The sequence below is a fragment of the Platichthys flesus genome, chromosome 21, assembly GCF_949316205.1.
Source record: "Platichthys flesus chromosome 21, fPlaFle2.1, whole genome shotgun sequence".
NCBI classification, from domain to species: domain Eukaryota; kingdom Metazoa; phylum Chordata; class Actinopteri; order Pleuronectiformes; family Pleuronectidae; genus Platichthys; species Platichthys flesus.
Window position 1 is genome coordinate 20,459,134 of NC_084965.1, and position 72,089 is coordinate 20,531,222.

The following is a 72,089-nucleotide window of genomic DNA, read 5'->3' on the forward strand; positions in this document are numbered from 1 at the left end:
CCCCATGTTTGACTGTTGGTATGTTTTGTTTTTTAAATGCTTTGTTAGTTTTACGCCAGATGTAACGGGACGCAGCCCTTCCAAAAAGTTCAACTTTTTTTTTGTCAGTTCATAGAATATTTGCCCAAAAGCCTCGGGGATCATGAAGATATTTTTTGGCAAACGTGAGACAAGCTTTTGTGTTCTTTTTGGTCAGCAGTGGCTTTCACCTTGGAACTCTCCCATGGATGCCATTTTTGCCCATCAATTAAAAACTGCATTTTGTTTAAACTCGGATATCTTAGTCTTATATTCAAAATTGTGTGATGATCTGAAACATTTAATTGAGTGACAAATATGCAAAAAATAAAGAAACCCAGAAGGGGCAAATACTTTTTCACAGCACTGTAGATGCCACCAGGGTCTCCCCACAACAGCCAAGGACCAATCAGTTGCTTTTCAGCAGCTTTATTCAGTTGATAACAAAAATCAACATACATAGTATAAAACTACAATACAAATACTAGACATGCTGAGCATTACAATAAAACATGAGGCTTCTTTGCAAATTCTCCTTCTTAATGTTCAGCCATTAGCTCACTCATTAAAGAAAACAGCTTGTATAATTGCTAAAAATGCTCTGTCTTTTGAAAAACCTTTGGTTATCTGTAAAAACTTAATGATTTGTTCCACTAGCAAAACCTTTGCAAGAACTTGAAGAGGGCCCTGTCCAGTAGGGCTCAGAGATGGGACAGCAAGCATGGCCTTTAGATGAACTGTTTTTGTATCAGAGAAAATTGCTAGCTTCTCCGCCATGAGATCCAGTAGAGTGAATGTTACTAGTGTCGCAACTCCTAAAATATCTGTTAAGCAAGTACAGTAGCAATCCCTTAGCAATCACCTCAATAATATAGTTCTAAAAAGTGGACGGCAGTCCTGAATAAGCCAAATAGAAAAATCTACATAGTAATTTCTCTAAGGTGTAGCAAACTTTTTCAGACTGACAGCAACTAAATAAAAATTGATAACAAACTTTGAAGACTATATGCTAAATTGGTAAAATCACCTTTATTTTGTAACTGTAATTCTTCATATCAAGCTGAATTACAGAGCTTATATTATGAAAGGTTGAGAACTTGGGTCAGCAGATTTTTTCAATTACTTAAAAGACTACGGAAAAAGTCAACCTGAAATGTAAAAAAAATAACACCAGTAAATCTTTCAAATACACATAAACCATAAGTGAATAGTAATAAAGCTAATTGAGTTTCATTTTATAAAATCCTCATTGAAGATAAAAAAGGTAGGATGTACAAAAGTTTTCTAACTTCAGCCTGCATCATAAATTATATGTAAAATATATGAAAACAATGTCCCTCAAGTAACCATTGAGAAAGAGTCAGTATATTCTGAGCAGTTCGAGGAGGGCTCAATAATGACAAGGAATAATTCCGTAGAAAGCTCTGAAGCGTCACCACAGGCCAAGCAAACAGCCCCTTTCAAACAGGCATGTTTACAGCAGTCACTGCACTAGTAATGATCGATCAGGAAAAATATAAAAACTACGTATGTCATATGTTGTCTTCAAGATTTTTTTAACCCTGGAAAAAAAACACAAAAAAACTGTATCAAGATCCAAGCAAAGATAAGTATGTACTGTTATAAGTTACATGTAAGAGACATGTAACTTTATATACTAGTGATGTCACTGAAGTATTTTTAACATAGCATATAAGTTAATATAGCTAGCAATGATTACACTATACGTATATCTAATTAACAACGACAACAGAATGATCATCTCCAGAGAAACATCCAAATGCTAGGAGAGTAGCGTTTGTAAGAGTTTGGTCACCACCAGAACATTCAGGCTGTTTCCTAGAGCTCTGTACTGCTGCCTGGTTGAGATTTGTTCTGGAAAGCCTGCAAAATAAAAAAGACAAGTAGACACCTGGGTATGTCACATTCCAATAGGGTCATACAGAAATCAATATTTAAAAATTGAATAAAAAACAAAATTGAAGCAATCATCATTCAGTGCGTTTTTTATGGCATTGTTTTGGCCTAAAATGCCAGATTTCAGAGAAAGCACACACAGAATAAGTTTCTGAATTATACTGAATGCTAACCATGCACACTTCATCTCACTCATCAGCACATGCAACAAATAAGGATGAAGGAGTATCTTTACTGGTGTTTTGCGTACACGTATTACTATCATTCTCAGGGTATGTTTTGCAGAAAAGTGTGCATTCAATACTTTAGTTTGAGTGTTTGTGTTTCAGCAAAGATTCACGCAACACAAATCAATTTAATCGCAATTTAATACTGTTCATCAAGCCTGGCATTGTCTTCAATGTAATTTCAGTTGGTAAAGGGAACTATTGGCAGAAATTGAATATAAAATGAACCTAGTGGGAGTGGTTCATCTCTACAGAGGTTGCTTTCTATGACAACTGAAGGCTAACACAGGTTCTCTTTCATATTTGGAAGGAGAGTGAGGTGAGGGGTATTCAGCTGTAACATGCAAGTTTACCTTGAGGTGTCACTAAATTCTACACATCTTTAAGAATTAGTGTAGTTATGTAGGGTACAGGGGTATCAAGCAAACCTGACACTGTCATAGCATTACTCAAGCAGCCGTACAATAGTCTTTATATATATATAACATTTGTATATCATGTAAAAAAATTTAAAACTTGATTCATAGGAATAAGCTAAACACAATTTTGGATACACAGGCAATACTTATTGATTGATAAAATCTCTGGCCTTACGAGGGCTGACAGGTTAGGGACTTACAAAAGCTCTGAGGGAAACCCATGAGGTTGGCAACTTCTCTTGGAGTAAAATATCGGAGCTTCAATTTCATTAGCCGCATGAGTTTTTCTTCTTCAGCGCACTGGTCCAGATGAGTAAACGCATGCTCCATCTGAAAAGTACACAAATCAACATAAAAAGCTAATTGAAATTGAGCAAAGTTGAGATGACTTAAACCTCATAATCTTAAATCATACTGTAATATTGTAGTTCTCATTCTGTTTTTTTCCATATGCATTTTGTGACAAGATTTTACTATCTATTCCAATAACCTGCTGATTGAGGTATTTTCAAAATAATACTATTAGAAACCCTGAAAGCATCATGTATTCTTTATTAATTGACATAAATTAATTTTAATAAAAATTCAAGTAGCTAAAAGATGTGAAGTTTGACCATCTATGGTATCAAACATGCAATATTTGAAGGAGATTGGTAAAGTGATGTGCAAGTTTTTAATTCCTTTTTTCAATGGCAAAACAGTGTCACAAACATCCAGTTTGATAAAAACTCTTTCACAAAGAGTGATAATCAATGTATTAAGTCTTTTCTGACCACATTTAAGGTGGATGTGGTCAACCTTCGGGGAGAAGTACTCAAAACTATGTAAAATTGTCACTTCCTGTTGCACAGTGTAATGCTCAGCCGGGGCTATTTCATTAAAAATAATCAAGGGGGCGCCCTTGAGTCATCTGGCCACACCCATGCTCAATAACCAAATAACCAAATGAGCTGCTGTACCACACCCATGGATAACTGTGATATCAAATCAAAGAAATAAAACATTCATTGCACATTTTTGTGAGTTTTCATACGTGGTACATGGCATTACCACCCCTTCCTAATTTACAGCCAAAAGTAACCCTGTATAATTGTTTGCTGAGCTGGTATGTTGCTCTTTATTGCTTACAATTAATCTCAAGCAAGAAACACAAAAAGAGAGACAGGTTTCAGTGCAGGCTTTTATTTTTGCAAATATATATTAAATTCTTTAGATGATTTTAAACACAGGGCCAAACTGAGACGGAAAACTTCGTTTTTCGGTTATTAACACTGGTGTTTACATAAAAGTGTCAAATGTTCCATGGTATTACAGCTACATATGATATTTTTGAAAAATGTTCAGTCTAATTGTAAAGTATAAATCCTGAAAAATGTATCTGAGACGAGTGATTACCCAGTCAATGCAACCACACCACACCTGTGTGTCAGACAGCGGCTGCATTTTTGGTCTGAAGCGCTCATGCAGATGCAGAAAATGTAAGCTGCAATGACTTTGTGTTACCTCTACACTAATTTGTAATGCTTTTTTTGTCTTATTACAGGCAGTGTAAAATATATATATATATTGTACGACAGGCTGCCGGAATTGTTCTGTGAGAGCTGTTGAAGTTAACTGTGTGAGCTGAAGTTGTGGCCCGTGTGTCTATATATATATATATACACTCCTGATCAAAATCTTAAGACCAGTTAAAAAATTGCATGAATTTGCATTTTGCACTGTTGGATCTTAGGAAGGTTCTAAGTGGAGCTTCAAAATGCAAAAAGAAGAAATGGGAACAAGAGACCAAAAGTTGTGAGCAGGCAATTTATTGAAAACAACAATTTAACTCAAATAGGCTGTTCATCAGCTGATCAAAAGTTTAAGACCACAGCCTTTAAAAGCTAGCCTGGATGCCAGACGAACTTAGCCCCGCCCACAACATTTGAGGTCGGGAAGTTCGGTCTGGAGTCGCTCCGTTGGGGAGAAATCAGATTGTCAGGGCCGGCTTTATACGATGATGGACAGATGATCAACGGTAACGTAATCAACCACGTCATCAAAGCGCCCTTGGGTTGATTTTGTTTTCAACAAACATGCCTGCCGCTGGAGAGCTGAGATGTGTAGATGCTGCCATTGAGTCCGTTTAGAAGACATCGACGCCGCATTCATTCTGAAAGAGGAACAGAGAACGTGGAGGTGACGCTAAAGCACCCTCTAATCCCTATCGTGCCGGCGCTTGGCTGTTCACACCGGACACTGAAGCGACGCTGAACCGCCAGGCAGCGCTAATAATATCACCCGTTGATCCAGTAGATTAAAAGCATATACTTACTTGTTGCTCCAACATTAAGCAACAGCGTCCCAGCGTTTCCTGGTGTGATATGCTCGCATCAAGCGCAAAAAATAGTCTCGACGCCGAAACGATCGCTGCACGGCGCATGGCAGCCTTGGCGCAGGGCAGCGTTTCAGCCTCCGGTGTGACCCGCACAAAGTTTTAACATGGGAGTGGATGGGAGCCAGCTGTTATTTAAGGCTTGGCGCTGCGCTGCTGAAGGCGTTAGTAAATAACTCAAAATTCGTCGGTTAACATACGTCACATACTACGTTGCTCTGATTGGTTGTAGGTCTATCCAATTGAGCGAAGAGGAATTTTATTTCCTAGTTCGGTTGAAACACACCCCATAATCACTGCCCAATGGAGCGGTCTCAGATTCACATTCTGACTAGAATTGTGAGTCTGACAACGTCAGGTTATTTAAAAGCCAAAATCTGTGCAAATCCGCCCCCTCCATCTGGGCACAGTGGAGGGGGCGCCATCATGATCTGGGGTGCTTTTTCCTTCAATGGAACAATGGAGCTCCAGGTTGTGCAGGGGCGTCAAACAGCAGCCGGCTATGTGGAGATGTTGCAGCGGGCATCCCTCATGACTGAGGGCCCTCGTCTGTGCGGTAGCGACTGGGTTTTTCAGCAGGACAACGCTCCAATTCACAATGCCCGTCTGACCAAGACTTTTTTCCATGAGAATAACATCACTCTTTTGGACCATCCTGCGTGTTCCCCTGATCTTAATCCAATTGAGAACAAGTTTACAAAAATGGACTTCAGTTCCAGACAGTGGATGCCCTTCGTGAAGCCATCTTCACCACTTGGCGCAACATTCGCACTAGCCTTTTGAAAACACTTGCATCAAGCATGCCAAAACGAATTTTTGAAGTGATCAACAATAATGGTGGAGCTACTCATTACCGAGTCAGTTTTTGACACTTTAATTTCTGTTTTTGAGTTGTTTTTTTTTTTTTTTGGAGCTGTGGTCTTAAACTTTTGATCAGCTGATGAACAGCCTACTTCAGTTAAATTGTTGTTTTTTCAATAAATTGCCTGCTCACAACTTTTGGGCTCTTGTTCCCATTTCTTCTTCTTGCATTTTGAAACTCTACTTAGAACCTTCCTAAGATTCAACAGTGCAAAATGCAAATTCATGCGTTTTTTTTAACTGGTCTTAAGATTTTGATCAGGAGTGTATATATATATATATATAGACACACGGGCCACAACTTCAGCTCACACAGTTAACTTCAACAGCTCTCACAGAACAATTCCGGCAGCCTGTCGTACAACTGTTGCGCAAACTGCAGTAACTACAGCAAACAACTGTTGTGGCTCTGTGCCACGCCAATATCATGTAAAATTTGGGGCTAAACCCGGCCCAGCCTGTTGTGTCCTGACAGGCTCACTAAAGGTATCCACAGTCTAGCCTAGATGAAGCTGAGGGTACATCGGCAGAGGAGTGTTTTCAATGATGGCCACTATGCACTGATCTGGCTTTTTTTTACTACAGATTTGAGATCACCATTTTTTTTTTTATTCTATCAACAGTGTGGCATTCACTGAACGTGTGGCTGAATACCATGTATCGTTTTGTGTTATTTTATATCCACTTCTGACACAAATAATTGAACACCTCTTTTATGTTTTAAGTCAAGTGTGCCAGAGCTTTTAGATTTTCATTAAGGCATTCTTGACTTATTTAATGTTCTTTACAAATTCTGTGATATTTGTGTGCACAGAGCCCTGCAGTCTCATGCCTTTTTATGGGCTTTTGCAAGGTCTCTAATTGCTGGAATAATTGGTGGGCTTTAAATTTATGAAGACAATGATATTCATCTATATAATAACACAGATGCAAACAATTCTGCAGTTTAAAAATATACCATGAATCGGATGTAGACAAATCTAAGAATAAACTTAAGAAGATATTCGTGAATGAGACTCATCGTTCTTACCTCTGTTTCCATACAATTTGTCAGTACTGAGCCAGTTCCTTCCACATACCGTCCATAGCTAGGGATAGAACACATTGTTAAATAGCGGCATTACCAATTCATCATTTTAACAGTGGATCAAACTGGACAGATATATAGCACTGGTGAGATACGATCAAGCATTCTATAGATAGATATAGATTCTACAAACCAGTTTGAAAAAAGTAACCAGCTAGGGGTGTCGGGAATATTTATTTTTCTCTTTATGCCCAGATTTGGTTCCTATGTTACATTCTAATTCCACTGTTCATTCAAACTGATCTTAAAAGATCTGTATTTATTTAGCATTTCTCCAGTTTTGGTGACCACTAAAAACAATTTACAGCAGTTTTGCCATGCACCAACATACAGCATTATTTCTATCATACAATAATCATACACTGTCTACACAGCCATTAAGGGCAATTTGGGGTTCAGTATCTTGACAAAGGACAATGTGGCATATGGAATGAGGAAGACAGGGATTGAACCGCCCGACCTTCTGGTAATGGATGAGCTGCTTTACTGCCTGCCTATCTTGATGTGCCCCTAGCCCAGGGGTTGGCAATTGCTGCTCTTAAGCCCCTCTCAGTGGCTCCCTGTACAGTGTTGTACATGTCGCGCATATTTTTCGCTAACGTGAACTTTACGAATCAGTTTTCATATGATGAACGTGAACATAAGGGAACGTCACGTTAATTTGTTAAAACATCATCGTGTCAGGCAAGCATGAAATACCAGGAGCAGACGAGTGTGCGTGTTTGTGTGTGTTCCCAGACAGCGCACACACACACAGGCCCCGGGGCTCTCCACCCTCGCTTAGAGAGACAGAGTGAGATCAGAGCAGTGTTGTGCATGAACGAACGCAAATGAACGCATTCATTGAACACGTTCACTTTTGTGAGAACGATGAACTGAACGCACCTCAATGACAAATAATGAACTTGAACGGTGAACACGTTCATATTTCAGTGTCCTCGCTTATAGACGACAGGAAGCTTCTCTCTTTATGTGTAACTTTATTAAAGTCCAGCGAACACGACACACTTCTTGTTGTAACTCTGACACTCCTGTCATCCACTAGTGTTCTTCCCTCCCCTTCCTCATTCACCCTTGACATGCCAACTCATCAGCCAATGAGAGCCTGTCATGCTAGGTAACTCTCCAGCCATTTGTCTAGAACTGTCACTTGCCCCACCCCGACTGGTTCACTGACCCTCTGGAAATCCCAATACTTATTGACATGGCGTAGTTAGCTGAACATAAGTCATAACAAACACATAGCAGTCAAACAGAACATAAACCTAACTACCAGTCCGTTACAATATTATCTGAGGTCTAGCTAAAACGTTACGGAATGTTTTCCTTCTCCTGAGGAGAGACGCTGTCTAAATCGGATGCTTTCACCATGACCGTTGCTCAGTGCCCGTAAAATGTCTGCGATGTAGCCTAACCTGAACCGAGTAACTCGACTTCGCACTACGTTACCCATGATTCTTCAAGTGCGATGAAGTGTTTTCTTCTCTGGCCAGTGTCTCGGCTCCGAGCCGTAGTCTGGAGTTCGGCTCACGGGTTATCTTGGCTCGCTGTCTGGCCGGTAATCCACATTTAAGTGTGACGTGTATTTAATTATTCTTTCTGCCAAGAAGCTAAAATTTCCTTTGCCTTGTGTCTTTATAGAATGCAGCCCTCTTTAAGAGGAGAAACGGTGGTAGAAATCACATCTGGTACCTCAGATGTAACTTTCCATGGCTTGATAATGACACAAGTGAAAATAGTGATATTTAAATGAAGATGGTGACCATACCCACCCTTTGGTAAAGCAGACAGACCTCCTGGATGAAGGCTGAACAATGTCTAAGAGCAGAGCATATCGCAGTAGGGTTTTAGGAGGAAGGAGAAAGTTCTCCAAGTTTGCTTCCATCTGTGGTTCCAGGAAGTCTTGGATCTGCCTGACAGACAGATTGTTGTTCTGAATCATTTTCCGCTGCACATCAGTTGCTGTCTCCATTTTATACAGGACATGACCCCCCTGCAAGTCCTCTTCTGGCTGGCAGGTACTTGTGTGGGTCGGATACAAGTCTGCGGGCAGCTCAGACGAATCATACTCCGAGGGATGTAGGTGGGCATCTGAAATCTATGGTTAGATTCTTTGTCAAAAACCTTATATATAAACACAAGAAGGGTGCAAATCATCAAATAGACAACAAATGTGAGTATCATTAGAGCTGGTTAGCATTGAAAATCAGGACCTGCATAGATATGCCATCAGGTCCGGCAGCTGTCACAGCACCATATTTCAAAGAATTTTGTAAATCTTCAAAGTTCATTAACACAGTAGTTTATGCAGTTATTCAGGTAGTTAAAAGACAGTTAAAGAGATAAAAATCAGGCAACATCTACGCAGTAGACAGGCTGTACAAAATAAAAAAGAAATAACATACCATATAACCTCTAACATATAACATATAACATTTAACATTTAACATTTAACATTTAACATAGAAAAATGAAGCAGCAGTTTACCGGGTGAGGGAGTGGGGAATATTAAATTAAATAATATGAATATATGTGTAGTAAGTGTATTTGTATGGGTGGTGGAGCAGAATGTACATGGTGACTGTTCAGAGGGTCAGTGTTGATTGTTCAGAAGCCTTACGGCCTGGGGGAAAGATCTGTTTTTGAGTCTGGTAGTCCGTGTTCGGATGCTCCGGAAACGTCTGCCAGACAGCAGCAGTGGGAGAAGTCCACAGCCTGGGTGGCTGTGGTCCTGGATGATCTTCCGTGCTATTCTCAGGCATCTTGTGTTGTAGATGCCTTGCACAGAAGGGAGATGGCAGCCAATGATGCGCTCAGCTGTCTTCACCACCCTCTGCATGGCTTTGCGATCAGCAGCGGAGCAGCTACCATACCAGGCAGTAGTGCAGCCTGAGAGGATGCTCTCGATGGTGCACCTGTAAAAATTTGTTAAGGATTTTGCAGCCACGCCAAACTTCTTGAGTCTCCTGAGGAAGTATAGGCGCTTTTGTGCAGTTCTTGTTTGGACCAGGTCAGGTCATCTGTGATGAACACACCGAGGAACTTGAACTCGGAGACTCTCTCCACTACAGCTCCATTGATGTGTATCGAACCGTGACCCCCATCTGCAGCTTCCTGAAGTCCACAATCATCTCCTTGGTCTTGCAGACGTTAAGAGACAGTTTGTTCTCTTGGCACCATGTCTCCAAGCCTCTTACCTCATCTCTATAGGCGGTCTTATCGTTGTTAGAGATGAGAACCAAAACCTGACTCCTCATCATCTCTCTGTGTACTTGGGTTTTCCAGTTGTATTTTTGTTTTGTCTGTCCTCTTCCAAGGTCTTCCTGATGGAGGGGTCAGCATGTCCTCAGGTTCTTTCTGTTTGGCGACACCTGCAAGTTGTTCGACTTGCTCCAGCATAATTTTCTTTGTAAAAAGTTTGTTTGCTCATTTTGGGAACTTTTGAGTTACAGTGTGATGTCGTAAGGTTTTAACCTACAATGTAAATTGCCTTGAAATAATTCATGTTGTGAGTCAGCGCTAAATAAATACATTTAACTTAATTTAACTTATTAGCAACAGATTTAACTTTTTCTTCATTGCAGGTAGAATTTATACAATATGTTGCTCTTGATGTTAGACCTGTTATTTGGAAGGTACGTTGAAATAGCTTTACAATTAACAGGACACAAGCATGGCTTACCTTTGTCTGGGTGCTTAACTTATTTGTCGCAAGGTTAGCCGTCAGGAAATAACGCAATCTTGAATTAGGAATCCCAACCTGGATTTGTGAATATAAATACAAAATGTTAAGGACATTTAGAGCTTTCACAGAAAACATTTACTGTATTTAATGATATCAGTCATAGAGTGAGTATGTCTTACACTTGTTGGTGAGACCATGATCTCCTGGAATGTATATCCACACTCCATCAGTGTTTTCACCAAAATATTCCTATTGATCAGAAGTATAATACAAGGACATAAGATCATAGAGCTCAAAGTTCTTAGATTTGAAAAGTTCTAAAAATGTCCCTTTTGAATTTGCTAACAATGTGAAAGATATTGGTAACCGAATTTTCAGATCCAACTCCAATCAATGTAACAAATTAACACGATGTTCCCTGTTCAGCATTTTAAGTTTTGACCTTGAAACTGTAGCTCCCCATGCTTGAAAATGTAAGTTAACAAAAAATAGGGTTAAAGATCAACATTACTCTAAGAGTTGAAAATCCAAGTTAAATAAACTTAAAATATGAGTTTATCAGGTTAAGTGGAGTTTAGTCACATGGTCATTACAGTCCATTTTAAATCCCTTCTCTAGATTAACCTCTTCAGAGCTGTTTTTAATGTTTAATGTTATGTTTTTATCTTTGGTGTGTCTTTCTTGAACATTCTATGTTAATTGTCTTTGAGGTTCTTGAAAAGCGCCTTACGAATTAAATTTAATGAAAATAAATACAATAATAGGACTGTTCCAACTGGCTTAAACCATCCATGTTTGGGAGTGGAGACTTAATTTTCTAAAAAGCAAAAAGAAAAATTCTGTTAATATTCTAGTTCTGTTTCATTAAAACATTGATTTAATGTGAGAACTATTTATTAATTCAACTCATTTCTCATTAAAAGATCGCAGTTAAAAACAACTTAGTTAAATATATTTGAGGACAGGAAGGCAACTGTCATGTTGTTCAGAAGTTTTCTAAAAATGAGACTATTATGAGAAAACACATTATACCTAAATCCTAAATACTGTCTTACGGTGTTGTAAGAGGGGCAGTGAACCACCTTGCTTTCTAGATAGAAATAGAAATACACATGTCTCTGGAAATTTCCTCACAAGACTTACCTATAAAATGATAAACATTTCCATCATACAGGAAAATAAAGAAAACATATTTGCAAGAAATCAGAACAACCTGCCTAATGTAGATGTTGGTGCATGCTGACAAGGTGCTTAACCATTGCTGTCTCCATCATTACCTGGCAGAGGAACTCTCAAAGCCTTTCACGTTCTCCAGCAGAATGAAGCGGGGCAGCCTGTGCAGCCTGGACACCATCATCATATGTAAGTTGGGAAGAGAATGTTAGAGGCAATACTGACAAAAACCATACTTTTAAGATAGTACACATACAGAGACAGCTTATAAAGCTGTGTGTGGAATCAACACCTTGTACCACTCCTGCTAAACTTCCATAATGCATAAAAGCTTAGAGAAAAAACACGGATGGAATGACTGAAAGGATAAATTAAAGTGAAATGCTTTATAATTCGAGCTTTAGCAGCAGTATCACAAACTTAAGAAAGTGGGATGGCAACAGAATTTATGTGCTCAGTCAAAGAGAACTTTACCAAGAAGCCATGCTATAAACCTTCAGAGTATGGACTCTTTTTGTATTTCTTACACTTTCAGTCACAGTAGTGGCTGCCATGTGTTCAGTGAGACTGGTAACCCCTGGCTGCAAGGCCATATGCTAGCAGAAGTTATTTTGCACAAAAATTGAAAACATATCGCCAGCCAAAATGGTTTGATGGTATCATTTTTTACTATTGAATTATTCTACATTTCTTTAAAAGATATCTAATGTAATTTCAGACTCCTTTAACTAGCTCTGTAATAAATCAGATATAATTAAAAAAAGCCCCTCTTCAAAAATTCAAAGTCGCCTATCCTAGACACAATATAACAAATCTAGCCTGGCAGCTAATGACAAAAAATAAAAAATGGAAACATTTATTTTGACATGTTATGGTTTTGAGTAACGTGTGTCATTTTGAAATTTGTATCGATCAATAACACATTTTTAACCATTAACGGCTATATGACCAAAGACTAAGTCAAATAAAAAAAAAACTACACTGCTCAAAAAAATTAAAGGAACACTTTGAAAACACATCAGATCTCATTGTGAAAAAAAAGTATGTTGGATATTTATACTGATATGGACAGTTTAATGTCTTAGGAACAAAAGGATGCCACATCTTTGATGGAAATAAAAGTTTTCAGCCTACAGGGGGCTAAATTTTCTAAACACCCCGAAAATCATAGTGAAAAAGTGATGTGGCAGGCTTGTCCATTTTGCCAAAATAAAATTTCTGCAACTCAAAATGCTTCTCAATATCTTGTGTGACCCCCACATGCTTGTATGCTTGCTTGACAACGTCGCGGCATGCTCCTAATGAGACAACGGATGGTGTCTTGTGGGATGTCCTCCCAGATCTGTCTAAGGGCATCAGTGAGTTCCTGTAAAGTCTAGTCGAGCTCCATGCTGGGCAGTGAGCACAGGGCACACTACAGGACGTCGCGCCCTGAGGCCACCCTCATGAAGTCTGTTTCTGACTGTTTGGGCAGAGACATTCACACCAGTGGCCTGCGGGAGGTCATTCTGTAGGGCTCGGGCAGTGCTCAACCTGTTCCTCCTTGCACAAAGCAGCAGATATCGGTCCTATTGATGAGTTGAGGACCTTCTACGGCCCTGTCCAGCTCTCCTAGAGTAACTGCCTGTCTCCTGGAATCTCCTCCATGTTCTGGAGAGTATGCTGGGAGACACATCAAATCTCCTTGCAACGGCACGCATGAATGTGCCATCCTGAAGGAGTTGGACAATCTGTGCAACTTCTGTAGGGTTAAGAAATTGCCTCATGCTCCCAGTAGAGATAATGACTCTAGCTAAAGCCAACACTAATGGAAAACCAGTCGAAGTGATCAAGAGGGAGACACTTGAAATGGCCTACACATGCAAAACCACTCCTGTTTTGGGGGTCGTCTCATTGTTGCCCCTCTAGTGCACCTGTTGTTAATTCCATCAACACCAATGCAGCTGAAACTGATTAACAACCCCCTCTGCTACTTAACTGACCAGATAATTATCAAAAAAGTGCAATTGAATTCATGCCATACCCTGATAAAACCCTGAAAAAAAAGTTATTTTTTTGAGCAGTGTATTTCATTTACATGGAAAGTATCTCTAGCTGAGAGTATAAATCTCTCGAGGCTAAAACATTTTGCAAACTACAATTTTTCATTCGGGCCAACTAGAGGTCAAAGAAAGATTGAATATGGAGATTAAAGACCTTGGCAAAACATCAAGGATGTAGAGGAAGCTCTTTGTTCGGAGGTCATGAATGTCACCCTGAAGACCTATCCTGCATGGAGAAACAACAAATATCTCAAACTGATACAAGACATTTTATACAGTGATTAAGAAAAAAATATATACTATAATTATTAAACAAAGATGATTACGTTCCATTTTTGATTTAAAGAGAAATGATAATATTAACAAGTGAAACACGATGAGTGAAGACCCAGAAAAAAGACCAAAGAGCTATATTCAATTTAATTGTATTTGTATGGCACACAATTAGGACAAACATTAACTTAAAGGGGACATATTATGCCCATTTCACAACAGTTGATATGGTTACAAAAATACCAAGTATAATAAAAACATTGATTACAAAAATACAATTTGTGTCATCAGTAGCCATACTGTAAACAAAGGAACACTTTATATTTGTGTGTCACCTTTTATTCTCTAAATTCAATGTAAACTTTGCAACAGCCGTTAGAGGTATTTGGCGTACAGAAGCTTAGTGAGCTGGTGTTGAGGCCATCTGGGCCGGAGATTCAGGGTGGTCCTGCCCTCCTGCTCGGTGCTCCAGATACGCAGAGTGTTCCCTGATGCTCAGGGAAGTTATACAGGGTTCAGACCTGCCCTTGATTGAAACTCAACACATAGCTGGCTATAACTTCCTGCTTGTCAGGTTTCTCATACCAGAGAGATCCTCAGGTTTTGAGATCTTCAGCACCTCATTCACTTATGGGGCCGGGTCCTGAAAAACCTTGTGAAAGATGAGGTCCAACAGGTTATCCACGTAATCTGTAATACAAATTGGGGGGAAAAGTTGGACATTTTGCACTTTTTTGTATTTATTATTTTCTTTTTATAATTATTATTATTATTATTATTATTCTATTTATCGTGAAGACGATAAATAAATGGTCTTTAAATGGTGAAGACCATTTAAAGACAGCAGTTAATTGAAATGTTATTTATGTTTCACATACTGTTTGTACATTGTTTGGCTTTTAAATAGAGCCTGTGAGAATCACGGAAGGCTGCATCTGCTTTCACCGGCTTCGCCCTTCTTATATATTACATCTGTCCCCCGCCGACACACAGGACACACCTCAAACAGCTCCAGGAGGCAGTTTTCATAGACAATATATGTGGGTGTCTTATGAACAGGGTTGGAAGATTCCATTCTATTAGAAAGACAAAGATTTCACCAAAAGGCTGCAACAGCTAAAAAAGTGTAGTATGGAAATCCATCTGATTATTGAAATGTTTAGATTAAATATTGAGTCACTCACGTCACAGCTGCTGACTCAGTCAAGACTGTGATCGAGTCATCAGGATCATAGGTAGCATCCTGTGGCTCTCCGAAGTCCATACTTGAACAACTTGGGTTGTCCTCTCCCTCCTCCAAGCGAGGCCTCTTACAGCTGAGGTCCCAACACCCACATCAGTGCAGCACAGTTTTCTGTGTGCCTATGATAAAACATTATCCACGGAGTCACAACAAATCAGATGCTGTTACAACTTTAACATGGAGACACAATCAATGACATGACGAAGTAACTGAGGGTAAACAAACCTGTACTTTTGAGGTCGTAGTGTTTTCATAGAAAGCTGCATTCCATGTGTTCGCATCTGTGGTGGGTCTGTCTGGCATGCTACGTGATGTAGCCTAGCACCGTGAACAGATGTGCTTGCCTGAACAACAAAAGCAGCAATGTTATTCATGTTTGTACTACTGTCATGCATACAAAGATACAAGTACACATTTCCCCAAACTAGGGCTGGTAATGAATAAGCGTTCTAGTCCCGCACATTATGACAACAACATCCTCCGGTATCTTGAACGAGCGGCCGTAGCAGCAGCTGTAGCTGGAAGTTAGGTTTGTGAGTGTTGTGCTCTCCACGCTCTTTCCCCCCCTCCGCTCGCGTGTCCTCCCGTTAGTACTGTGCCGCTGATTTTTTCCCACAGCAGCACTAGGCTGGAAGTTCGCTAAGGCCGACGCTCGTAGCAGCTGCTCCAAGCATCCGCAGCTACAACCGGAGCTCGTAGCAGCTGCTACAACTGGAGCTCGTAGCAGCTGCTACAAGCATTCATAGCTAACTTCAAGCTACAGCAGCTACAACCGGAGCTCGTAGCAGCTGCTCCAAGCATCCGTAGCTAACTTCAAGCTACAGCAGCTACAACCGGAGCTCGTAGCAGCTGCTCCAAGCATCCGTAGCTAACTTCAAGCTACAGCAGCTACTACCGACGCTCATAGCAGCTACTACCGGGTTCGTAGTAGCTGCTACGGCCCCTCGAGCGGAGGGAGGGGGGTGGAGCGTGGAGAGCACAACACTCACGAACCTGCCGTGCGATCACCGTTCACCGCGGACTCCGACACCGTCTTCTCGCTAAGACTCGCCAGCCGTCCTTATTAATGAAAACTCCTGTAAAGTCTCTACCTATCCCCCACCACTACATACTAGCCCCCCACCCCCTCACACACACACGGCACAACATGCTAACGGCACTAGCCTCCACACAAAATGTCTAAAAGAAGCAAATACCAAAATTATAAAAAAAAAATACTTACATTTCCCTCGTCTTCAGTATTGCGATGGAAATATCGCACCGACCCCTCTTTCAATAACAACCTATTTAGAGAATCCGGCGTTATATTGGCCCAGGTTGATAAAACAGTCCGATTCAAAGTGGTGGCAGGAACGTTGCCATCATATATGAACTCAATCTATCTCAATCTTGTGTATTCTGAAGCTGGAGTCACATGAAGACAATTGTGCAGCTGACCACTGAGCATCTCGGTTGTCGAATTCGATTCATGCTGCTAGTTAGCTTATCCAAGTGTTTCCAAGGCTTGCAAGAATGAAATGGCTGCCGGACACCGATAGACTGTCTAAAAAGTGGGTGGGTCCATCCATGGGTGGGTCGAGTGGTAGTGGGGGAGTGCATAGATCTATGGGGGCATGGGCATGTTGCGTCTATTTCGGTCGTAATTCCATTGGACGCACTCTAGAACACAGTTTCTGAAATAGAGGAACCACAACAAATCGCGGGAGTTTTTGGGAAGGTAGACATGACAGATACCCAAACTAATGTGTAGAATCACTACAAAAGTGGAATTTTCATAATATGTCCCCTTTAATATAGTGGGATTGATACTTTACAGCAATATAGAATAACTAATTGTAAACAATATACAAAAGTAGAAATAAAGATCAAAAGTTAAAATCCCCTTTATGGGACTCTGGTGACAGTGTTGTAACTATAGATGTTCTACCTAATTGCTGAAGAGGGGTTTGAGCAACCATTTCACGGGGTTTTGTATTGCAGTAACGAGTGTAGATGTTGCAAAGTCATGTTATTTTATTTCTCCTGGTTCACTTGGTCATCTGAGCCGGCTTGCTCTTTAGCTGTGTGTTTGTCTGTAATTTATTGTTTTTGAGTCAAACATAAATCTAGTTGCCTAAACAAGGTAATTTACATTGTGTCTTAAGACTATTTCACCATTAACTTCAATTGTATTGGATTCTGCTGCAACAATGTTTACCCCTGATACTCCTAACGTATTTTGCAGAATCAAACACTTCATCCACCCCTCCATCGGCATAGTGGTGAGTAAATGAGTGAACGTGGATGGATGATACGACCAAGCGGGAGGATGTAGATTGTGAAAAACAGGGGGCCCGCCCAGCACTGAGCCTGGCAGCACACCTTGGTTGACTGTGGCTGGAGTGGAGCTTGAACCTTTATATATAGTCTATAATGTGAACACAACCGAATCCTGGGACACATTAGAGATCCATTTACTCAACTGACATCCTCTGAACCAACTATAATCAACAGCAGAATCCAATACAATTTAAGTCAATGTTGACTTCAGACTAATAAAACTTGTTTTGTTGCCACTGAGTGATGTTCGTTTAAATGTGATCAGCCAAATTAATCTCTCTCAAAAGGTCAAAGGAGAGTGGATACTTGAAGAGTGACTATTGATATCAATCTTTCAGGGTCATAAAATTCAGAAAGAGGTCTAATAATGCAAACAACTGATAAACAAGGTAAGTGAATTTCTGTTCAAATATGTTAAAAAAAGTTCCTTATTTTCTACATTGCCTGTGTTTGAGACATATCATAGAACTTGAATTTGCACATAGATCCACTGAGTTGTGGTATTATATAATTTATATATTATAAAAATATATAAATTACCGGTCAAAAGTTTGGACACACCTTCTCATTCATTGGTTTTTCTTCATTTTCATTGCTTTCTACATTGCAGATTAATATTTAAGACATCCAAACTATGAAGGAACACATATGGAATTATGTGGTAATCCCCAAAAATGCTCAACAAACCAGAATACATTTTATAGTTTAGATCCTTCGATGACGTCTTTGCACACTCTTGGCTTTCTTTCTATCAGCTTCATGAGGTAGTCACCTGGAATGGCTTTTCAGCAGTCTTGAAGTGTTCCCAGAGGTGCTGAGCACTTGTTGGCTGCTTTGCCTTCACACTGCGGTCCAACTCATCCCAGACCATCTCATTACGTTTAGGTCGGGTGGTTGTGGAGGCCAGGTTATCTGACGCAGCTCTCCATAACTCTGCTTCTTGGTCGAATAGCCCTTACATAGCCTGGAGGTGTGTTTGGGGTCATTGTCCTGTTTAAATACAAATGCTGGTCCCACTAAGAGAAAACCAGATGGGATGGCATGTCGCTGCAGAATGCTCTGGTAGCCATGCTGGTTAAGTATGCCTTGAATTTTGGATAAAATCACCAACAGTATCACCAGCAAAACACCCCCACACCATCACACCTCCTCCTCCATGCTTCACGGTGGGAACCACACATGTAAAGACCATCCCCTCACCTTTTCTTGGCTTATAACGACATGGCGGTTGGAACCAAAAATCTCAAATTTGGAATCATCAGACCCAAGTACAGATTTCCACGGGTTTAATCTCCATTCCTTGTGTTTCTCTTCTTCTTGTTGTTCTTCCCCAGTAGTGGCTTCTTTGCGCAGTCTTCCCTGGACAGCTGATGTTGAGATGTGTCTGGTACTTGAACTCTGCAAAGCATTTATGTGGCCTCTAATCTGAGGTGCTGTTAATTGGCGGTTTCTGAGGCTGGTAACTCTCACGAACTTACCCTCGCCAGCAGAGGTAATTATTGGTCTTCCTCTCCTGGGGCGATCCACCTGAGAGCCAGCTTCATCATAGCGTTTGATGGTTTTCGCGACTGAACTTGAGTATACTTTCAAAGTTTATGAAATTTTCCGGATTTACTGACCTTCCTGTATTAAAGTTATGATGGACTGTCGATTTTCCTTACTTAGTTGAGTGGTTCTTGCCATAATAGGGATTAGAACTGGAGTCTATTAGGCCTATTCACTGTATAGAACTGTGCACCAACCGTGCCTCTGCACAACACAACTAATGGTCTCAAACACATTAAGAAGGCAATAAATTCCACAAATTAACTCTTGACAAGGCAAACCTGTTCATTGAAAACCATTCCAGGTGACTACCGCATGAAGCTGATTGAAAGAAGGCCTGGAGTGAGCAAAGCTGTCATCAAAGCAAAAGGGGATTACTTTGAAGAATCCAAAATAAACATATTCTGGTTTGTTTAACACTTATTTGTTTACCACATAGATCCTTCTTAGTTTTGATGTCTTCAATATTAATCTGCAATGTAGAAAGAAAGACAAATTGAATGAGAAGGTGTGTCCAAACTTTGAATGGGTACTGTATATACTATTGCTGTCAGTTAAACGCGTTATTAACGACGTTAACGCAAACCCATTTTAACGACGTAAAATTTTTTCTCGCGAGATTAACGCAGAGCTGCCAACTCTCACTCTTTCGCCTTGTGAAACACGCTTTCGCATGTTTTCACACGCACTGACGCAACACACAATTCAAGTCAACATAATTTTTTTAAACATCATCGTATCAGGTCGTCATGAAGTACCAGGAGCAGGCGAGTGTGTGTGTCTGTGTGTGTGTGTGTGTTCCCAGATAGTGCACCGGTCCGGGGGCACCACCCCCCCGACCTTGCTCACTCGCTCAGAGAGACACAGTGAGATCAGAGCTCGTTCATGTGAAGCAGCTGCTCAGTGACTGACTGCTTCTTAACTATGTAAACAGTGAAAACACAGAGTTTCTTTGCTCTCAGCTGCTCAGAGATCACCGCATTAGCTTCTTAATCAGAGCAGAAGCTGCAGTTGGTCTCTACCGAGAGCCTCCAGTCTGAATAAGTTCTCGCTTTTTGTTTTAATATTTCGCCAACTAAAATATATTTTTTTTACACTATTAGTCTGCAGCTATGTGTTTTGATTTATTTCAAAATAGGGTACTTCTTATTTCATACATTTTCCACAAATATGGGTAGGGCTCAACAAGCCCTACAAAGTTCTGTGTTTAATTTGTTTCAAAGTAGTAGGCTTACCTTTTTTTGGTAACCTAACTGTTACGGTTCAAAATATTAAGCCATGGTTTAACTGCACTATAGGCGAGTCCTTGTTTACCTGAAATGTGCACTTTATAATTTTATTTTGTACCGCCCTGTTTGGTAATGTTGTTTCTCAATAAAATAAAACATTTGCAAAAAGGAAGCCAATCAATGTTGATAAGAGCATTAAAACGAAAAAAAATTATGGAAAAAAAATAAATGAAGGGACATATAGAATAGATCAAATTTGCCATTAATTGCGATTAATTTTGAGTTAATGACATAAATGCGATTAAATATTTGAATCGTTGACAGCACTCGTATCTACAAATATTGATCGATCTAAAATACCACCAAATGTGTGATCCAGTTGTTGCAGAAACTATAGAACATTTGTCGCTGGTAATGGCATGAGGACTGTGTTGAGAGTTTGGGGGCAGAGCCCTCCACAATAGAAGTATTCAATACAATTGGATTACAATGCATGCAAAACATATGAGACCTACCTGGTGAAAGGTTGGCATGGAGGACTCATCAAAATCATGTCAAAAGATAATTTATTAAAGTCCTCCAGTGGTATGCCCTAAGAGTCAACAAAGAAAAAAAATCAGCTTTTAACATCACAAAGTTAAAAAATGAGCCCGTACAATCGCTTTGGATTCATGAGCCATTACAGCCCTATATATGTGTGCATTGCAGATATCTTGATCATCCATTTCAACAATGATAGAAGGATCACAGAGTGGCTGGATTGGTGCCGCTCTGTATACCTGGTCATCAGGTATATTTCCCACATGGTATGAATTCAATACAGGTATAAAACAGGTAAAGCAGCAGCTCTAAAGTTTCACTAGGAAAAATATTCTGTGAAATTGTTTGTCACCAATAATACGTGGATGGTTTTGAGACGAAACATTTTTACCCAAATGTATTCTCTTTATGGTTTTGTATTAATATAGTGCTTTTCTAGTCTTGATGACAACTCAAGGCTCTTTACAGTACAGTTTTACATTCACACACACATTCATCTATAAGCAGCACTTTTTATTGTTCTATGAGGGGCAATTCGGGGTACAGCATCTTGCCCAAGGACACTTCGGCATGCAGATGGGGAAGACTGGGGTTCGTACTTACGACCGCTCTATCCCTCATCCACAGCCGCTGTTATCTTTAACAGGATCAATCACCACAGGACACACACAACATTTGTACTTTGCAATATAACATAACAGTATGGCACACTAGGGACAAAAGTCTGGTGCTCTTAATAATTAAAAAATTATAATATTCAAAGTCATGACTTGGTATTGTATAGAAAAAAAATGATAGTATCATTACAACACTATCAAAGAGAGAGAGAAATAGGGATAGACAGACATATATATAGACCATTTCTATTGTCATTGATGCTCTCTTTATCCCTATCACAAATTTTCTTTTGTATGAATTCATTGAACATTGACACACCTTTCCATTATCTGAAAACACTTTCTTCAAATTAATGTTGTAAATAATGTTACGCTGCTGATGGTCTCAGTTACATGCAGCATCTATTGGAATTGTGCCTGTCCTGGCAGAGGGATGCCTAACTTTTGTGTCTTACCTTATTAATAGTTTCTAATTAGTTTTTCCTGAGAAAAATGGTGATTTGTGAATATGGTCTGAAAGAATAAAATTTGATTGATAGATTTATTAATTCTAAACAACTAATCTGTGGTCAAGATGCACAACTAAACTACACCTGAGCATGCTTGCTGATTAATATACTTGATCTTCCTTACCTACAGTAAAAATAAATCCCTTCATCGTATACTGAATGATAAAATAATTTTAATTATATGTTCTCCTGAGAGTAGACTAAGCCACAATAAATGTATGGGCCATGCTGTATCATAAAATCATCCAAATCTTGAAAAATACTATGCCTAAAAATGTTTGGTTGGAGTGACAACCAGAAGGCTGGAGTCTCATTCATTTGTCTGAGAGGAAAGCCAATACTGGCAGGCTGCTGCAGGTTAACAGACTAATTGGGCTGTGTAGACATTTGAAATTCTCTTTTGCTCAAATGCAAGAAGCCATCCCTGAACCCTCTACTATCACGCACCTCTATTGTCTTGTTCCAGAGCGGGGTGTCAGGGAAATTGTGCCTGTAGATCTGATTGGTAGCGGTGTTTATGTCGATAGCAGCCACCACCTGGCAAGGTATGCCACTCTCTGGAGATAGAACAAAACATGAGATGTTACTTTGTTTCATTTCATACCTTCAGCTTCACAGCAAAACCCTGTGCATTAAAAATGTCCTAATTTATAACTAGTTATATTTTCGACCCGAATGAGCGACAAACCATGTTTATTGGGCTGTAGAGATGAAACATTGTATCACGATTATAGTTATCAAAATTATCACGGTTATCATTATTATTGAGTCGTAAAATGTACTGTAAATGTTTAGAACTTACTGATACACAAGCTTGATTATTTATTGATTCTGACAAAGATGTTTCCGCTAGGATTTATTTACATGTAACATGTGTTCCGGTCATATTATTCTATTGTTTTAGCTAACACGTACACAGAGTAATATACTGCTATGTGGACTGTTGCTGTTATCATACTAACCAGCTTATAAAAGTTTTGTTTACAACCAAGCTTTTTACAACCAACTAACTTAACCGCAGTGGTCATGTTAACTAACAGACAGTGCGTGCTTGGTCCTGGACACTCAGCGCATGGAAATGTGCTCCAATAAAAGACAACGTAATCCTGAATCTGCTTCCAACCATGCTGCGTAATACTTCGAACAAGATACAACCGTGATGACACCAGCTCACCCTTTAATGCATAATGCATCCCTCCTATTCCACTGTAGAGCTCGAGCACCCGCAAACTCTCCATGGCAGACATGAGGGCCCCTCTGTCCAGAGCTCTTATTCTTAATGCACAATTGGTTTTGGTAAACAACGAAACGGTGCACGACCGCCAACTAGTGGCGTGGAGCACTTCCTCGCTCAGATTTACCTCACCACTAAACACCCCCCCCCCCCCCCCCCACACACACACATAAAAGACACATACATAAGCAAACAAGGGATTCTATCTTAGTTGGGACACTCAAAATCAATTGTAGTCACATCTGATTATTGCTTTAGCTTCAGATTTACTAAGTGAAATTTCCATTTCTTCATGTTTCAGAAAATGTAACTGTAATAAATTCACAATTTCACTGGTCTTTATGTCTTTGTGAATTGGTATCTACATGGTTGCAAAGACAGGAACAACCTTTTAATCTGTAACTCTTCTATCCACTGATATTACATTGCATTACATTACATTACATTAAATATCATTTAACTGACGCTTTTATCCAAAGCAACCTCCAAGAAGGGAATTCAACCATGAGAGTACAAACTCAGAGACTTGTACAGCTGGAAGACAAAAGGTAAAACCTGTAGACCCTGTAATAGCATACTACATCTATCAGTGTACATTGATGTTTGATGCAATCTATTAAACTAATCTTCAACAAAGATGACGTATTGAATTTTATCCAGAATAAAGAAAAACACTGGATGTTATCACAGGTAGTCATACTGCATATATGTCTTCATGTCATGTCTTTTTCTTTCTCATTGCTCTAACCCATCACATCAAGGATGACCTGACCTGGACTAACTATGATTAGCAATTATTTTTGTATAAAATGTATATATCAGGTGTATGTTTTATATATTTGATTATTTAGTTTTATATTATATATTTTATTTAGTTTTATTTATTTAGTTGTTTCTTTTATTATTATGTTTTGCTTTTGTGGTTTTTCACATATTTTGAGCATGGCTATTAGTGACACAATAATTTGATTGCCAGTGACTGCTGTATGTAGTTGTTGTGCACATGATGAATACAGTTTAAAATCTTGCATCATAAAAATGTGTCATTGTCATTGTTAACTTTTTTTTATCTCTCAACATGAAAGAGCTAACTTTGTTGCCGGTGTCAATCTTTAAAAGATTGAAGATTTGTCCATTAGTTAATTATTTATTAATTGTGTAAATAGCTGATGCAGAAGTATTTCATCCACCTCACCTTGATTTGTGAACACAGGAGCCATTATGAAAGTACAACAAAGTCTCAAAGCCTGACCGTGCACCACCTCTAACATCTTAAATGTAGTCTTTGCTGCTGAACCATAACTAATACATAATTTAAGATGGTTCTAAGAAGCACTACATTCATATTTGTATTGCATATCTGGTATGGTCTGATATGGTTATACATTTAATCACACTTTATACATTTTTAGACTTTCTCATTATAATGTTTATATGTTCATCTGAAAGTATATTAAACTCCGTTGATATTGTTGTATAATATAGCAATTATACATTGAGGAATTTGTACTTGATTACCCTTATTGTTTTGATACATACAAAACAGATTTACACTGTGTAAAAAACATACCTTTTACTTCATATTGTGTGTTGTTTATGGGCTTAATTTATTTAAATTCGCTTCAAATTTCCAGTTAATATTTTTTTATTGTATTTAAAGTCTCTGAGATGTATGTATGTATTTTTGTATGTATTTTTGGGATATATTTATTTTCAGTCATTTCCACGGTTTCTGTGATTGACAGTGTATCGGACCAATAAGAGATCAGCACAGCCACACAACAGATAAGCTCCGCCTCGTGGACGTTTACCGTAATGGCCAAACTATATAAACTGAGAAACACAAAGTAAAATTGAGTAGCTGAAAGCAATCTACATTTCAAACTGTAACGCTGAGTCATATACTCAAATTCAGTAATTTGGAGTTGCAGATGTTGGATTTGTTCAGGCCAGACCTTGAGACAAGCTGTCTGTATGACGAGAAGATGCAGCTAAACATTTTTTATACAATCTTTGGGCTGAGCACGTCGAAGAACAGGAAGTATCCTTATATGGAAGAGTGGCTCTCGGTCTTACTTCCGGTAGAGTGTGAGCGTTATACGAATGGTCTATGTAGCGTATGTGAGGTAATATTTGTCTTTTTGTGTACTCTTTCTACTCGTTAAGACTGCGGAGTACTTTACCTGTGCGAAGAACGGATTTTCCAACATCACGCGTGCTGCGGAAACATGTCCAAGTCTTTGAAGAAGATAGTGGAGGAGAGTCGGGACAAGAACCTCCCAGAAGTGGAGATGTGCGACAGAGGTATTTCGAGCATGCTGGACATCCCAGGACTGTGTAAGTGAATGTCTTCTAAATATAAATGTGTACCTGCTCTTTCAATACTGGTTGAGTCTATTATAATGATATCGTATTCCTAATTAAAATACTCCATACCATCAAGATACACGAGTAATCAAACGGAAGTGTTCATCAGAGGTGCAGTTCAGTGCTGTATTGACTTGATGTCTCACTTTTTTTCAGTTACTTTGTCCAACATCACTCAGCTGGTCCTCAGCCACAACAAGCTGACAGGTAAGCTCCCCCCTCCAGTTCGAGACTGTACGGTTCATATAGTTCGATTGGTTTGCTACTGTCCCAGGCTGTGACAGTCACATTTGTTTATGTTGTAGTTAGGGCAGCTCATGTCCTTATGTCATAGTTTTTGTATTTCATATAAAGCGGGGAGTGTTTGCGTAATGGCTTTTCAGAAAGAGGTCATTCAGAGATCACTCCTGATCCATCCACTCACTTCATACTAACATTTTTGTACTTGTTTGATGAAAACTTCATAAGAAGGATAATTCAAAAAAAATCTATAATTATAATATATAGTTAGGTACATAAATAATTTCCTTTTTCACTACAAGCTCTGCTTTCCTGGTAAATAAGTAAAAGAACAAACAAACGATTAGATACAGCTAAAATTGACTACACAAAAATGATTATCTATAGAAACAGATTCAGAAGGTGTATTAATAAACCTGTTTTCATCTCTACCCTCTGAAAAAAATCGAAAGGATTGTTGTGGTGTCCTTAGGACTTCAAAACATTTTTTTCTTGATAGATGGATCCCTTTAATCAGTGCTTGCTGATTCAGTGACTTTTACTTCCAGATGTGTTTTTAATGTGCTGCAGAAGCTGAACAGAAAACATGTGCATACACACACGCATATATGTTGGTCCAACTGCTGAAGTATGAGTCAGTCCAGATCTCAGTTCTCTAATACTCACACTCCTGGGAGCATTCAGGTCAGTGCCTGGTCTATCCTTATCCTCCACCTCCCAGGGTTTCTCTGTTCTTAGCCTGAATATGCTCCTGTAATCAGCCCTGTGATCTTTGTCCCTTTCTGCTGCCACAACCCTTGGTTGAATAAAACTGTAGTTGGTCGTAAATGGAGAGGCTCTAATGTTTGCTCTTCCAATGTCTACCTGTAGAAGCTTGGCCAACACAGCACCTAATGTTATTATTACTTGCATGTGGTCTGTCAAAAGATTGCAGCTAATGATAATTACATGTTTGTCAGGAATTAGGACTGTTTGTGTGTCTGACATGCTTGTTATTTCTCTCCACTGTGACGGTGTTTTCCAGCGGTCCCTGCTAACATTTCTGAGCTGAAGAACCTTGAGGTTTTAAACATGTTCAACAACCAGATTGAAGAGCTGCCAACTCAGATCAGCAGTCTTCAGAAGTTGAAACACCTCAACCTCGGGTATGTTCCACTCTTTTATTCACGCAACAAGCTCTACTCTCTCTGCAGTGTCTCTCCCCATGGACACCCAAAATGAAGAGTTATTCATTTGTGTATATAACACAAGATATAATCAGATCCAACTACAAAATAATGTGGAAGTGTACTTGTATTTAAAAATGTGTGGTTTTAGTGTATAAGCAGGATATTTTGAAGACCAAGGGATTAGGTGGCCAGCCTTGGTGTGTATTTATCCACAAACAAACATCATCTGACTAGTGTAAGCCTCATACTGATATTCACTCTGTGCATTCACTTTCCATCATATGTGTATTTTCCTTTTGGTTTGCATTTGTCATTTGTCAGTGGACTTGTCTCACATAATGAAACTGTAATAGAGTTGAAATTGAAATAGAACTTATAGCTCATTCTTGCTTGTTGTTGTCGTAGAATTTTCTCTATAGTCAAGCACAAGTCATTGCAATTGTTCTTTCTGGTAGTTTAATTCAGCATCTGCAGATGGGCATCAGTGTACAAGACCATGGCAAAGATTTCATACAATGAGCAATGACATACAGAACACACATCCCTCTTATACAGTTACAAGCTCCTCCTGGAGAGGAACACATGTTATCAATTAACCTCTTTGATCCTTAGAAATAGGTAATCATTATCCTGTCTTCTACTTGGTCTCACGCCCCTCGAGTCAAACATCTGTTTTCAAGGATCGCTTATCAGTGTTTTACAACCCACTTACATCCCCCTCCCTGTGAAGTGTTTGTTAAGTGACCCTGTAAGTTAGGAAGTAATATAACCATCAATTGGTTAAGCAAAACACCCTGATTCCTAAGGGACTGCATTTGCTCATCTTTCTATACATCAAAGTAGTTCCTTCCATCAATCAATGCCCAAATGGTAAAATTCCCGTCACATTGTATTGTAGGTGAAGAGTAAAGTTGGGATCTGACAGTTGAAAAAGTTTCATATTATTCTTTACTTTTCTCACTTTCAATAGAAAAGACCAAAACCTACAATGTGTTTTAGACAAAGGGAATACCTAAACGAATATAGCTTGTCTGAATTGTCTTCTGAAAGCTCTTCACTGGCCACTGTGTGAATTGTGCAAGATTGTTGGGTTGTTCGTATTGGTTCTAAAAGTTTTCGCTTGCAGGCCATTAATAACAACACTCAAAAGGTGTGGCAGGAGATGTTACAGATTAAGTTCAGTGATCTTTGAATCTTTGATTTGCAAATGTCAAAATTGCCAGATATAATTGTGTGTGTAATAATGTCAGTGGTCTTAAAAATGTATGTTACAATATTAAATATCCATCTTGAGTGATCCGTTTAAGAGTGGACAGCTATGATGAAGAGGCCTTGAGACCTCATCCCAGAGATGATGCAGTGGTCTGTGTTGCAAATGTGTCCTGGGCCACATTAAAGGACTGCCTACTTAACTGACATCCTCTGCATAAGCAGAATTACGTACTTATTTAACAGAAGTTGGTTATCAAATTGTGAAAGATGGCTATTCACCCATAGAGACATGATTTGAATGGTCTGTAATATACCAAAGAAAAGACCCAGTCTTTATAGTTTTTATTTCTACTTCTATTCCTTTTAATTTATGGCAGTCTAGGTGCAGTTAGTGCATTGCTGCCTCCCACCGGTAAATGCAACAACACATTTGGTCTTTGCTAATGGAAATAATGTATGTGTTTATTTGTACATAGAGTGGGGATGCAAGTGGTCATGTGAGATCCATTTGAAGACACATTCTAATACCAGGTATGAGCTGTCCACTTGTGCCTGTGATTACTCCATTTTCATGTTAATGCAAACTATGAATAGGGCCACACAGCTTGAGAGACAGATAAGTTTACTTTTACATCACATACTCCTAGCAATCACAGTGTCAAGCTGAAGCCCAATAGATTTTAATTTCGGCCCTAAATATAACTCCATCTGTTTCAGAAAAGGGGTGAGTTAAAACTCAGAGATTGTTTCCTATACGTCATTAAACCAACCTGCTTACCAGCAGTTTTCCTTATAGTAGCTCAAGTTTCCCCTTCTCTGCTGAAGCACACAGACTGAAGGAGGTATCCGACATGAAAGCCCCTTTCAGTCAGATACACAATATGCTCCAATTATTTCTTATTGACACATCACCTACCTCCTCAGTGTCAAATATGGACTAGTTCACTCTGTATTTCAATTAAGTATTATATGTTTCCTGCAAGTGCAAATGCAGGACAGTATATTATATTTGTATATTCAGATCAGTAAAATAACTCACCAGTTGCGCCTTACCTACTTTATACGGAGTCTCCAGCAGTTGTATTTCACTGATTCTTGATATAAAATAGGATCCAATTTTGAAAAAATTAAACCTGAAGCTCAGAAAAATAAACTACATGGATGTATCTACCATATACTAAACTACTGAGCTATGCTTTGATACAACCTCCCAACTTTTATATTTTTTAACAAAATGTGCTTTTTGCCTTGCCAACACCATCCGACACCAAAACCACAAATATTATACAAATATATATATATATATTATATATACTTTATGCTTGACCTATAAAGTGTGTCTATGTATCTTCACCATTATGTGTGTGTAAGCATTATGTTCCCTCAGCTAAATCCTGATAGAGTTGATGACCATCAATTCACGAAAGCAATACAAAAAAAAAATCATTTTCTTTTCAACTTTGTTCTACATGAAAAACCTACATCAGGAGAATGAAATGATCTAAACATTCTAAACAATTTCTGAGGCAAGAAGAAGATGGTATTGTCATATCATGGTTGTGACACAGAAAATATTAACATTAAGATTGTTTTAAAACCTATTTGACTCTGTCTGCCATGGATGCACTCTGCATAGGTGGAATGTGAAAATGGAAACTTCACGGTGACCGCTGCACCTAATATTGCCTGATGTTATTACATTTAAATGAATGTATGTCACAAAAGGTGAGGACACAACATAAATTAATTTAAGATTGCAGGTTTACTTAGCTGCATTGCTACTATTATCTTAAAGAGATACCTTGTGCTTGAGGGGGCTCTCTTTTATAGAATATATCTCTTTCATGCTCCTGAATACATCATAAGTAATGAACTCTGGGATCATCGGGTGTTTTTCAACAACATCCACCCTCTCCCAGGCGACATTGCGAAGGTTCACCAGACATTGACTTATGTGCAGGTGACATATGCTCCTTCTCAAGGATGTCCTCTCCTGATTCAGAGCCATCTGAAGGGTTTCTCTACTGTGTGTGTGAGGGCTCTGCTCCCCTGCATCTTGGTGATACCAGTCCAATTTCTGCATCTGGCATTCCTCTTCCTGTGGGATTCCTCAAAATGATCTTTCTATGGGACTGTCAGTTTCAACAAGATGTTTTTAGTTACTTTTGAGACCAGGAGGATGTTTGGCATCAGGGTGATCGAAACAGTGTAACTAGGGAACCTCAGCGGTTTATCCAAGTACATAGATGACATCCAGTCATGTACAGTTGCAAGGATTCCTGTGCAGGTGCAAGGTCAGATACCTGGCTCCAGGTGTACAGAAGTGCAATAGATGCCACGCTTAATGGAGAAACATCAGAAAGATAACGGTATTTACAGCATTGATTTAGAATAAACATTCTGTAGCATAATGGAAGGTAAATGAATTGATGGATTATTGTCAGTAATGGTAGAGTATCTGAATAGACATATTGTATATCAAGCAGTCTTGTTGTAATCATATTCCACAGTCAGCTGCCACCACGATCAGGATCCACCATCAGCTGCCACTGTGATAGTAAACTATTTATAATCACCTGCTCTGAAACCAAAATGTCAGGTTTAACTTAATCCTCTTAACCCTGTTTTCTAACAACGCCCTGTTATTCATCATAGACAGCAAAGTTACCATTTAGGCTAAAAGTTTGGCTGATAATGTCTGGTAGTTGGAAAATTTGGCTCAATCATGAGCTATGTGATTTATCAAGGAAACTGAATCTAAGGGGTTCCAAGATGGCTGCGTAGCAATTGGATGCATTGAATCTCCTGAATAATGCCCTTAATTCCTTACCCTGTCCTAAAGAAAGGAAATAACTCTTGCTACTAATTTGAAAATCAACACGTTTTAACCAGAAATACCAAGCCGCCAGCATCAGCCATGGCTAACCCTGACTCATTTTTGGCGAACACTGACACTTACAAATCTGGTTTCATGAAGAAATTGAAAACACTAATCAACAGAATCCAAGCCTTAGATTAAAAACATCAGCCATGATCTGAAACAGCATCATAAAGAGATTGAAGACAAACAGACCAACGACACAAACAGTCTTGAGTTTTTACAACAAGACCTCTCCGATTTTGGGCGGCTGTGGCTGAGGGGTAGAGTGATCGTCCTCCAACCTGAAGGTCGGCGGTTCGATTCCCAGTCTGAACAATCTGCATGCCGAAGTGTCCTTGGGCAAGATGCTGAACCCTGAATGGCCCCCCATAGAATATGAATGTGAGTGTGATTGGGTGAATGTGAAACTGTACTGTAAAGCGCTTTGAGTGGTCATCAAGACTAGAAAAACGCTATATAAATACAAATCCATTTACCATTTATAAAAAAACAAAAAAAAGACGAAAGATACAGGGACTTGATTGAGATTGAACAGGGTCACCTCTAGCATCAAGGTGATGTAGGTAGTCTCCCCCAAGGCCATTTTGATCCGCCCGCTCTGTTTTCTCAGTGTGAGAGGTAGTGTCCAGGTTCAGTTCAAGGCTGAATAAAAATGTCGGCCAGTTTTTTTTTGCTTCACAGCCATCACAGCAAATGAGCCGACGAAAACCGTAAGAGCTGTGATTGGTCAATCTTTTAGGATCGTTTTCTGGCAGAGTCGCTGCCCTTTTTTAATTGATTTGAAGAAACAAACCTTGGATAATGTCTTTCTTTTCTTCATCGAGTTCTTCAAGAAAAATGAAATGAACATCTATCACCTCCAACTACAACATGGATTATCCGCTTGTAACACTCGCCATTGCTCTGAAGTAGGCAGATGCCAGGGAATTTGTAAATATGCGGGCTAGAAACTGGAAGTCACTCACTATTAATCCTCACAATGTCATTGGTCCTGTGTGTACGTGCATACCTACGGTGTAGCTTCGACACAAAACAATGAATTGGACTTTACTCCAAGTGTGGTGGTGAATATGATATCAAATGCAATGATACAAAGACTGTTTATGTATAAACAAAATATGATAATTTTATCAATTTCCTGTATTCAAATAGTTTGAAAATTATCTTTTATGCAGTGTTCGAATTACATGGGAGCAAGAGGGAGCCGAGCTCCCAGAGAGTGAGGTCTAGCTCCCATGAAAGCAACAAAGTCCAAAATCTGAGGGGGTCTCTCATATCTGAAGGTGTCTGCCATATGTGACATTGTAATTTAATGTTAAGTAACGCTCATTATCCATCCCTGTGTGGTCTCTTACCATTAAAGACGTTAAATTAAAATAGGATACCATACCACGGGACATAGCCAGACCGTAGCCTACCTGACGCTCATGAACGCAGCATGACTGCACTTCACCACTGTTGTGTATTGATATTCAATTAAGTTTGTTCCCTCGGGGCATCCGTAATGCCCCATTGTTTACCCGCATTGAATGCTGGGGTATTTTTGTCCTGTGAAACACACAGTAAAGAATGCACGTTATTTCCATCACAGCCTCATGTCTAATCATTACTTAGTTGTATCAGTATAGAGTGTGCAATACAACAACCACCACTACTCTAGGCTGGAGCAAACCGCATAGTAGATACGATCAATTTGACACGTCATAAAGTCAGAAGAAGAAGTAGTGTGCTTTTAGCTTAACGTGCTTTTGATATAAATTCATCTACATCTACATCTAAAAGAAAAATCACTGTCAGTTATGGCACTGAAAAAAAGGCCACCGGCGCCGAATTCATATTCGGACGTGACAAGTTTCGGGGTTTACAGCCAAAAAACAACAAATAGTAGAAGATTTAGGATAAAAACAATATGGGGCTAGCCACAGCTAGTCAGGCACCCACTAGCTCTACTGATGCCGTAACCTAGGCGGAGTACTTTGTGGCTACAACAAGGCATCATGATGTTGCTGAGGATGATGAGGACGTCAAGGACGAATTAGATGGCGATGAAGAGCCTGGGTAGATGGGGTCCGGGTCGGGGACCGATATGATGGAGCTGTAACATGGGGGCTCAGTCAGTGGTGATCGTGGAAGGAGAGAAATCCATGGCTGTGTGCAAGTGAGTGTGGTCTTGTGTGCGCTGCCTGTCAGGCAGCAAAGACTCTGTTTAGACAAAGACTGGGATGCACCTTTCGGATGCATGGGTTAATGGGACCGTCAGTAGCCCACTACAAAAGCAGTTACATAAGAAGATCTACCTGCACCGTGACAGCCTTGCTCATAAAAGAGCAGCGGAAATAGCAGAACTCAAACAAAAAGATGTTCTGCCCAACAAAGTTGTAGAGATGAGTTTGGCTTTCATCAACGTTACATTAAGCTCATTTAGGGCAGCGTACACCATAGCAAAAGAGAGATTGCCATACACCAAAATGATGCCGATCATGAAACTTAATGAGCTTGATGGTGCGACAGTGGGCCCCGCTCACCGCTCCGATCACTTCTGTGCTGCTATTTTGGAACATGTAGCAGATGAGATGAACAGTCTCGTTTCCCATGTTTTGGCACTCGATTCACGTATCAGCATTACGCTGGATGAAAGCACTGTGCATGGACGCTCCTACATGATTATCTACATGAGGTGCGATGTTACAGGTAATGGAGATGTAGAGAACGTTTTTTTTGGACATAGTTGAGTATGAAAAGGGGGATGCAGCATCTATTTATGATGCGCTAAAAGACAGTCTTCAAAAGGTGGGGATGTCTCTCACTATTGTGAAGACGTCTGTGTTCAGGCCATGATAGACAACCTATACTATGAAGCAGATTCTCAACTGTCTCAGTAAGCCTTGGGTTTACATTCCACACTTTATTCAGTGTAATCATCTCTCCCTCTATTTAATTTAAGCTGTTTTAAAACAATTAAATGCATAAAAAGCCTTGAATAGCAAGTCACTAATCTGATTGGCCATTGACTGGTTTTGATCTGAACCTTGAATTTACCCTGCTTTGCAGCAGGTTAGAGATGCAGCAAAAGTTGTCATTGTGATTTTAAACTTTTTTGTGTTTGGTTTGTGTATGAATTGAATATTTGGCATGTGTGTGTTTGTAAGTACAGCATGAACCGTCTCAGCGGTTTGCCGAGAGGATTTGGTTCACTGCCAGCTCTGGAAGTGTTGGACGTTACCTACAATAACCTGAATCACAGCTCACTACCTGGAAACTTCTTCTATCTCAGTAAGTACATAGCGCCGGTCGTTATCACCCAAAGTTCTCTTGAAATATCATTCAATGTTTTCTACGTGTATGGCACCTCTTTTTTATCAAGAGATATAATTGTTTTATTTCATTTGTTGTGTGTTAGAAACATAATTGACCCACACGCTGGTGGTGTATCCTCAATAGGAGCTCCTGTTGTTTTCTCACAGGGGCGTATCTGGAGTTTGTACTGGCTGAGCGAACTCTGGAGAAAGTTTGGAGCCAGGGTTCAGTTCATGATTGAAACCAGCTTTAGATATGCTAGTTTTCTCTAAATACAGATATGTACAAAGTCAGTGCGCTCAAATATATGAATTATATCTATGGTGCTACACCTATACAGAACTTAAGTTATATCTAGGCAGTAACAACTGTTTTTGAACACAGCATAAACTGTTAATATGATTGGTCATATTGCAAAAGCAGAGTACAGATTAAAAGGGATCCCACTGATGGAAATTCTGGTAAAATTCAAGTTTGTATGCATTATTATGTTTTTATAAATGGTGCGACTTGGCCATTGTTATAGTTATTATCATTATTATTATCATCTTTGCCTATTCACGAATGGTCTTTATTTCGACACACCACATGTCCACACTTGGTAATAATAAAAAAGTTGTCTGTACTCAATTCGGAGTTATGGAAAATATAACACTGATCCATCCTGTCACTACATCAAGCTTCTCGCCTTGTTATAAGGATACCCATTGAACCAAACCGCACAAACTTAAGTTTTCTAACAGAGCAGAATGATAAACATATTTATTATTTCCCTAAAAATGAACAAAAGTAAGAGATCCACAGAACAGAACTTAACTTTGTAAATTTCTACCAAACATAACTGACCTAAACAAAGTCAAAACAGACCTAACCAGCTGAAAACAAATGGGAACATATATAATGACTGATTAGGCCATCTAAAAAACAAAAGGGGCTAAGGCAAAGAGAAACACTAATAGCTAAACTACAAATTACAAAAGAACAGTGAAGTCGGCATAAACATTAAACCAATGAACCAAAGCCAAGTAACAGAAAACTAATATATTCTAAAGAAATAAACAAATCCTACATTATAAACACAAGTCAGCCTCCCCTACAATGTGGCAAGCACATGGATGGTACAGTCCTACGATCCACTTCCTGTATTTAATGCCCAGCTTCAGTGAGTGCATCCTTTTGCTTCAGCATGATTAGATGTCCCTCCTACTGCATCAGCAAGAAGCACCACCCTCACTGGTAACAATATAGTGTATATTAAAAGCTGGTATCTGAGGAAAATTATAGCTTAAGGTAATCTTAATGATACACATTAAGTATGACTGTATATGAGATAACTAATTGTGCACAATACAAACAGGAAGCAATGTTCTGTCAACTAATCTGAATGTAAAATAAATAAGGTCAAAAGGTCAACTAAATTAGTAAGCAAATATATGTAAACTATAACTAAAATGAGTGCAGGAGGGTAACCCATATAAAAAGTCCCTGTGTGACAAACGTTCCCGTCAAACCTGGCACTGTCATTAATTCGGTTTGACTGGTGGTATTGCTCAGACTCCAGTTCAGATAGTGCCTACACACACACACACAAAATCTCTCTCTCTCTCTCTCTCTCTCTCTCTCTCTCTCTCTAACAGAAATATTTGTTTTTCAGCCACTCTTCGTGCTCTCTATCTGAGTGACAACGACTTTGAGGTCCTGCCTGCTGACATCGGGAAGCTGACCAAGTTGCAAATAGTAAGTTATGTTGACAGAACATAAAAGGGTTAAACTCATCAGCAAGGACACAATCCATTGCTTCGACAGTCACGCATACTATAGTGATCCTGTTGTTAGATTTTGGACATCTGATGCTATTTTGTAAAGAGATATAAACCCTGTTAATATCACTAGACAAAAGAGTTGTGACTCTCAATTTTTTTTGTGTTTATTCAAATGAGCAAGCAGGATTGAGGTAGTCGAGGAAGCATGTAGCCACATTCTATTAATTTGAAGCCATATGTGTTTTGGGCCATATTGAAGAACATTCTACTCAGCTAACTTCTTTTGACCCAATCAAGTTTCAACAATTTTTACACTTTTTTCACATACATTGCTATATTTGTGGCCACCAAGATTTGCAATGACGACTACATATTGATCTTCAATCATATTACCACATCAAGTGGAGTTTTGTTCAGCATATTGATTATTTCTGTCCCTCCTGGCCCTGTTGTCTTAAACCTCACCTATCAACGCAAATTGTATTTTTAACGGATTTTTGTAATGCTCTGGTTATAATTCTCATGTTGAGTTTTTCAAGAGCCAGAGCTGTTGTGAGGATTTTTTTAGGAACTCCATCTTTGGACTCTACTACATTATTTTGCTCTCATTATTGCAACTGAAAGTGAATTGACACTAATTTAAGATAAAACTACAAGAAAATAGAGAAATAAAATATACTTGCAAGATAACAGGAAAAATCAATGGATTTAGATTTTATCATGAGTTAGGAAGTAACTCAGTGTTTAATTGAGTCAAAATGTGTTTGTACTGTATGTGCCTTTAACAAATTCATGATGCATGATGATAATTCATGTGTGTCGTTTTTTGCTTCTATTTTTTTTTCCTTTTTCCAGCTGAGTCTGAGGGATAATGATCTGACCTCATTGCCTAAGGAGATTGGGGAGTTGGCCCTACTCAAAGAGCTTCACATCCAGGGCAACAGACTCACCGTCCTTCCTCCTGAACTTGGTACTGGCAACACATGAGCACACAGATACAGTATGCATTTGCATGCACACATGCATATGTAGGTCCGACTGCTATAGTATCAGTATATGTATGTGGAGTACAGTCCAAATGCAAATACCCACCGCAAATACCCATAGTTAGCCGGAGTTATTGTGAATGATTGTACCTTAATTTAACTAGTTTATTGTAACTAGTTTATTGTCACAGTGATTAGCTTCCAAATGCTACCAAGATTTTTTTCATTGTCGTTCAAGATGGCTTCACACTTAATGAAGACTAAAATATACAATTGTTATGGCAATGAAGACCTCATTGTGCATTCAACCAGATATCGATCCCCGCACATCTGGACAACCATCACATCTTTGACACAGGCCAGATGAGACATTTGCTGACATTTGGCACCACACCTACAAAGCCACAACATGGATGATTACGAGTAGCTGCCATGTACAGAAGACCATGCACTCTTATCCAGGCATATTGATCACAATCAAAATGGGTGGTAGGAGACCATAAAAGAAGAAATATGGCAGAAAAGAGAGTAACCCTACCAATTGCACGACACCCTGCTGTCCTCAGAAATGCAGAAAATAAGAACAGACCATACATACTATAAAGGGCCATGTTATAAGAGGGAGTAAATGCAATACTTTTCCCAGCCATCCATACACCTTTAATGATCTCTAGACAATTTATATATTAGATGAGAACAAAATGTCTATCACCCATTTCAGCCCCATGAACCAAGCAACCAAACAACACCCCTGGAATTGCTGCACATCCAGCCAGTCTTAATAATCCATCAATTAATTTACCTTCCCTTATGCTTCAAACTGTTTATTCTCACCAATGCTGCAAATACTCTTATCTTTCTGATGATCTCCATTACACGTGGCATCTATTTTACTTCTGTCCATCGTGGGAGAGGGGTCCTCACATGTGGCTCTCTCTGAGGTTCCTACAATCTTTTTGACCTGTTAAAAGTTTTTTTTGTTTTTGTTTTTCCTTACTCTTGTTGAGGGTTAAGGGCAGAGGATGTCACACATGGGCTATACAAATACAATTAGATTGATTGATGATGTGAAAACATAGCCTAATGTAACACCTGCTCACTTAAGTCACAATGATACTACACAATGCTAAGTTGAGAATCAGGAGGCTGTTCAAAATATTTTGTCCCAAAACCTGGGAAGAGTTCCACGTATAGCAGCTGAAATGGCAATTGTTGCTGATAGGAAGTTTTGGAATAGGCATACCAATCAAAAATCTTGTTTGCTGCGTATGACTACTTTAAGTAAAGTGTAGCTATATCTAACCTGGTAGGTTAACTTTATACTGAGTGAGTGTTGATAAATGTTACTCTCAAATGCTCAATTTTGAAGATAGCTGTGCTTGCTAGCCTTATTAAATAAAATAAAATAAAACAACTATCAGCAACGACCTCTTTTTAACAGTACCACAAATGCGTGCACGCGTGTGTGCACCACATCATGGAGGAGGCATAATTTACAACAACTGCAAATGCACAATACAGGAACTGAAAGATGCACACCCCACCTCTCACAAAACTTGATTGGAGAATATGCACAATTATACGCTAACTCTGACTTGTACCAACATTTTGGAGATAGTAAACTGGTAATGCAGACGTGAGGTGGTGAATTAATGCCAGATTGTGGATCCACTTTATCATCAGCATTAAACCAGCAGTGTTGTTTGTGCTCATGTGACATAACCGTTATATAAGAACTCAGATATTAGATAAATAGCAGACATACAGATCTGAGCGATTTACATATTTGAAATAATATTCTGTGCATGTATCACCAAGTACCGTTTAAGTTTTCCTATCCCGTGTGCGTATGTGTAGACGCTGCACTGGCTACTGGGGACTGGAGAATTATATCGGCTAATGTTTGTATTTCTGTGTGTCTCTCTGTTTGCAGGTAATCTGGATTTGACTGGTCCTAAACAGGTGTTTAAAGCAGAGAATAATCCCTGGGTCACTCCTATTGCAGACCAGTTCCAGCTGGGTGTCTCCCATGTCTTTGAATATGTTCGCTCAGAGACTTACAAGTAGTAAGTGCCGTGCCCACACACATGCACTTGCATTCTCACACACACAAAAAAACACACACACAGACTATGACATCTGCATTTGTACAGATATCTACAAGTCCTGAGGTGAACTGGCTGGATCGCCTAAGTAAATTTGTTTCATGTGATATAGATTAGGGCAAGGGTATATTTACATCCCCGATAGGGGTGCACCGATGTATCGGCCGTACATCGGTAGCGGCCGATACTCGCCTCGTTTACTGATATCGGCTTATCGGTAATAAACTTGACTTTCACCGATATCATTGGCCGATGTTCATATTTGTGGTAAAACCGCTGGGCACGTGCCGCGGCTGGGGGAGCAGTCGCTCTGTCGCCCTCCTCTCCGCGCCGCCGGAGGCTCAGTGTGCGGCACCGGGAGGTCCTCATCCGGTGGCACCTCACAGCATCGCTGGTGCGGGGGCTTTCTTTCTCTTGGACCGCGGGGCGGTGTCCATGTTGGAGGGGACTGGCTACGCGGTCAGCGGCTGCCACTCTGGACGCGTGTCGGGCCCTTCTCGCGGATCACCTCAGCTACGGCGACCGCTGGGGGAACCCTCTGTTCGCGCGGGTGTTGACGCGATGTGATTACTGCCCGACACTAAAAACTATGGAGGACCATACATGACATAAGTAAAAATAAATAAATAAATAAATGTATAAATAAATACAGAAATAAATAAATAAATGAATAAATAAAAATGGAAATAAATAAATAAATACAGAAATAAATAAATAAATATGTTAATACCAAAAGAAATGTCAAAAGAAATGTCTTAAATATATTTTAACATTTATTTTTTCCCTGATACATTTCCTTTGCATTTGCAGTGTCCTTATGCTAATGAGAAAGGCGGGCCTAACCGCAGTCTCATGCAGGATTGGTCACAGGAGTGTAATGATCCAGCCCTACTACTTCTGCCTTTCAATGCTGGTGTCCAGTAGCTGTTTGCAGCGTTGAGCCAGTTCACACTTAAAATGAACTAGTTCAAGTTCAGAGGGTTAGTTAAGGTTATTTTTTATTGGGATGATTTAGGTGTCAGTAGTCCTGACTGTGAGCGTCACGTCTCGTGTTGTAATGAGCACAAGGAGCGAGCCGAGAGGAGGAGGAGGAAACAGAAACTCCAGCTCGTTACAAACCACCTGCAGCTTCTGCTGTGATCATGAAGCCGCTGATCTCTGAGCAGATGTGACCAGAGAAACTCTTTGTTTCCACTGTTTCCACTGTTCCACAGAGTCACTAACTGGCTGTTGCACGGTGAAGAGATCAAGTCTCAGTCACTGCCCGTGTCTCTGAGCGAGTGTGTGACGGAGCGCAGGGGCTGTGTGTGTGTGTGTGTAGCTCAGTTGACCAATCCTGCTCGAGACTGAGGTTAAGCCCGCCTTTCTCATTAGCATAAGGACACTGAAATGTGGAAATAAATAAATGTGGAAATAAATAAAAGTTGCAATAAAAGTGGAAATAAATAAATAAATGTGGAAATAAGTTTAAGACATTGATTTATTTAATTCTGCATTTATTTCCATATTTATTTATTTATTTCCACATTTATTCCAACTTTTATTTTTCGATTTCAGTGTCCTTATGCGAATGAGAAAGGCGGGCCTAACCTCAGTCTCGAGCAGGATTGGTCAACTGAGCTACACACACACACAGCCCCTGCGCTGTGCCACACACTCGCTCAGAGACACGGGCAGTGACTGAGACTTGAGCTCTTCACCGTGCAACAGCCAGTTAGTGACTCTGTGGAACAGTGGAAACAGTGGAAACACAGAGTTTCTCTGGTCACATCTGCTCAGAGATCAGCGGCTTCATGATCACAGCAGAAGCTGCAGGTGGTTTGTACCGAGCTGGAGTTTCTGTTTCCTCCTCCTCCTCTCGGCTCGCTCCTTGTGCTCAGTACAACACGAGACGTGACGCTCACAGTCAGGACTACTGACACCTAAATCATCCCAATAAAAAATAACCTTAACTAACCCTCTGAACTTGAACTAGTTCATTTTAAGTGTGAACTGGCTCAACGCTGCAAACAGCTACTGGACACCAGCATTGAAAGGCAGAAGTAGTAGGGCTGGATCATTACACTCCTGTGACCAATCCTGCATGAGACTGCGGTTAGGCCCGCCTTTCTCATTAGCATAAGGACACTGCAAATGCAAAGGAAATGTATCAGGGAAAAAATAAATGTTAAAATATATTTAAGACATTTCTTTTGACATTTCTTTTGGTATTAACATATTTATTTATTTATTTCTGTATTTATTTATTTATTTCCATTTTTATTTATTCATTTATTTATTTATTTCTGTATTTATTTATACATTTATTTATTTATTTATTTTTACTTATGTCATGTATGGTCCTCCATAAAAAACAGGTCAAACTGAGGAGGGCTTGTTAAGTTATCTTGACTCACGCAGTGTAACATGTGTAACAGTGTAAGTTTGAGCGTAGCGTCTGTTTAAGTACTTTATTCTCATGTGCATCGGCTCTATTCATCCGTCTCATGCACAGGTAACAAGGGAATTGACAAAATACGTCCTACACACAGAAGCCGTAACACATCTAATAAACGGGCAATACTGCTACCGTAAATCAATGAGAAGAGCGTTCTCTATAATGATACTTTGACAGGGCAGTTTTAGACAGGGTAAAAAGGTGCTGTTTTAAATTATCCTTGTGGTATTTTGACCAAAATATGTTACAGTCATTTCATTAAGATCCCAAGGAACCATTTCAACTTGCGGTAAAATGGGCATAATATGTCTCTGTTAAATAAAGTTTAGTTAAATCAAAGATTGTTTCATAAATCTGATTAAATTTGTGCTCATTAAAAGATAAGAGTGATGAAGGGCTGACATTTTTTTAAATAGTGCTTTTTAAATAATTATTTAATTATTTTTCTGGCACAAAAGGGTGAATGAATAACAACAAAAAGAAAATAAACAAATATCGGTATCGGTATCGGCTATCAGCCAGATTGTTATTTTAAATATCGGTATCGGTATCGGCCAAGAATTTCCATATCGGTGCATCCCTAATCCCCGATGTTTCTAAAAGCACAGGGGAGTCAATAATTCTGAGATGAAAAAAGTGAGTGAAGGACTAGGTCTCTTCCTAAAGTTTGCTGTCAAGCCAAAGTCTTAGAAGTCTGAGGCATTAGATACTCTGGTCTGAGGAGACACAAATTTAACCCTTTGGGAAGCGCTCTAAACTGATGTCTGGTGAGCACCAGGCACAGCTCATCAGCTGGCTAAGACCATTCCGACAGTAAAGCATGAGGGTGAAAGCATATTGGTGGCAGCAGAAGTGACTTTAGGATAAATCCCTTATTAGTCCAGCCAAAGCCTAGATTTTAACCCCATAAACCATCGGTTAAGGGACATGAAGTTTTTCAAATATGCTCCCAATCATCTCTAATGATATCTGCTGAGGGCCTGTGAATGAGAATGGGATGAACTAGGATAAACAAAATCCAGGTGTGCAAGGTAATAGAGGCTTACCCAAGACATAAGCTGCTTTTAAACATGTACTGGACTCCGAAGTTTTTAAGATTTTCTGCGGAGAAAGTGTATGTGTAAACACAACTGTCAAAGTGATATGCACCGCAGTTCTGTTAACTCTATCTGCCTCAACTCCTGGTATATAGTCTATAGAAGTCTAGGAGAAGGCAATGTAAGAACACAGCAGGGGATCCCCAGCTGGATTCACAGCAAGCAATTGGGGGCATGATGACGCTTCTATCCCATGACAGATGCAACAACGAAAAAATATATTACTGCATTTCGAGCCTTAATTCGCTCAATAGGAGGAAGTGGCCCATTTAGAGGAAGAAGCATATTGCATGTCATTTAGCTGACTCTTTTATCCAAAGTGACTTCCACTTAGTGCTGTACATCTATGAGGGGCTATTTGTTTTTTAACAGTTATTAAATCAAAATGGAAACCCACATACCTGCAGAAACAAACATCTTGCCAAGGACACTTTGGAATACAGATAGGGAAGAGTGGGGATTGAACCTTTAACCTTTTTGTTGGAGAACGCCCACTCTACCCCCTAGGCCACGGAGGGTTCCCCCAGCGGGCGCCGTAGCTGAGGTGATTCGTGAGAAGGGCCCGATAGATACAATACATTTGACTAAAACCGACATTTTTCCAGCAGCGTGGATTTGTAAGATCCTCAGTGTCTGTGTCTGTCACAGGCTACCTTTGGGGAGAAAATCCTGAACAGGGTGCATTTGGAGTGCATGACAGATGCATCGTTGAGCTGCTCCATCTGACATTCCTCTGTTTACACAGGAAGCATATCTTCTGCATACTTGGGTGTGAGTGGGCATTTCCACTAAGCCTAGAGTCAAATTTTCATCTGTAGTCCCTGTCTAGTTGTGAAGTTGGCAGCCTAAAATCAATAACAAGTTACATGTTCAACAATTATCTTGATTTACACATTATCAATAAAGTGAAAGCAAAATATAGAGATAAACAGAAGATATACATGGGCAGCAGCAAAGTCAAAAATTATGATTCACTGAAGTAAAACAAACATACAGACACCAGCAAGGACTGACATGTAAACAAGGTCAATTGAAAACCAGCCTTGCTAAACAAATGAACAATAACATATAAGACTACATAAGAACAGTGAGTAAAATCAGATATGAGCAGATTGACAACAGTAGCACTAAGATCTATCACAGTAGCATCCACTGTGGTGTTTTAAACACACAAGTCATGTCATGTTTAGTCGACCAGATCACTGGAAGTCCCCACTGATTCTCTCAAAGCCTGTACTTTTCTTTGATGGCAGCAATGTCTAATGTACATCAGTGATACACTGTTAAATAGAAATCTCTTTGTAGAACTACATGACCAAGAAGCCAAACCAAAAACTCCTCAAAGTTTGGTCTCATATGAGAGGTTTCTTGAAGCTCCTTGTATGAAAGGGGAAAGAGGCCAGTGCTTAAATTCATCTTGGACATAAATGGTAAATTGGTAGTCCCTTTAAATAGCCACATCATCCATTTATTTTCCGATTTCTATAATCATGAATATTGCAGGCTTAGAAAGTCAGTGTTCCTCTGTGATGTTTATTCATACAGGCTTGTCCACATGTGCTTGTGTATTCTGAAATATGTATCTTCTCTCCTTTCCTCTCCTCTTCTCAGTCTCTATGGCAGACACATGCAAGCCAACCCAGAACCTCCGAAGAAGAGCAATGATAAAAGTAAGAAGATAAGCCGCAAACCCCTGGCTGCCAAGAACAAGTGAAGAGCAGACCTAAAATGACCATAAATGCTTGCTCAGCTATCTAAACTTGCTTTCCCTTTTTTTATTATGTGTCTTGATATAAAATGTTCATGGTTTGGACAGTATTTCTTTTAACTCTTAACAGTTTTGGTGATGGTGGATTGTTACTTAAAGTGTTGGTCGTCCCAGATGGCCGTTATTTTTTATGTTCTACAAGCATATCGAAAACCTATTTGTAGCTTATTGAGACATCATATCAGATACTCTGCTACTGTGTACCAAAACAGTTTGTTTACTATATTACCCTACTATGATATTATTTTTTAAATTATTAAAAACTGTCTATCACATTTCAAACTTATGCAAACATTAGGGAATGTAATCAATAAATAATATTTGTCATGATCTTATCACATTAAAATAAATCGATATAATCTTCTCTTACATAATTAGTTTCTAGGGCAGTATTTAATTGCATATTTCTTATGAACATTTTTTGGATCCCAGAGATACCTAGAATCATTCACTGACTGGTAGTCTTTAATAATTCTGCTAGTTCAAGTATAGATTTTTACAAAGTTCTAGATTCTGCTGAAAAAAGGGGTTAAACTACCACTGTGTGGATCTTGTAGATAAATTGGTAATCAAAATGTAAAATGTACAGTGGCGAGAAAAAGTAAGTGAATCCATTTTAGTACCTTTTTTCTCTATTAATTGGTCATAAAATGTCATGTGATCTGGATTTAAGTCATAAGTACACAAAAACACAAAGTATTCAGCCTATTAACAAAATCAATTCAAATGTTTCATGTTTTTATTGAATACATCCATCAAATATTGGGTCAGTGGAAATGAACTGAACCATTTGATGTAATGTCTGGTCGAACAGCCTTTGGCAGCAATAACAGCAAAGCAATAGGTTTATTTTATTAATTTGGGTCATTCTCCTGCTACATCACCCAACTTCTGCTGGGCTTCAGCTGGCAGTAGAGAGGAAACAGTTACCGGTTTAAGGATTAAACACGTTGAAATTCCCAGTGGTTAGTATTAACGTGTGAAATGTAAATAATTATAATTACCACGACGTAAAGCCCATATTAAAAACTGTCCAGCAGCAACTACATTGGTCAACGGTGTCCAACATACGGGCGTTCTGGCGCATGATGTGATGTGGGTTTGTTATGTGAGTGTGTTTGTGAAGTTTACTTTGGGTTTGTCTGCTTCACTTTTGAGTTTAGGAGACACGTATTTTAAACACATTGAAAAAATATTTTCTATGTCTGAATGTTAAGAAACGACCAGAGGAGCAGAATCACTAGTTGACCTGCAGAGTAATGTGCCTGGATGCGATGGCACTGCTAAATGGGGGCCAGCAGAGTCACCCTTAATCAGTAAAGGCTGTAATCAAGTGACAACCTAAGGTGACCTCACCAATTGTTTGCGGAACTTCCATTTTAAAGCCTAGATTTAGAATTTGATCAGCACCATCTTGGCCTTTCGGAGTCAGGCTGACCCGAATGTTACCATATTTGGACATAAAGGAGGACCTGGGTCTGACCTCTGACCTCTCAACCCAAGGACTGTAAACACACCCACTGGATACTGACCACATCAAGCTCCTGACTGGGCGGAGAACTAGCTGCTAACACAGTTAACTCCCATCATCTGAAGGTAAAGTTCATAATGTTTAAGTCTCAAAAGCCAGTGGTGCACATGTCCACATATTTCAGAGCAGTAATGAGTTGTAGCTGGAGCTAAATTGTGTAGTTTAACATGCTTTTTAACACTTTTAATCTGCAGAACATAAAGAGACGTCAGAACTCATCTGAGTTGCTGCATGAACTGTGATAAATAATGGCTGCTGGACTGACTGCTAAACTACACACTGTTAAACATTTCAAATTTTGTGTTGTGCTTCCTCAATTCTAACAGTTCTCTTGTAATTTATTCTCACTAACTATGAAGCACGACAGATTAATCTTCCAATGGGGAAGATCATGTTTACCTTGATCAACAACTATATTTCATTTTTTGTTGGATTATAAAACCATTAATGTAGTTTAATGTGCAATAAAATTATCTTTGAAACTTTATTTTAGTACTCATGATTCTAAGGAGCACATCAATCAATCAAATTGTATTTGTATAGCCCATATTCACAAATCCCAATTTTTCTCGTATGGTTTTAACAAGGTGCCTCATCCTCTAACCTTAACCCTCAATAAGAGAAAGGAAAAACTACCAAAAGAAAACATTTTAGGAAAAAAAGAACGTAGAAACCTCAGAGAGAGCCACATGTGAGGGATCAAAATCACGTTTATTCAAACGATTATTTACGTGCCCTTATTCTGAAGTCTATGCTTTATTCTTTAAATGACTGTAGTGTGTGCAAGAAAGTGAATCACTTCCAGTTTAGGTTAACATCGATGACGGCTGCGTGTCTTATTCCTCCTTGATACCAGGATATTGGTGCCCGGTTATTCAAACCCTTAATTGTGGAAACCCTAACACTCTCTGACCGGTGTGCTGCTGCCCTCCCTGCTATTCATCCCTCGCACTGTTTTTTCACCTCCAGTCACCACACACACCACTTGCCTCCAACACTTTACAGCTGCTTGAGAGTGAGTGCCAATCAGCTGGGCCGTTGAATGCTTTGGGGGAAGGACTAAATTGCCCACCAAATAATCGTTTATAGTAGTTTGGAGATTGTTTGACCTCATAATCGTAATCACGATTAAATTTTGATTAATCGAGCAGCCCTAATAGATGCCATGTGTAACAGAAAACATCAGAAAGATAAGGGTATTTGCAGCATTGATTAGAATAAACACATTGTAGCATAATGGAAGGTAAATGAATTGGTGGATTATTGTTGGTAACTGAGGAGAAATATTTTATACCACGCAGCCGCGGCCCTGGATCTGCGGACGATAAGGCAAAGGGATATCTGGGGAAGAAGTCAAGTCAGTAACATGTATTGATAAGATATTCATTTCTTTGATGTGATAAGGAGTGACAAAAGGAAGGAGAAGCGGGGAAGAGAAGCTCTATTGCTATAGCAGCATAACAAAGAGCAGGTCTAAGACAAGCATGGACCAGCTGTAAACTTTATTGTAAAGGAAGGTTTTGAGCCTACTCTTAAACGTACAGATAGTGTCAGCCTCCCGAACTGAAAGTGGGAGATGATTCCACAGGAGAGGAGCTGAAAGCTACCAAGCGTATTTTCGCTTCATTTTTAAGAAATGTACTTTCTTGATTCTTGTTGTCCTGGGTCTGTACCCTTGGGGTTTTATGCACTTATTGTAAGTCGCTTTGGATAAAAGCGTCAGCTAAATGAAATGTAATGTAATGTAATTTAATGTAAGCTCTTGCTCCTAATCTACTTTTATAGACTTCAGGGACGTCAAGTAAGTCTGAATCTGGGAGCACAGTGCTCTAGTGGATTGATAAGGTACCATCAACTCTTTAAGGTAAAATGGTGCCATATTGTCAAGGCACTGGAAGGTGAGGAGTAGAATTTTAAATTGTATTCTAGATCTGACAATGGTCTCTTTTCTTGGTTCTTGTCAGGACATGTGCTGCAGCATTTTGGACAAAGTGCAGAGTCTTTAACGACTTACTGCTGGAGCCTGATAATAAGGAATTACCATTATCAAGTCTGGATGTAACAAAGACGTGGACTAGTCTTTGTTACAAGTGAAAGAAGGCGATTCTAGAAATCTGTTATAAGTGAGAATTAAGGGACAAATCAGGATCAAAGATCACTCCCAAGTTCCTGACTGTTTCCTTGGAAGCAAGGGCAATGTCATCTAGCGCAGCTATATCATTAGATAATGTATTTTTAAGGAGTTTAGGGCCAAGTATTAGAACCTCTGTTTTATCTGAGTTTTCTAAGAAGAGATTATGGGTCAAAATTGGCTTTTCCGAAATCTTAGTAAGACAGAACGGGAAATAGTTGTAAAGTAGATGATAAATTTCAAATCATTTTTAAAAATAATAGTAAAAACCCTTTTTGAGCAAACGTGTTCTTTGGCTGTTTCTTTGCAAGAAGTGCAATAATTTGCTGTTCTATTTCTTGCTAACCTGCCACGCCTCCACACATACCTGCAGACTCTGTCCTCCTCACACACAAAAAACACACTACCATACCGGTCAAAGCTGCTAAACCAGTTGAGCAACTTCACACACCTATTTATCTTTCCCCTTTTTCTGTCTCAAGTCATCATGAACTAAACACCTCAACTGCAGGACAGCACAGTCGAGGGACGGAAGAAAACAAGGGCATTCCACTACATTTGGTGAAGAACATTTCGACAGGTACTGCTGACAGTAACGACACCACACTGTTGATATTGTAACTGTAATATTAGAATGTTGGATACCTTCTTCGGTTGTGGTATTAGCCAAATGTGTGATTGTGGTGAAGTAGTGAACATAAACCTATTAAACTAAACAGCAAAAAACTACAGGTTTTCATTGCACGTTACCACAGATCTGTTCATTTAGAACAGGACAAGCAGAACAAGTGGAGAATCAATTGAAAAATATAGAAATATAATGACCACTTAAAAATTACTAACAATTAATTTGGAACTCTGATGACTAATTAAATTAACTAGTGTAGGGCCGGTTGTAAACATGCCTGTTTAGAAGGGGCTATTTCCTTGATCTGCTGAAGAGCCTACTTCAGAAGTGAAGTTTTCATTCTTCCTACCTAGTTTATCTTGATGATGATTTCAAAAACAGTCCTTTTCATTAAATTAAACTGAATTTGCGTTATTACTATTCACGTGAACTTGGGTTATTTTTTCATATATTGCATCTGAGCTATTAAAGAGGTATTTTTAGCCAGCAACATGATCTTCAGCCCAAATTTACAACTGCTCAAAATACAAGGTGTAGAACTCAGCATTACAGCAAGAAATCCACCATGCTTTTACTTTAAAGACATGCTGACATGCTGCGGTGACAATACTGTATCACTTACAGTTTCAATTTTTTATGGATTTCTGCTCATGTTCATCTATCCTAATCTCCATTCTTATTCCCTGAGGCTAATTTTCCATATTGATACTTATCTGTTTACACACCCATACATCTCTCCCTCCTATAGCAGCCTGTTTGCCAATTGATGGTGGTTTACATGTTCTTCTGTTTAGTTGTTAGCATAGCAATTTATTTTTAGCGGATAACGATTGCTTCTCTCTCTCATTACATTTCCTTTAACTGACGCTTTTATCTAAGGCGACTTAAAATAAGTTCGCTCTCTCCTGCTCAGTGTGCTTGATGTTAAGTTACTCCTCTGCTTTCTTTAGCGATAACAGTACTAATAAATATAGTTTATTTGACAGGATGGAGGCGAAGATTTGTCAATTAGAGGCGTGGCTATGCAACATGGAAACCAAGTCATTATCCGATTTAGTTAGCCAGTCCCAAGTAACAAGCCAAGCAGTTTGAGCGTCACCAGCATCCCCAGCAGCTCACAAGCAGCTAGGATCCAAGAGTGCTGAATGACTTTCTGCAATAAGAAGAGAACTCCTAAACTGAAGCTCTGAGTTCAACACCAACCCATTCACATCTCTATTAGATTTTCCCCACTCAGCGAAACACTCGCTGAGGAAACAACTCTGGTTACTGGAGATTAATTTCTGTGAATTGTGAAGTTAAGGACACTAGCAATTATAGGTAGATGTATTCCTGGTTCCAGACGGTTGATAGGGTCATATTTAAAACTATTGGCTAAGCGTCAGTGCAGTTACACTGGAATTATTGTTTTAGTCAGCAGTGACAAAGTCCAGATGCATCGGTCAGAAGTTGCGATAATTAATATAGATTTTTACGCAAACAGTGATCCAGAGGATCCTATGAGGATTGCTCTGATTATTATTTAAAGGGCCCAAACAGCAACCGCTGTGAGGACACTGTTGGGATTGCTCTGATTATTAGGTCCTGAGCACAGTTTAGGACCTAATAATTTTTGCTAGAATTTTTTGTTCTTTTTCCTCTTCTGCATTTTTAAATGCCTTTTTGGTGGCCTTAACATACTCAAAAACACACCAATTTCGGCAGGTGGGTCAGGTCTTGCGAAAATGTACGTATTTGAATGTTTTCTGAAACATTCATCCAAAAATTTTTCAATATCGCCACCTATAATCCTACTTCTACAGATTTCATTAGATCGACTTAACATTTGGTTTATGTCACGCTAGAGACTTTCTGATTAAAAGTTATATAAACTGTGAGTTCAGGGGGCGTGGTTGTGGTGTTTGGATGATTCGCCAAAAAACAATAGGTGCCCATAACTTCTGTGTATATTGTTCAATCTGCCTCAGACCACGTCCAACCACATAGCACCCCCTACCTGTAACAGGAAATATCATGTTTAACATGTAAGTGTCCTGCAGCAAGCTCGTTCAGACTATGCATGTGAAATTTGGTCAAGTCAGCCATAGGATCTAATTTGTGAGTTTTCATCAGGGGGCGTGTCCTTGGATATGAGGCGAATCTCTGTGTCTCACCAAGAACCTTCAAGTAGCTGTAACTTCCATGTTTTCGCTCCAATTACTTTGAAACTGTATATGTGTGATAAGGAACCTACCACGAAGAGTTCATACTACAACCATAGACTGTATATATAAATGGACAGAGGGTCCGTGACATCATCCGTTGGTTTTTGCAGATTGAAAATGAGGCTAGTAGAAGGGATTTTTGTAGTTTGCCATAAGAAACAGAACACGGTCAGCACAGCTGTGTCCCTCAGGCTTGTCCGTCACTAAAAAAATTACAGGACACATAAAAGTAGGGCATTATTGTAGAGGACAAAGTTTGTGTCCTTATTTTCTGTGGATATTCAACTATGTGTTTGAATATGCTTTTGGAATAAACTGTACACTACCAAGACAATTAATTTATAGTATGGAGTTATTCCACATTAAAAGTATTGCATATATTATTTATCACATTATGGATTATGAGCAAAACTTTGCTTTGATTTTTTTGTAAGTTATGAAAACAGGTCCGTACTTTGAGTCAGTGTTGAAGTGATGACTCTCAGTGTTCAGTCTGGTTGGATTCCTGTTTTGTCTCATGTTGGACATCCTAGAGGAACATTCAACACAAATACACAGATATGTAAAGTCATACATGTGCCAGGTTAACTTCTTAACAGACTTTTCCATGGTAAAAATAAAAGTTTATTACTTCAAAGTTCATTAGATCAAACTCATTTCAGCTTAGGAAATAGGTGGTGGACATCAGCATCAGGTTATTTACGTGAATGCCTATTCTAGTAAAGTTACACTTCCTATAATTTATATATATGTGTCAAAAAAATACATTATTCTGCATGTCCACTTATCTAACACAATAATTAATTTAAGTCTACCTAAGATTAACGATGTAAAACTGAAGGTGGCAGAAAAGTTTAGTTTTCACTGTAATACGTTGCAACACTTCACGACCAATACTGTCAATAAAATGCTACTTTAACCAGCTTCTTTTCAAATGCAGATGTGACTTTAAATACTCAGGTTTCAGTTTATCACAGTAAATTTGTTTCTGCAGACTAATATATCTGTGTAATGTAGTCAAGTCAAAACGGTTGGCGAGTGAAACAACTTTTCATAACATTAGATCACACAACACACCGTTGAACTCAGTTCATCCAACTCAAATATTTTGTGGTGGAAATTCATCTTGAGATTTGAAATAATGAAATTCTCAGACCTGACTTGCTTTTGAGTCTTTATAATAATAAGCTCAGAGTTTACACAGCAAGCACGGGTGCTCAAAGTGGAATAAAAACAACTGGCTGCAACTTCACAAGAGCCAGAACTTATACAAATAGGCGAGAGATGATATGAAAAAAAAGAAGACATGAAAAATATGAAAGACATGAGATCATCAGCTATGTCTTATCTGCTGTGTCCGTCCGTCCCCAATACCAGTTAGAAGAAGAACATCACCCTACCGTCCCTGGTACCAGTAAGAAGAAGAACATCAACAAATAAGGGTTCCATCCTGTCAGGTAGACAGTATCCCAGCAGTGAGACACATAGTAAGGGGACTTCCAATACTTTAGACACTGGTCAATGATATTTTCCATTACACTTTCAAATGCTATCCATTTTCAGTCAGCATTGGGTTCTGTCCTGGGGCCCCTTCTGTTTATCATCTATTTACCTCCACTTTGCCATATCTTTCATACATTTCCATTGCTATGCGGATCACTTCCAGCGTCACCTGTACACCAACCTACCTCTATCCTCCCGCATACCTCCCTCTCTGATTTTAAAGAAATCCCCCAAAAAGTTACCCTTAAATATTAATAATTCCTTAGTGTCGCATACTTCCTCCTCTGGTATCCATGCTATGTAGACAGGCATCAGCGCATCACCGTCTGCTCTGGGATTAGGCAACTCAATCATTGGGAGATTGTGAACGTCTCATGTTCTTGTTCTTGTGGATATGTGACTGAGTCTGTCCAACCCGACACTATTTTGTGCGGCGAGGGTTGCAGCCTGATGTTGTCTGTTCTATTTTGGCAGACGGTCCTCGGATGTCCCATTAGTTAGGGCGGGAGTAACGTGGGGGCACTAGGGGTGTTCGATATTGCCAAAAATGTATATATCAATTAGTGCTGTCTGTCAGGGCTGGCAGAATGGCAGGCGTGAACCCAAAAGTAACGACAATGAGGCAGAGTGGGAATAAGCAAAGTTCTTGGTTTATTGAAACGTAGCAGGGGTCAGGAACCAGGCAGTCAGTCCGATGCAAACAAATCCGACAAAGAGCAGGCCAGAGAGAATCCAGGGTAGACGGAGCAGGGGTCAGGAGCCAGGAGCCAGGAAGTCAGTCTGATACAACCAATCTGACAAGGGGCAGGCAGAAGAGGAGTCCAGGGAAAAAGCAGACACATTTTAACGATGTCACTTTTTTTCTCGCAATATTAACGTTGTATTTGGCCTCGCGAACTGTGTACCTTTTTTCACATGCAGTTGCAACAACTAGTAACCTTAGAAAAACGACAGCACCACGCCGGATCTACCTAGACCAGAAGCAAAACAATAGGCACGCTGTTTGGGCTTGGAAGCCAGCCAATTGTAGTAGACTAACGTCACTGTTTGAGTGAATGGTGAGCGCGATATGGAAAAATGGATTATAAATAGCTTCTGAATGGAAAGTTTACTTTCAAAAAGTTTTGATGGTTCCCTTGACAAGACCAAAGTGGTATGTGTCTTTTGTCGTTGTGAACTGAGCTATCATCGTAGCACATCCAGTCTGAGGTGTGGGGTACGATCCGCGCCCTGCTCCAGGAGAAGGAGAGAAAGAGGCCTCCACAGCGGGATGACCAACGAAGAAACCAACCTTCATGCTTGCACATGAGTCTACATCTGATGAAGAGGAGGACGGTATTGAGCAATGTCTTGAGCGCTACAAGGCAGAGTCTCTTACTGGCTTGGATGACTGTCCCCAGGAATAGTGGTCCACGGATGAAGGGACACACAGCGAAATGGCCCGCCTTGCACGCACGTACTTAGCAGCACTGGCAACATCAGTACCTTCTGAAAGGTTGGTTTCAGCGTCTGGGCATGTTGTGCAAAAGAGGCGAGCTTCACTGTTGTCTGAAAATGTCAACAGGCTTGTCTGTTTGAATAGCTGGCTGAAAGCAAAGAAGTAGTAGGCTTACCTTTTATTGATAACCTAACTGTTACGGGTCATTGTTTCTGAAATAAACCGCCCTGTTTGGCAATGTTGTTTTTCAATAAAATAAAATATGTGCATAAGGCAAGTCAATCCACTTTTCCATATGAGAGCATTAAAATGAAAAAATATGGAAAAAAGGGATATTCTAAAGGGACATTTTGAATAGATAACGATTCGATTAAGTGTGATTCATTTTGAGTTAACTATGACATAAATGCGATTAATCATGATTAAATATTTTAATCCTTTGACAGCACTAATATCAAGATTTTCTGGGAATTTGCAGATAACGATGATTAGACGATATTTGGCATCTTTTAAAACTGTCTGTAAAAAAAGATTGTATTATACTAGGTTTCCTCTTGTTAAGTAAGGATATAAACTGTTTCTTATTAATGATAGTAGTGAAAACAACTTGTTAAGGGAAAGCAGGTCTTATTTATTTACTTTAAACTCAAGCATTCAAGTAAAAAACACAAAAAAAAGTTTATTACCAGTGCAGATATTACTGCTTTAATCATACACGTATGAATAAGGCATTTCAAACAGACACTCCTCTTAATGTAAACAAGACATGAATCCAACAGAAATAAAACACTCATAATTAAACATTAGAACAAGAACATAAGAATCTGGATAAACATTCACTGGTGTAAGCTGAAGTGGGCAGCACTCAAGCAAGAACAACATGACACCAAATCAAAACCTCAAGTTTTGTCAAATGAGTGAAATTAAATGTAAATAAAATTACGAAATATACTGTCAACGAGAGGTATGGCTCGGAGGTTCTGCAAGACCATAAATCTGTTGTTGTTGCAAAGTATAAAGCCTTCTGCTGTATATTTTGTTAAGTTTGGCAAAATATATTCTGCTAAACTTTGCTGACTGTGTATTTATTGACTGCCAAATCTTTTCATATTGTGCATATTCTGTGCAGTGGTTAGATCGCTTACGGTGAAACAGGTTGGTTGTTGAGCCGTCTTTAACGGTAACCGATTTCCGATATAGTTTGGCGATTGCACTCTTTTGAACAAAATTTGTCTTTTCAAAGTCAGACCATCACCATGCTAGTGAAGTTGATCCACGTCTCGCAATTAAATCTGATGACGCAGTTTGCGAGGCTGATGGTGTATGTGTATCATATTCTGGCACTGTTTGTTCAATCATTTTAAATTCAGTCATGAGTCGACATGATCGGCAGTTGTGCTTGTTTAACTCTAGCATACGTTTGAGCAAGCGTATACTGCATGACGCCTCACTGACGCTGCGTCATGCAGGTAACCTTTTTTTTTTTACGATAACATGAGCTAGCACATCGTTAAAATAAAAATTAAGATATTACCGTAGACGATACATATTGCATACCCCTAGTAACCATATTATCAAATTATATTCAGCTAGCCAACTCCAATGTATTAATGTTTCAGTGTCTTCTTATGTCACTCATTGGCACCACAACATAAATACATAAATATAAAACATACTTTTAGAATTCTTCATGTTCTTCATTGTTATACATTATCCAATTAAAAATGATTTAACCTACTTGCAATATAAAATGAAAACCTTTTGAAAATTAGTCTAAGCCTTACTCTCAACATACACATGTTATGTTTATAATTTAATTTCTGTCAGACAACTCATAACTTGATCAACTCCCCAGAGATGATTATATATGAGTAAATATCTTCAACTCCTTGTCGGAGCATAGGGCAGGTTGCTAGGGTGGTGGAGTAGATGAAATAACAGGCAGCAAATTTGACATATAGCAGCCGAGGCATTGACAAGCAAAGTGAGAAAGCTTACTGCCAAATTGGGAGGTTGTGTATGATGAGAAACTATTCGATTTAATAAAAGGTGCTCCATGATAAGTTTTGACTCTAGGGACATAAAGCACACCTATTCCAGACGACCTGAGTGGTCTGGGTGGTCCATTGTCAAGTATGCTCTAGTAAACAACTGTGTTGCCAATATAAACCAAGAAGAACACACATCTTATTGGATATTCTAAAGGTTTCCATGGAAAATAATTAAACAACAGATGAAATAATAATAACAGTCAGTCAACTACATAAGGAGTGGAGAAAGTGAAAGGCCAGTAAGTAGGACCCTCATATTCTTCCAGAATATTTAAAAAATGATTTGGGCTCTATCTAAGCACTCATCCATTCACTCAGCTGCCCCCCTCAGTCAATTGCCTGCACCAGGTAAGAACCTGGATGTCATCAAACCTTCTCAATCTTCACAGTAACAAGACTGAGCTCATTGTCAATCAATCAAATTTTATTTGTATAGCCCATATTTATAAATCACAATTTGTCTCATAGGGCTTTAACATGGTGTGACCTCCCTTAATGCCCTTAATCCTGAACAAGAGTCAGGAAAAACTACAAAAAAATACCCTTTTAAAGGGGGAAAAGAGCGTAGAAGCCTCAGAGAGAGCCACACGTGAGGAATCCCTCTCCCAGGATGGACAGAAGTGCAATAAATGTCAAGTGTAATGAAAAACATCAGAAAAATATGAGTATTTACAGCATTGATTAGAAGAAAGAGTTTGTAGCATAATGAAAAGTTAATTAATTTAAGCATTATTATCAGTAATGGTAGACCATCTGAGTAGAGGTACTATATATCCAGCAGTCGACCTCAATCAGGATCCACCATCAGCAGCCACCTCGATCGTGGTCTACCACCATTATCAGATGCTAACACGATACAGGATCAGCCATTATTATTATGATCAGCCAGCAAGGTACAGGAACCGCCAAAATGATCACGATCAGCCAGCACGATACTGTATCCGTCATTACGATCACAATGGCACTGTCGGATTCATGATCCGACACTGTTGATTAATAATGGAATAAATTTGATTGTCTGTTTGAGTGAAGAGCGACAGAGACGAGCAGACACACACCCACACCTGCAGACAGGACCGAAGCTCTTCCCTGCAGGTAGTGTTGAGACAACAATTTGTTGTGCACCGAAATTATTTATTTTTCAAAAAATCCCATAAATGCATGATTTTTCCAAAGTAAAGGAGTAATTGTGTTAAATAATTATGATTAGGCAGCCCTTGCCTGCAGTGGTGTACAAAGTACTTGAAAGCCATACTTGAGTAAAAGTACAGATATCTTACCTGAAAGTGACTTCGGTAAAAGTAAAAGTCACCAGTCAGAAAATGACTTGAGTAAAAGTCTTAAAGTAGCTCATATTAAATGTACTTAAGTATCAAAAGTATCTGGTGTTGAAATGTACTTAAGTATCAAAAGGAAAAGTACAAGTATCAAATTAAAAATGTAAAGTGCTTTTTATAGTAGGCCTACAAAGAAACAAAACAACCGAAATTGTTCTATTCAGACTTTATTTCAACTGATTTCAATTTTTATTTATAAAAGATTATAGAACTCATACATGAACAAGTGAAATTGGAAGTGATGAAACTTAAAATAAATATTAAATACCATTGTCTCACTTTCTAACAAAGAACTTAACCCTAACCCTAAACAAAAAATGTCGGGTTGTATTCTTACCGTGCCATGACAACCATGCCATATAACAGGTCTTAAAGCGACACTTGTAGAACATGAACTGACAATGCATAAAATTACAAAACAGTGTTTTTTTCCTTTTTGTTTATATTTACAGTGATTGATAAGGTCGGATTTTGAGACCCATTTCCCCATGCAACTACACAACCCAAACCTATACCAAAGTTTACAATTTTGAAATAAAGAGACCTAAAAACTCAATGCAGTTGTTAAACTGCATTGAGGTTTGGGTTGTGTAGTTGCATGGGGAAACGCCTATAATGACTTTAATTTGTCATAGTGCTTTAATAAAAGTCAACAAACTTGTGGTTCATCTTTAGCAGAAGTTGATTCTCAAAATTGCGTGAATCCAGCCGAGCTCTTCGAGGGCTGAAGACAAGTCCTGCAATGCTAAATAGTCGTTCACAGGCTGCAGAGGCAGGCAGAGGTGTGTTCAGCTTAACAGACAACTTGCAGACAGCAGGGAACGTCTTCCATCTAGTTGCTTGGAGCTGTCTTGAGTGACGTGAGAGCTCTTCAGCGAAGAGAAGAAGTCTCCATATGCAATATGTTGCAGCCAGAGAATATAAATGGGAGAATAAATGACCAACTGCACTCAGACAATGGACATACAGAATATACATAGATTCAGCAGAAAGAATATACTCTACAAATAGCTGTAAATGTGGTGAACTATAACAATTATGAGCTACATGCAATCCAAACAACAATTTGTGTATGCACGCCTACACTTGGACCATACCTGGACGCGCATGCACGCGTCTACTTTGTAGACACGCATGTTAAGCATGTTAAGTAAAATGTTCAACTGTATCTGTTCTGTTAGCAAACTATATTTTACCAGCGACACTTTTGCACTTATTCCTGGCACAATACATAACATGACTATGGCTGCCATTACTTAATTCACTTACCTGAATGTGTTTTTTGAGGTTCGACGGAGAGTTTTGAAACGCCATTATTTCCGTCTCCCTCGGTAGACACAAGAGGCACTTCATTCGATAGGATGTATCTTGTACCCCCACGAAGGCAAACATGGTCGCGAGATACGGCCACGGGTGTGGTGGATTTGGTTCTTTGGCCGTGTCTTCAGCATCAGCGGTGGATGAGGTAGCCATGGTGGTTTACTCTGTGTATGGTGCCGCCCTCAGGTTATCCTCGCGAGACACCGTCGGTTCTCGCGCAAACACGCACAGTCCGGATAATCCAATCGCGAAGAGAGACAATTATAATTATATTCAGATTTTAATTTGTAACGAGTAATGAGGTGTTCAATGAAAATGTAACGGAGTAAAAGTATATATTTTTTCTTTTAAATGTAGTGGAGTAAAAGTAGAAGTCCTGATGAATATAAATACTCAAGGAAAGTATAGATCCTCAACAAAACGACTCAAGTACTGTAACAAAGTACTTCTACTCCGTTACTTTACACCACTGCTTGCCTGCGACCGTGAGCTACATTGTTGTCCTGCATTAAATAAATAAAACCATTACAATAGAAGGAGTATTTATCATAGAGCAGAATACCCAGCCCCTCATCATGAAGCCACAGAGTGTCTGGCCACTGCTAGAACAGAACATGTGGTGCAGCTCCATTAAGGGGTCCTAAGGAACACAGGGCCAGTGAAAAGAGAATAATAAAATAAAGTAAATGTTAATTAAAAGAACCATGTTTATATTATACCATTAGGTACACAAATATGAAAGGAACCTCCCTGTAATCTAAGGGTTAACCTCATTTCAACCTTTAAGTACATACACCACAAATGTAACTCCACAGTCCCTTCTGGTTTTGAGAAACAACATAAACTAGCACAACACAACTTAGTGAAAACACAATAATAGTCTGTACTTATTTTCAGAAAATAAAAATAAAAGACCAATTAAATAACACAGTGTTCACCATAAGATAGTTCAACTGCATATGGAGTGTATAAGCAAATTCACTAAATTTAAGCTTTGAAAACAAAGTGTTGGTTCCATCTATTGCAGTATTTCTTTCAGTTTGTGGGTGTAGTGCATTTTGAGAGGTCAGACTGTTTGGATATTTCAAATATAGAAATTTCAATCAAATTGACCCAAATTGTTTATGGAAAATATTCTTCACAGTTTCCCCATATAATAAGGGAAGATAGAGGAAGGAACATATGAACACAACAGCATTGACATGTGGTTGCCATTAGTACTGCATATATGTAATTCATTTAGGACTAGGATAGGGAATTATTTGAGAATACTGATTTAATTGTCATTATAGTATCTTATTTTAACGGCTATTTGAAGTGCACCATTTAAGGTGCTGGTAAACAACTGCTTAATTCATAAGCCCTTAATGACCGTAATGACCGTAGTGTCACATCAGAGAGTGAATCGACACAATCTACAACTTTCATGTGAATAGATACACCATCTTTTCTAAGTAGGGGAACATCAGTCTGCCTTCAAAACTACTCAGCATATCCACTTATAGTAAATAAGTAACCAATTAACTAAATGCAAATTCTGAGGCACGGTCGCATGCAAGGGCTGCCTGACCACAACTGTCACACTGACTTTTGTGAGTTTCTTTAACATCACTGCAATCCACTTAAAAGATCAAGAACAAGATTTATTTATTTGTCAAATGCACAACAATAACATTAAGCAGTCGCTGGCAGTGAAATGCTTGAGTCTCAGGTTCTCTTCTAACATTGCTCAAGTAATTACACACTATACAATAAAATAAGAGAAATAGTATAAAATAGAATATCAAAATAGGAAATAATGTATGTATATCTAAATATATATGAACAGCTGAGGAGAAAATAAACAACAGAAGTGCAAATATGCAAATATGTCACAGTGCTAGTTTGATGGAGTTATTGCAGTTCAGAGGAGTTTAAAAGTCTTATGGCCTGGGGGATGAAACTGTCTCTGAGCCTGGTGGTAAGGGCTCGGATGCTGCGGTACCGTCGGCCAGATGGCAGCAGGCAAAAATGTTTATGGCTGGGGTGAAAGGGGTCTTTAATAATCTGTCTGCTCTTCTTCCTGCACCGTTGGGTGTAGAGGTCCTCTATGGATGGTAGCGCTGTCCTGGTGATGTGCTGGGCAGACTTCACCACCCTACTTAAAGCCTTACGATTCAGGGCGGTGCAGCTGCCATACCAGGCGGTGATGCAGCCAGTCAGGATGCTCTCTATGGTGCATCTGTAGAAGTTGCAGAGAATCCTGGAGTCCATGTGGAGAGAATCCTGGAGTCCATGTGAAAATGTTGTGTTCTTCTAAATGTTCATTTTTGTATACTGAATACATTGAATTCAGTGAAACTTCTAATCTGCTTCCCCCTCTGTGTGTTTGTCTCCCGCTACACAGCATGGGTAGTGGCCAGAGCAGCGACAAGTTCCACTGTAACCGTTATCTGAATGGAGAGGGACCTCCATCACTGGTGCATCAAGGTTTTTCATAAATATGCACTCCTAGTTCTTTGTGTCTATTGAAATTTCATTATTATTATCAGTTCTGGATAATTCATATATAACTGGTCTGCTGTCCATGCAGCTAATGATGGGGTGAATAGAAAATACAACGTACTAAATGGCTACCAGCCAGAGGGCCAGATGACCTGTGTAATCCAAAACAGAGCCCTGCCAGGATTCCCTAATGAGAACACCATACAGATCAACTTCATGTTTCCAGATGGAATCCAGACAGTAAGTTTGGCTAAACCAATTTCTGTTTATTGTTTGAATTACAGTTGATCCTCTATCAAAATTTGTCAAATGAATGTTTGGCTTCTGGTTTGAGTCACTGGCTATATATACAAATGGACAACATGACAGCTCCCCAAAAGCTAAGCTTCAATTGTAACCTGGTGGCTGTCTGTAGTATAGGTCCCAAACCATGCTTAATGTGTGCTGAATGGATGAGACATGGGCCAAACTAAAAAGTTTAATAAATTGAGATAATTTTTTCTTATCAAATATAGTTTATATCATTTTCAGCACACCTCCCTACCTTCCATGAGGCTTCATTGAAAGTGAGGAAGGGAGAATAGAAGCTTAAAGACCCTATCACAGAACAGAGTATGTATCAATGACAACACATGCCATTGATTTGGTAAAATTCAGCAGGGAAAGGAGGTGCATGGTTGAGATGGGTTGTGAAGTAGCTATCCGTTAAAGCAAGAAGATTAAATCAGCTACACACAAATTGTGATTGGTGAATATGGCATTTACAAAAAATAAGTAATGATTGATAGATCATTTTTAAATAGAGAGTGCAACAGAGTGTGCGACATAGGCGCTGCCAAATCAATTAAAATGAGAAAATTAGCCAAACCACCATCTAATGTGGGCTGGTATAAAGTACTGCTGCAGTCAGTTGAGATACTGGACTGTGGCTAAGCTTTACTTCGTGACCTGCTTGAAGTAATGCTATACTCAATTTATTTTTAAGAGTGATGACAGACAGCTAAGAGAGGACTGACGACTGGTTGAGCTTGTGTTTTGGTCCAAATGACGCTACAGACATAAGATGGCAGTGTTGGTACCCTAGGTATTTTGGCTTAAGTTAAGTATTGTGGGTGCAATTGAAGACACAGGTTTCATCTTTAAACACAGTCTCTGGTTTGGTGATCAATTCCCCTAAATTCTCCCCAGATGATGATTACACTCTTATGTATGAGACTGTGTTTGGTGCATAAGCTGATCATAAGCTGAGGGACAGCAGGTCATTACCATAAACTGTATAGATAAATGGACGGAGGGTCTGTGACGTCACCCGTTGGTTTCTGCAGAGTGAGACTGAGGCTAGTAGGAGGTGTTCCCACCGCGCCATCTTGCCGGTGCTGACGCCTCCTAGTTCCTGGCTAACCAATCAATGGGAAAGGAAGAGGAGTGCGAGTGAAGAATGACAGTTGCAGAGCTGCCAACTCTCACGCTTTCGCCGTGTGACACACGCTTTTGCATGTTTTCACACGCACTCACTCCACACATCCAATTTCTCACGCCAAATAAAAACCAATCTTTGAAAATAAAAACTATGACTAAATCTATTTTAACTTGTTTACGAGACGTGACGAGACGAAAATAATGGTGTTTGACTCACGATAATATTTTTAAACATCCTATCAGGCTGTCATTAAGTACCAGGAGCGGGCGAGTGTGTGTGTCTGTGTTTGTGTGTGTGTATGCTCCCAGATAGCGCACTGGTCCGTTGGCTGGCTCCGCCCCCCGCCCCGCACACTCGCTCAGAGAGACACAGTGAAAGCAGAGCGCGTTCTCGTGGAGCAGCCTCTCAGTGACTCACTGCTTCTTAACTATGGAAAGCTTCTTAATCAGAGCAGAGGCTGCAGTTGGTTTCTATCGAGCCTCAGTTTCTGTGTTCGCCTCCAGTCTGACCTGCTCTCGCTTTTTTTTTTTATATTTCGCCAACTAAAACATATTTTTAAGCTATTAGGCTGCAGCTATATGTTTTTATGTATTTAAAAATAGGGTACTTCTTATTTCATACATTTTCCATAAATATGGGGAGGACTCAAATAGCCCTACATAGCTCTGCGTTTATTTTATTTCAAAGTGGTCTTACACTTCCCTGTGTATTGAGTTTGTTGATTTCCTTTGTTGTAACAGGTAAACATATCAATAAAATGTCAACAGTAATCTTTATTGTTGTTCTATAATTACATAAATGCAACAAACTATAGTTTAGTATAACTTTATATAAAACTTTCTTAGCTTTGTTATCAAATATGTTTTGCGGCTCCAGACAAATTTTATTTGGGGGAAGAGGGTCCATTGTCTCCTCATCTCATCTCATTTTCATCCGCTTATCCGGGGTCGGGTCGCGGGGGGAGCAGCTCAAGCAGGGGGCCCCAGACTTCCCTTTCCCGGGCCACATTGACCAACTCTGACGGGGGGATCCCGAGGCGTTCCCAGGCCAGTGTTGAGATATAATCTCTCCACCTAGTCCTGGGTCTTCCCCGAGGTCTCCTCCCCACTGGACGTGCCTGAAACACCTCCCAAGGAAGGCGCCCAGTGGGCATCCTTACCAGATGCCCGAACCACCTCAGCTGACTCCTTTCTAAGTAAAGGAGCAGCGGCTCTAATCCGAGTTCCTCACGGATGGCTGAGCTTCTCACCCTATCCCTAAGGGAGACGCCAGCCACCCTTCTGAGAAAACTCATCTCGGCCGCTTGTACCCGTGATCTCGTCCTTTCGGTCATCACCCAGCCCTCATGACCATAGGTGAGGATAGGAACGAAGATCGACTGGTAGATCGAGAGCTTTGCCTTGCGGCTCAGCTCTCTTTTCGTTACAACGGTGCGGTAAAGCGAACGCAATGCTGCTCCGATTCTCCGGCCAATCTCACGCTCCATAGTACCCTCACTCGCGAACAAGACCCCAAGGTACTTGAACTCCTTCACTTGGGCTAAGGACTCATTTCCTACCCGGAGTAAGCAATCCATCGGTTTCCTGCTAAGAGTCATGGCCTCAGATTTAGCGGTGCTGATCCTCATCCCAGCCGCTTCACACTCGGCCGCCAGCCGATCCAGTGAGTGCCGAAGGTCACAGGGCGATGATCCAATGAGGACCACGTCATCTGCAAAAAGCAGTGACGAGATCCTCAGACCACCGGACTGCAACCCCTCCCCACCACGACTATGCCTCGATATCCTGTCCATGTATATCACAAACAGGATTGGTGACAAGGCGCAGCCCTGGCGGAGACCAGCATCCACTGAGAACGAAACTGACTGGCTGCCGAGGACGCGAACACAGCTCTCGCTTTGGGAGTACAGGGATTGGATGGCCCTGAGGATAGACCCCCTTACCCCATACTCCCGCAGCACCTCCCACAGTTTCTCCCGGGGGACCTGGTCATACGCCTTCTCCAGATCCACAAAACACATGTAGACCGGATGGGCATACTCCCAGGCCCCCTCCAGGATCCTTGCGAGAGTGAAGAGCTGGTCCGTAGTTCCACGCCCGAGCGAAAACCGCATTGTTCCTCTTCAAGGGGAAGGAGGCTGAGAAGTGTGATGCCCCGGTAATTGGCACACACTCTCTGGTCCCCCTTTTTGAACAGGGGAACCACCACCCCGGTTTGCCACTCCTTTGGCACTGTACCCGACTCCCACGCGATGTTGAATAGGCGTGTCAACCATGACAGCCCCTCAACACCCAGAGCCTTTAGCATTTCTGGCCGGATCTCATCAATCCCTGGGGCCTTGTCACTGCGGAGATGTTTGACCACCTCAGTGACCTCCACCAGGGAAATTGACGATGAAACACCATCAACCTCGAGCTCTGCCTCCAACATAGAGGGCATGTTATTCGGATTCAGGAGTTCCTCAAAGTGTTCCTTCCAACGTCCGACAACCTCCTCAGTTGAGGTCAACAGAGTCCCATCCTTACTGTACACAGCTTGGATGGTTCCCCGTTTCCCCCTCCTGAGGTGCCGGATAGTCTTCCAGAAACACTTTGGTGCCGACCGAAAGTCCTTCTCCATGGCCTCTCCGAACTTCTCCCACACCCGCTGCTTAGCCTCCGACACGGCAGCAGCTGCAGCCCTTCGGGCCTGTCAACCCTGCAACCGAGTCAGGAGTCCTCCAGGATATCATATCCCGGAAGGCGTCCTTCTTCAATCGGACTGCTTCCCTGACCACCGGTGTCCACCACGGTGTCCGAGGGTTACCGCCCCTTGAGGAGCCTAAGACCCTGAGGCCACAGCTAGCCGCCGCAGCTTCAGCAATGGAGGCTTTGAACACCGCCCACTCCGGCTCAATGCCCCCAACCTCCACAGGAATGCCAGATAAACTCCGCCGGAGGTGTGAGTTGAAGATACCTAGGACGGGGGCCTCCTCCAGGCAATCCCAGTTCACCCGCACTACTCGTTTGGGCTTACCAGGTCTATCCGGAAATTTCCCCCACTCCCTGATCCAACTCACAACCAGATGGTGGTCGGTTGACAGTTCCGCCCCTCTCTTTACCCGAGTGTCCAAAACATGCGGCCTCAGATCAGATGACACGATCACAAAATCGATCATTGATCTTCGGCCTAGGGTACTCTGGTACCAGGTACACTTATGCGCACCCTTATGTTCGAACATGGTGTTTGTTATGGATAATCCATGGCTAGCACAGAAGTCCAATAACAAACGACCGCTCGGGTTCAGATCAGGGAGGCCGTTCCTCCCCACCACGCCTCTCCAGGTGTCTCCATCGTTGCCCACGTGGGCGTTGAAGTCACCCAGCAGAAGTACGGAGTCCCCTACTGGAGCCCCATACAGGACTCCATTCAGGGTCTCCAAGAAGGCAGAGTACTCTGAACTGCTGTTTGGTGCATACTCACAAACAACAGTCAGAGTTTTCCCCCCTACAACCCTTAGGCGCAGGGAGGCGACCCTCTCGTCTACCGGGGTAAACTCCAACACCGCGGCGCTCAGCCGGGGATTTATGAGTATCCCCACACCCGCCCGGCGCCTCACGCCCTTGGCAACTCCGGAGAAGAATAAAGTCCAACCCTTATCCAGGAGTACGGTACCAGAGCTGAGACTGTGCGTGGAGGTAAGCCCCACCAGATCTAACTGATAGCGCTCCACCTCCCTCACAAGCTCCGGTTCCTTTCCCCACAGCGAGGTGACGTTCCACGTCCCCAGAGCCAGCTTCTGCCGCCCGGGTCTGGTCCGTCGAGACCCCTGACCTTCGCTGCCACCCATGTGGCTGCGCACCCGACCCCAACGGGTCTTCCCACAGGTGTTGGGCCCATGAGATGAAGAGAGGGGGGGTGCCACGTAGTTTGTTCGGGCTATGCCCGACCGGGCTCCGTGGCAAACCCGGCCACCAGACGCTCGCCATCGAGCCCTCCGTCTGGGCCTAGCTCCAGACGGGGGCCCCGGGCTTCCTCCGGGCTGGGTCCCATCTCCTCTTGTGTCGATATTCATTGAGGGTTTTTGAACCATTCTTAGTCTGGCCCCTCACCTGAGACCACTCTGCCATGAGAGACCCTACCAGGAGCACAAGGCTCCAGACAACACAGCCCTCAGGTTCACAGGGACACGCAAACCTCTCCACACGATAAGGTGACATTTCAAGGAGAGGAGGTCCATTGTATTGCTTAAAAAGGCTACTGTTTAAGCATTAAGCACTTTATTTGTTGCACCTTTTTGAACGTGTGGTGGGAGGCTTTGATTAATGAAAATATTTCTCCCTAACTAATCTTGTGTAATTTTTTGCTGAACATAAATCATTAACTGCTCTTAAGAATACAATTATTAACAATATAGCTTAGGTTTCAGTTAAGAATTAGTTGAATACCATTGTAATCGAAATGTCAATCAATCTACCTTGGTCAAATCTTAAACAAAGGTCTATTAATTCAGCTATATTGTGGTACATAGAAAGTCATTGAGGCACAACAATAATTTTCTGGTTGAATGTTCAGCTCAAGTCTAGAAGGCCCTACAAGTCATGATCAGAGGAACATGGATCAGAATAAGTTCAGGTATTGCACATCTTTAGCATACCACCCAAAAATCCACTAGAATGCAGGAAATAACATCTACTTAAACCAAAATGTCCTGGGGGTGGACCTTCAGCTATGTCTTTGCTTCTTAGAATGTAACCAATGTTGTCCATCTCCAGTAGGCCGCCCCTATCAACGACTTCGGGCCCCAAAAAACACCAGAATGCACAACATGGATACAACGCCAAATTCCTATTCACTGATATTTGAGCCACCAACGTGTGTGGCTGCCTGCGCTACAAAATGTTGGTCACCCCCGACAAAATCTCACTCCAAGGTTTTTTGAAAAGTTGGCAGCTGTGAGACGGCAGCAGAGCTCTATTTGCCTGCTTTGCTTAGGCTACGGCTAACCGGCTACCGTCGACATGCTAGTCGCCGGTGCTAACGGCTAGCGCTCCCCAGCCGGATGGTCGCGACCTTTACCATGAACTAGAGGTAAGTAACCTTGGAACTATACAACAACAAAACCTATTGCTTAATCTGTCATCATAATCATATGCTAACATGCCTCAAATGTTTTTTAACATGTAATTGTTATAAAAGTTACAGTTTATTTAACACGTCTAATGAACAGATTGAAGCAAGTTAACTACAGAGTCGTGTGTTTGGTTGTGACCTGATTTTTTATTTTACTAAGTTAATTTCAATAAACTACATCTGTATTGTGCATGTTACGCTAACAATGTTTCACAAATATTCTGATACAGGCTGGTATATCCACCATTACTATTGCACCTCATTTATTTAGCCTATTATGGAATTTTAGAGTGAATTAGACAGTTTAGACAGTTCTCATATTAATTATATAATTATATTTTCACACTGAGGGAAGTGGAGAGACTTGTATTGGACTGTTATCAACAGCTCTGTGGGAGATTATCACCTTGAATATTACAGATGAGGTAGAAAGATATTTTATCTATTTGTAAAATGTTTTATTTATTCCAGTACTTATATCCAAAGCAACTTAAAATATGTGCATTTAACAATCAGGGTACAAACCCTGAGCCCAGTGCATCGGTTCTGTCTGACATCTGTGAAGCTTCATACACAACACAAAACATTCTTTAATAGTGAGTTTCTTCTTTTCATTAGATGAAGCACTGCAGCACCTAATGTCCTCAGCGGCAACATGGTGGAGATCGGCAGCTTCAGGCTGATCAACATGAGGACGACTGCACCAGCTTCATGTTTTCCTCCCTTAACTAAAGACGGCTTGCACCTGTTTAGAGTTGGCAGTCATTGCTAAGTGTCATGGATAATGGAGTTAATTTCTATATTCATTATGGTTAGTTAAAAAATTGACACTTATTAGAACAATGTTTTTTTTTGCTTTCTGATTTGATACACTTTACATAACAACCCAATGTTTTGTTTTTTTTCTTTGCCATAAGAGACAGAACATGGTCATCACAGCTGTGTCCTTCAGGCTCGTTCATCCCTAATAAAATGATAGGACACATACAAGTATGGCATTATTGTAGAGGAAGTGTTACTTATGAACAAAGTGTGTATCCTTATTTTCTGTGGATATTCAACTATGTATTTGAATATGCTTTTGGATTAAACTGTGCACTACCAAAACAATGAATGTACAGTACGGAGTTATTTCACATTAAAAGTATTGCTTATATTATTTAATCCAGTATGTAATATGTACAATACTTTGCTTGACTGTTTGTAAGTAATGAAAACAGGTCTGTATCTGGAGTCAGTGTTGAAGTGATGACTCAGTGTTCAGTCTGGTTGGATTCCAGTTGTGTCTCATGTTGGAATTCCTAGAGGAACATTCTGTAATGTTCTGTCATTTTAGTTTGATTTCAGTCTTTGTGTTTTCTGTTTCCTGTTTTATTTTGTAGTCTCTGTTCCTTGTGTGTTCGTGCTGTCTTAATTTCCTGTTTCTGATTGTCGTCCCAATCCTAATTTGTTTCGACTGTGTTTAATTGCCCCTGCCTTCCCTGTGTATTTAAGCCTCTGTTTCCCTTTGTCTGGTATCGGTTCGTTAGAAGTTGTTCCTCCACACGTTGTGAGATATGGTTTGTCTGTTCCTGCTGTCTTCTCCAGCTTCTCCTGCTTCCTCGTTCCCCGTTCCCCGTGCGATTTGTCACCAGTGTTACCTGTTAGTGTTCCTGTTTTGTTTTTGTCTTGTTTCAAGACTCTTTTTACATTAAATACCCTTTTCGTTATAACCTCTGCATCTGAGTCCATCTCCTCCACAAACCGTAACACAATCAACACAAATACACAGATATGTAAAGTCATACATGTGCAAGGTTAACTCCTTAACAGACTTTTACATGGTAACAATTCTATTATTCTATTCTAGTAAAGTTACACTTCCTATAATTTATTTATATTTAACACAATAATTCAGTGAAGACTGCCTGAGATTAACGATGTAAAAACTGAAGGTAGCAGACAAGTTTAGTTTTCACTGTAACACGTTACAACACACCAATACAGGTTTCAGTTGACCACAGTAAATCTGTTTCTGCAGAATAAGAATCTGTGTAACTTAGTCAAGTCAAATGGCATGTTGAGTGAAACAACTTTACATAACATTAGATATCTTACGGGCGGAGCTTATTCTCCGGACACACACAGTCTCCTGTCTCAGTTTAAAAGATTCATCATCATACTCTACTATTCTCTCTGCTGGGCGACCGGCTCATGTCGGTGTGTCAGTAATAACTCCTGTTCGCATCGCAATTACTGCTTGTATCTTGCCTCCGGGCAGGTACAGAGACACCGATACCTGCGAATCATTTCTAACATATCTAAATAAAAATACTAAACTTGACTTACCACAGAAACGGGAGCGCAGACTTCTTTAACTTGTCCGTCAGGAGAACAAGCAGAACATCCCACCATGTTATTCATCCGATGTGTGGAGGCGTTTCCACGGTCTCAGGTGGTGTTAACTGACCGGGCCTTGGCCTGTTAGCTCAGGTGAAGCCGAGCAGGCAGCAGGTTAGGAGTCGCAGTCGTCGCGCTGACTGTGACGTTGCGTGAATTTCAAACCTCCTGATCGCTTAAACAGGGGAGTTAGAAAAAAATTCACCCCCCTCAGAGTTGCATGAAGGAAGAGCCTCGCGATTGAGACTAAAACCAAATTTTGAACCATGCTGTTAACAGGTTTAATTCTGCTCTAAATTCGGGCTTTTATCCAGCCGTAGCGGCCACCCAGTGAACTTGCAGCTTTTGTCCTCATCTCTCAACCAAGGATTTGGCCCTTGGTCATAACTCAGTTTCAAGATAATTTTTTTTTAATTATATTTCAATCATACACAAGAAATTATAACAAGTTAAGTTTAGACATAAGGAGATCATTGAACAGAGTTTCACTGAAATGAACTCATAAAACCTGTGGGACACTATGGAGGCAATCACAAACATGACTCCAGCTAAACATTGTCTCAGTACCTCTGATAACCAGGAGAAAGCAGGTGAGCTGAGTGACTTTTATTTGATATTTGAAACTCAGCACTACTCCTTTGAACATAGGGATGTTTTAGAAACAATCGATGTAACTGAATAGGATGCAAGGCTGGTGATAAAACCCTCTAAAGTTGAATCACTTTTAAAACACACATGCACTAATTAGACCACAAGGTCAGGCGGTATCCTTGCATTCCTCTTCAAAATATTTGCAGAAGAGCTTTAACTTGCATGGTGCCCCATCTTCCAGAAAGATGTTGATTCACACAATACCAGAGTTTGTCATTTTAAGCCTTAGGTGCAGCACACAAGTCTAAACTGACTGAATGTGAAATCAGTGTGGAGAGCACTGACCACTGCTCGGGCCCTAACTAGGGCTACGTTGTAGCACTAACGGGCCCGAGCACAGGCAATTTCTAGTCGGTTGCGGTCGGGGAAGAGAGAGCGATCGATGACCAAGCGCACGTCTCTGCCTTGCATGCGTTTTAAGCTCTGCAGCAAGAATAAACGCTTCACTTCCTGTAGCCAGCAGGTGGCGCTATGATTTTAAGTCATGGTGTCTTTGTAGATGTCATCAGGTCGCGATTCTTGTCTTACATGTCTAGTTTGGAGTCGATGGGACCAAATATGTCTAAGATACAGACGCTCGTGTTTTGATGGCGTGTGATCAGACTTTGACTCCACGCCACGGTCAGACGGTGTGACGAAAAGTTGATTTTTTTGATAACTTGATGTCTTCTACTAAATCATGCTCTTGTTGGCATCTGTTCCTTGTTCCAAGTGGTTGGGGGCAATCAGTTTCATTTGCAGGCAGCAAATTTTCGTCTGTAATAGACAAATGACAGTAACTTTTAAAGCTGAATTTGTGTGACAAGCTGTATCATGTGAATTTTTTAACCGTTCAATAAATGCAGTGTTTTAAGCAGTGATGTATTACAGCAGTGTTGTTGCGCTCATATTCATCGTATGGCATCGTTCGTGATGGTGAGTCCTAATGTCAATAGATTTAACATATGCTACGGAGCCGCATGCAGCTCTTCAGCCCCTCTGCAGTGGCTCCCTGTAAAGTGCATGTTGTGCATATTGTTCTCGAACGGTGAACTTAACGAATCAGTTCTTTCACATGATGAACGTGAGTGAACGTAGCGTTCACGTTCACTTTCTTAAATAATCATATCAGGCCATCATGAAATACCAGGAGCGGGTGAATGTGTGTGTGTGTGGGTGCGTGCTCCCAGATAGTGGACACACACACAGAGCCGGGGCTCCGCCCCCCGCCCGTTTTCCTGTGCCCTCTGGTGCCTTAATATTGGCGCTGCAGGTGAAATTCCATAT

At 40.2% G+C, this 72,089-nt stretch overlaps 3 protein-coding genes and 1 long non-coding RNA gene across 8 annotated transcripts in view; 2 read left to right on the forward strand and 2 right to left on the reverse strand.

Moving 5' to 3' along the window:
- Window positions 1–431: 431 nt before the first annotated feature.
- trdmt1 (tRNA aspartic acid methyltransferase 1) lies at window positions 432–23,376 on the reverse strand. Of its 3 annotated transcripts, XM_062379342.1 has the most exons (11): window positions 23,253–23,376; window positions 22,526–22,635; window positions 20,928–21,004; window positions 13,958–14,029; window positions 11,866–11,931; window positions 10,768–10,837; window positions 10,586–10,663; window positions 8,676–9,001; window positions 6,847–6,904; window positions 2,782–2,911; window positions 432–1,902 (listed from the first exon to the last, which is right to left on the reverse strand). In XM_062379342.1, exons 1-11 carry the CDS (start codon window positions 23,323–23,325, stop codon window positions 1,802–1,804), a joined length of 1,161 nt encoding a protein of 386 aa, XP_062235326.1. In that variant the 5' UTR covers window positions 23,326–23,376; the 3' UTR covers window positions 432–1,801. The 3 variants fall into 3 exon arrangements, with proteins under 3 accessions (XP_062235326.1, XP_062235328.1, XP_062235327.1); XM_062379343.1 differs by lacking the exons at window positions 432–1,902; window positions 2,782–2,911 and adding an exon at window positions 4,368–4,733; XM_062379344.1 differs by lacking the exons at window positions 20,928–21,004; window positions 22,526–22,635; window positions 23,253–23,376 and adding an exon at window positions 18,179–18,336.
- Window positions 14,215–18,130, reverse strand: LOC133932420 (uncharacterized). 3 transcript variants are annotated; one of them, XR_009911950.1, is made up of 5 exons: window positions 16,542–18,130; window positions 15,545–15,663; window positions 15,261–15,438; window positions 14,955–15,152; window positions 14,215–14,766 (listed from the first exon to the last, which is right to left on the reverse strand). It is a non-coding gene; the product is annotated as an uncharacterized LOC133932420 (long non-coding RNA). The 3 variants fall into 3 exon arrangements; XR_009911951.1 differs by lacking the exon at window positions 16,542–18,130 and adding an exon at window positions 16,313–16,473; XR_009911949.1 differs by lacking the exon at window positions 16,542–18,130 and having other exon boundaries at window positions 15,545–16,473.
- A 1,982-nt stretch (window positions 23,377–25,358) lies between the features above and the next one.
- On the forward strand, window positions 25,359–44,675 carry rsu1 (Ras suppressor protein 1). The gene is made up of 8 exons (XM_062379529.1): window positions 25,359–25,649; window positions 25,836–25,886; window positions 26,944–27,064; window positions 34,336–34,454; window positions 36,133–36,215; window positions 37,097–37,211; window positions 39,161–39,293; window positions 44,478–44,675. Exons 1-8 carry the CDS (start codon window positions 25,541–25,543, stop codon window positions 44,578–44,580), a joined length of 834 nt encoding a protein of 277 aa, XP_062235513.1. The 5' UTR covers window positions 25,359–25,540; the 3' UTR covers window positions 44,581–44,675.
- A 3,977-nt stretch (window positions 44,676–48,652) lies between these two features.
- Window positions 48,653–72,089, forward strand: part of dtx3la (deltex E3 ubiquitin ligase 3L a) — a 38,481-nt gene continuing 15,044 nt past the window's right edge. The window contains exons 1-3 of the mRNA XM_062379073.1: window positions 48,653–48,876; window positions 61,164–61,246; window positions 61,350–61,501. Of these exons, the coding sequence (XP_062235057.1) occupies window positions 61,165–61,246; window positions 61,350–61,501 (234 nt within the window). The 5' untranslated portion in view covers window positions 48,653–48,876; window position 61,164. The remainder of the gene's footprint in view (window positions 48,877–61,163; window positions 61,247–61,349; window positions 61,502–72,089) is intronic.

Coding starts and splice junctions, on each gene's coding strand:
- trdmt1 (XM_062379342.1), bottom strand. CDS start 23,325: ATGTCTGCCATGGAGAGTTTGCGGGTGCTCGAGCTCTACAGTGGAATA. Junction 21,005..22,525: donor TCTGGAACAAGACAATAGAG/GTGCGTGATAGT, acceptor GTTGACTCTTAG/GGCATACCACTGGAGGACTT. Junction 11,932..13,957: donor ATCCTTGATGTTTTGCCAAG/GTCTTTAATCTC, acceptor GATGGTGTCCAG/GCTGCACAGGCTGCCCCGCT.
- rsu1 (XM_062379529.1), top strand. CDS start 25,541: ATGTCCAAGTCTTTGAAGAAGATAGTGGAGGAGAGTCGGGACAAGAAC. Junction 34,455..36,132: donor TGGAAACTTCTTCTATCTCA/GTAAGTACATAG, acceptor TTTGTTTTTCAG/CCACTCTTCGTGCTCTCTAT. Junction 37,212..39,160: donor CGTCCTTCCTCCTGAACTTG/GTACTGGCAACA, acceptor CTCTGTTTGCAG/GTAATCTGGATTTGACTGGT.